This window comes from Adelges cooleyi, unplaced genomic scaffold (assembly GCF_023614345.1).
Source record: "Adelges cooleyi isolate 19-005CV unplaced genomic scaffold, UGA_ACOO_1.1 ACOO_flye_CR_arks_rails_tigmint_CR_PRNA_106, whole genome shotgun sequence".
NCBI lineage: Eukaryota > Metazoa > Arthropoda > Insecta > Hemiptera > Adelgidae > Adelges > Adelges cooleyi.
Window position 1 is genome coordinate 475,354 of NW_026095759.1, and position 72,089 is coordinate 547,442.

The 72,089-nt window shown below is 29.4% G+C and overlaps 6 protein-coding genes, 1 long non-coding RNA gene and 1 pseudogene across 11 annotated transcripts; 6 read left to right on the forward strand and 2 right to left on the reverse strand.

The window, feature by feature from the left end:
- Positions 1 to 4,974: 4,974 nt before the first annotated feature.
- LOC126837286 (uncharacterized PE-PGRS family protein PE_PGRS54-like) lies at positions 4,975 to 12,173 on the forward strand. The gene is made up of 5 exons (XM_050571132.1): positions 4,975 to 5,006; positions 5,440 to 5,607; positions 5,670 to 7,612; positions 7,678 to 7,886; positions 12,072 to 12,173. The coding sequence occupies exons 1-5, from the start codon at positions 4,975 to 4,977 to the stop codon at positions 12,171 to 12,173; spliced, it is 2,454 nt and encodes an 817-aa protein (XP_050427089.1).
- A 94-nt stretch (positions 12,174 to 12,267) lies between these two features.
- On the forward strand, positions 12,268 to 13,128 carry LOC126837294 (E3 ubiquitin-protein ligase MARCHF5-like). The gene has a single exon (XM_050571140.1). It carries the CDS (start codon positions 12,268 to 12,270, stop codon positions 13,126 to 13,128), a length of 861 nt encoding a protein of 286 aa, XP_050427097.1.
- Positions 13,129 to 16,911: 3,783 nt separating this feature from the next.
- Positions 16,912 to 22,664, forward strand: LOC126837371 (uncharacterized). 2 transcript variants are annotated; one of them, XM_050571282.1, is made up of 5 exons: positions 16,912 to 16,995; positions 17,120 to 17,297; positions 19,709 to 19,949; positions 20,026 to 20,137; positions 21,098 to 22,664. In XM_050571282.1, the coding sequence occupies exons 3-5, from the start codon at positions 19,729 to 19,731 to the stop codon at positions 21,185 to 21,187; spliced, it is 423 nt and encodes a 140-aa protein (XP_050427239.1). In that variant the 5' UTR covers positions 16,912 to 16,995; positions 17,120 to 17,297; positions 19,709 to 19,728; the 3' UTR covers positions 21,188 to 22,664. The 2 variants fall into 2 exon arrangements, with proteins under 2 accessions (XP_050427239.1, XP_050427230.1); XM_050571273.1 differs by having other exon boundaries at positions 19,722 to 19,949.
- A 665-nt stretch (positions 22,665 to 23,329) lies between these two features.
- Positions 23,330 to 33,068, forward strand: LOC126837346 (uncharacterized). Of its 4 annotated transcripts, XM_050571259.1 has the most exons (6): positions 23,330 to 23,498; positions 29,226 to 29,377; positions 31,497 to 31,544; positions 31,734 to 32,108; positions 32,181 to 32,285; positions 32,741 to 33,068. In XM_050571259.1, exons 2-6 carry the CDS (start codon positions 29,347 to 29,349, stop codon positions 32,857 to 32,859), a joined length of 678 nt encoding a protein of 225 aa, XP_050427216.1. In that variant the 5' UTR covers positions 23,330 to 23,498; positions 29,226 to 29,346; the 3' UTR covers positions 32,860 to 33,068. The 4 variants fall into 4 exon arrangements, with proteins under 4 accessions (XP_050427216.1, XP_050427202.1, XP_050427194.1 ...); XM_050571245.1 differs by having other exon boundaries at positions 29,175 to 29,377; positions 31,497 to 32,108; XM_050571237.1 differs by having other exon boundaries at positions 31,497 to 32,108.
- Positions 33,069 to 38,299: 5,231 nt separating this feature from the next.
- On the forward strand, positions 38,300 to 38,881 carry LOC126837523 (lysM and putative peptidoglycan-binding domain-containing protein 1-like). The gene has a single exon (XM_050571466.1). The coding sequence runs from the start codon at positions 38,300 to 38,302 to the stop codon at positions 38,879 to 38,881; it is 582 nt and encodes a 193-aa protein (XP_050427423.1).
- Positions 38,882 to 40,085: 1,204 nt separating this feature from the next.
- Positions 40,086 to 41,446, reverse strand: LOC126837505 (ubiquitin-conjugating enzyme E2 J2-like; annotated as a pseudogene).
- Positions 41,447 to 44,545: 3,099 nt separating this feature from the next.
- On the forward strand, positions 44,546 to 48,924 carry LOC126837529 (uncharacterized). Its single transcript, XM_050571476.1, has 4 exons — positions 44,546 to 44,611; positions 44,708 to 44,751; positions 48,332 to 48,640; positions 48,722 to 48,924. Exons 1-4 carry the CDS (start codon positions 44,562 to 44,564, stop codon positions 48,913 to 48,915), a joined length of 597 nt encoding a protein of 198 aa, XP_050427433.1. The 5' UTR covers positions 44,546 to 44,561; the 3' UTR covers positions 48,916 to 48,924.
- A 3,639-nt stretch (positions 48,925 to 52,563) lies between these two features.
- Positions 52,564 to 53,992, reverse strand: LOC126837537 (uncharacterized). The gene is made up of 3 exons (XR_007685537.1): positions 53,931 to 53,992; positions 53,463 to 53,599; positions 52,564 to 52,656 (listed from the first exon to the last, which is right to left on the reverse strand). It is a non-coding gene; the product is annotated as an uncharacterized LOC126837537 (long non-coding RNA).
- Between the last annotated feature and the right edge of the window lie 18,097 nt (positions 53,993 to 72,089).

A 72,089-nucleotide genomic window follows, 5' to 3' on the forward strand; every position in this document is an offset into this window, starting at 1 on the left:
AATTGAATTATGAGAAATGTTAAATGTTAAATATTGATAAATGTTGCCAGTAAAACGATTAAAGCCAGATGTTATAATTCATCATATACCTCTAAACAACCTATAACAATCAGTACTATAAATTGTTCGAAACAACGTTCAGATGTGGTCAAAGACAAATACTCCCATAAAAAAGTGAAATATTATTTCACAGATTAAGTTACTCCATGTGCAGTGGACTGCATAATTTAGAGTACCTTATTTGGAGTACCTAATTAGATGTACCTAAATAGGAGTACCTAATTATGTGTACTTAATCTCTTATCCTTATGTTATTCTACCCTTTAAGACATTTTGCTACTTTAAATTAGAGTTTAAAATATTGCTGTAGGGCTATATTATAAAATATACTATTCAACAAGCATTTTTGGTTTTATAACTACATTTTTCGTGGTGTACAAAAACCAATAATATATTATTTTCATACAATCCATACAGTACTTTTCACAACGACTGTCGCATTGCAAACAAACGACAAACACCAGTTGAATACACGAACTTTTAAGCTCTACATTCTAAGAACAGTTAGTTTATATTTTATAAAAACAATATTTTATAGGTTCACCAAATCGTCGTGGCTCCTACCTGCAAAAAGAACAAATAATTGTTTTTTCGACGACTTTCTTAGGTCGGTCGGACAACTACAAGAGACAAGAGTTGCCATCTTGGGGAATTGAGTAGTGCGGCGGTATCTCGTTGCTTTCCGCACCAGTTAAGTCTCCAGACGGTTGCATAAACAAATGACACATCACGATATTATAATAATATGGAATTTCCAAATGATGAAAATGCTGTTTATTTTTTTTTTACTTTAACCGAATCTTTGATTAACACTTGTCTGACGTCCCTGTCCACAAACTGACTTAATCCCGAATTTTGAATACCCCCGCCTCATCGGTAGGGCTGGAAGTTTTTTTCCAATAAATTTGTTAACGACATCTTAGGACTAAAGAGCTGAAAACTATAGTTATATTGTTAATCATAATATTATATTGGTTACAGCGATAAAAACTTATTATAAACAGACGACCAATCCTATTGATAAAAATAAAATTTTAAGTAGGTATACAGGGTGATCCACTTATCGTGAACTACTCAACATCTCATATTAAAGTTTCAAGTTTAGGGCAAGAGGAAAGATGAAGTGTAGTATGATTTTTATCTGCACGCATTTTCCAACCGCACTTCCCTCCCATCCTAACTTTAAAACTCTTATAACTTTAAAAATAGTTATCCGAAAGTGGTTATCGACCAGTCAACATTTTAAGTACATTATTCTCAATATAAAAAAGTAATAAAATATATACGTTTCTATTTCAGTTTCAAAAGTTGCTATCAAAAAAACTAAGTTGGGAGGTGGGTAAAAACAAAAAAGAAATGTGAAAAATTGAGATCACATTGTATAAAAACAATATAAAAAAAAAATATTTTAATTTCTTATTAAACCCTATGAGATATTGTGTGGTTGACGATAAGTGGATCATCCTGTATTATTGGTAATGCTTTTCTTATACATACTCGTATATATCTACAGATATACATATTTAAGTGTTTATTTAAATGTGATTTTACAACTTTTAGTTAAAATAATTCCTATAGCCCTGTGATCTCACCAGCTCTTGTATGCTTCGTTCCCACTTGAAACGTTATAAGTTTCAACTTTCTATGGTCTACGTGTCATTTACCAGTAGCCGGCCGATTCCGACCAGGGATAATTAGGGAAATGCGACCAATAGATGGCGTGCACATAGTATCAACCTTAAATCCACAGTTTTTAAATATTATTTATCAATTTACTAAGAGTAATAATTCATTAACAAAATATAGGCAGTATAAACATTAAAGTGGTCTTATAGCATTTTGTTATATTAACTACACCGAGGAAAGCATTTTGAGGGTGTGTTAGACACTTTTATTTCTTTCATATTAAAATAAGAAATACAGATCATAATTAAATTATTGTATAACGGTAATTATTCGACTCCTATTAACGGTTCTCGTATCCATATGTATTTAACCGAGCTCCAGAAGTGTAGGTGATTTAAAAAAAAATAAAAAAATAAGTTAGCGTTTGAATTTTTTATTTTCATTTATTTGTTCTAACTTTGTAAAGATACTTAATTGCCTTTTAATAATTATCATATTTCTTCGGTTTTCCAAAACCGGTAGCACATAAAATTCATATTTATGTTCGCATTTTCCAATTGGCGATAACATTATAACAAATAGGAAGTCACTATAAAAGATTTTGAAATAATGATAGACAAACGGTTTTTATCTACAGATTATATCTACAGATTTCTAGATTAGAATGAGTGTGATACGTTAGTTGGATCACCCTGTATGTGTAAAATATTTTATTTCTTCGTTACAATATCTTACTTATTAGCTATTAAACACGAAATTGCAGAAAATACTAATAAAGGGATCGTTTCATTTATTTAAAAATAAAACCAAGTCTTAAATTATTCTTTATCAGTAGAATAAAATTAAAAAGTACCCTCTTCCTTGGTAAATAGTTAGGTGAAAACGCCACTGGCCAAAGGTCGGATGGTTTCACACTATACCCCGGCCGTATTGTACTAGCTTTTTTTTTTAAATGCAATAGACTTTTATTAACTTTTTAAATAAAAAAGAATTTGCCGAAAATGTAGAGCAATTTCCAACGTTTGGTGTTTGATACTTTTTTGATATTTTTTTACTCGAGAGTAACAATTGTGGAAAATAGTGAAAATTGTATAAACTGTTTAACATTCGGTGGCATTAGTTGATAATATTTAAACTATACTTTTGCAACAACCTTTTTTGCGATACAGCTGCGACGACTGACTATACACAAATAAAATATTATACGTCTTGGTACCTTGACGCTACAAAATATGCTTACCCGGTGAATTGTGAAATTTAGTACCTATACTTTTTTATGTAACTTAATAGAAGTTATAACAGTAAATCGTTTTTACATTATTTTTATTGTAGTTTAATAAATGAAAAAAAAAATAAAGAAACAATCTGTATTGCAGAAAATATAATGACGAATTGGTCATTCGAAAAAGAGTGGAATACCACAAAAAACTGTTTTTAAAACAGCCATTAGAGGTTCTATTTTGTTGAACAGTTCAAATATAATTTGTCTGTCTCCAGAAAATATTTTTGGGAATTATTGATATTAAGTATTTCACGACATCAGGTGACATTTTATTGTTTTAAGTCTTAAGATTAGACCGAAGGTAGATCTAAAAAGGGACCAAGACATACACACTTTTTTTAAAGACCAGTAGTAATTTTTTTTTTTCAAAGAATCACTCCATCGCCCTTAAATTCAGGAATCACTAATCAATACTTTCAAATTTTTCTACTTTTAAACTTTGACTAGCGAGAATAATTTTTGGAGCAATGTTAATACGATGTGGCCACTTAGAAAAAATAAAACACATTTTCGAACAATTGTGTTTTTAGCTAGTTTTAAAAATAGACGCCTAAGAAATAGTTTCTCTCTAGATGTAAGTCCAAACTTATTTTTGTGGTATTTATGTAGTTTGCATCTCAGAAATAATACTTTACAATTGAATGTATCATTTAATAGTAAAGTAGAATTGCTATACTTAACTAAATTTTCCAACAAAACTATCTTAGTCAAGCTAGCCCTTTCCCCTTTCACGCACATATGCAGTCATCATCTTTAAAGTGCCAGGGGCGTGAGCATTATTATCCAGTCTTGTAAATATAAATTGATTTGATATGTCATAATGTATTAATTTGTTCAAAGATACTAACATAGGTTAAGTTTATATGAGATAATTTTTTTTAATAATATAGAACTCGCCTTATAATAATGAGTACCTAACGTCGACAAATACGGAGTCTTTAAAATTGTATGACTTATGGTCGATTTTCTAAAATTATGAAAAAACAATCTATGTGAATCGTATGTAAGGTCATTTTAATTTTTTCCCCCTTCGGTAGGAATATTTAGAGAGGGGTGATTTTGGAATCTCTTATAGCCTGTATAGTAATTTAGGTATGAATGATAAGCTATTTTTATAGTAAAAATTAATTCGATTGAACTTTGAAGTTTATAACATAAATTAAAAGAGCCGTAGCCTTTTGAAATTTCTTTTAAAAAACTGTGCGCGTGTTGCGAGTAATAGCAGATAAAGTGAAACTGGAGTTGGTAGAATTTAATGTTGGAATAATAATTAATATTTTATATAACAGGGTATATTAGTCACAATAGTATTATGTTGTTTATCATTATAATATAAATGAGTATGTTGCAATAACGAGGAAATAGTTTAGCCAAGGGTTCGAGTCTTATTATCAGTATAGCTTTTACGAGGAACTTGTGTTAGTGTCACACTGTTTATTATACTCTATGTTATAATATAATCTATAATAATTGTGATTACTTTATGCAATCACTTAATTTATTTTTGCTGTGTTTATTATTCAAATACCAAACCTTTCCACTCGCAATTCCTCTTATACGATATTAGTTTTATAGTATTACAACATTTAAGGCATGAAAAAAATATACTTAATATGTACAATCAAATTAAATTAGAAAATTATTTTATTTCATTCGCTCAGCGTTAGTTTTAGCCATATTTAAGTATTACAATAATTATCGGGTGACACGAATTTGAACTCCAATTTGTTGAAGCATATTGAGTACGCGTCAAGCACGTTTCTAAGTGGATGAAATTGGTTAAATTTTATACCATAACTGGATTATGCCCCACACTATCAATACGTTCTCGATGGGCCGTCCAAAATATTGCCAAGATTGCATTAGAAAACTTTCAAGACTATTCTCAGTGGAAACGTAAACTAAACGATTGATTAGTTGGTGCTTGCTTGTATGTTAGGGAGTTGAGTAGTCATGTAAAAAATTAACATCGTATGCGTGTAAGTAGCCATATGTCCAAAACGAAAATGTCGAGAGCATTAGAGAGTGTCGAGTTAAAGTATGTTCATAATAAACCTTACGGAGTTTAGTTTTTCCAAAAAACCGTGCTAATTCAATTTAACCTTGTATATTTCAATCATGGTGGTTACCATGTAATAAAATTTGATTAATCAACTTAATCGCGCACACAAAATTTCATAACAATCTGTCCAGCCGTTTAGGAGGAGTTTGAATACTTACACACGGACAGAAGAAATATATATATATATACATATTTAGATAATAGCTGGCCAATATTAATTAGCTATACCTTGTTAGTTTAAAATTTAAGGTCTATTATTATTTCAAAATTCGAACTTTATTAAATATATTGTACAAAAAAAAATGTCTACATGGAGAGATGTAACAATATTAGACAAGTGCGTCAAAAAATTGAAGAAAGCAATAAAGCGAGGATGCTACAAGCCGTGCTGTTACCATGCATATTGTAGGAAGACTATTATCAACCGGAATTGCCTGACACAATTGGAACACGAACAACTACTATCTACACCAAAAGGATACATATTTGTGGGCGATGCGCAAAGAAGAGCCGAACTAAAAAAATGCACGAAAGATAACATGAATACCAGACTCGACACAGGCGACATGCGACCAACGTAGGGAACTTCTTGGACTGATATCTAGCTATGTTATGTTATATCATATTTAAGTTTTTCAGAGTTGCATCAATGCCAAAACAGCATACGATAGCAAGTCTCTGCAAATATTTTAACAGTCTTGAAATACAATGCAACTCGCCGGCTTGGCGACAAGAATTCATAAGCACCGTGATGAACAGCGTGCTGCAAATAATCACCAGTGATATAAGTGTAGTAAATACTTCTGAGACAGCCAACATTATTCTCAAAACTCTAGATAGTATTACTAATAGTAAGACAACTATGTCGTCACCCAAAGACCGATTACAAGAAGTGCAGGTATACTTGTCTTCGGCGTTAGCGCCTTGGTTAGAAAAGCCGACAGATAATATATGTGCGGACGCAGGGAAAACAATTAGTAGAAAAGTTAGTAAAGCTGGAGCTGATGGAAAAAGTGGCACAGGTGTTGCAGGTAGAAAATACGGTAAATCTGGTGCTGATGGGAAAGGTGGTAGAGCTGGTGTTGGTGAAACAGATGGTAATACTGGAGGTGATGAAAAGAGTGGTGGTGAAGGAAGATATGAAAAAAGCGGTACAGCTGGTGTTGGTGCAAAAAGTAGCAAAGGTACTTATGGTGGAAAAGGTGAAAAAGGCGGTAAAGTTGGCGCTGATGGAAAAAGTGGTACAGGTGCTGCTGTTGGGAAAGAAGGTAAAGCTGGCACTGCTGAGAAAAGTGTTAGAGATGCTGATAGTAATAAAGGCGGCAAAGTTGGCGCAGATGGAAAAAGTGGTACAGGTGCTGCTGGTGGTAAAGAAGGTAAAGCTGGTGCTGATGGAAAAAGTGGTAAAGATGCTAACAGTGGTAAAACTGGAGCTGATGGAAAAAGCGGCACAAGTGTTGCAGGTCGAAAATCTTATAAATCTGGTGCTGATGGAAAAAGTGGTAAAGATGCTAACAGTGGTAAAACTGGAGCTGATGGAAAAAGCGGTACAAGTGTTGCAGGTAGAAAATCTTTTAAATCTGGTGCCGATGGAAAAAGCGGTAGAGCTGGTGTTGGTGAAACAGATGGTAATACTGGAGGTGATGAAAAAAGTGGTATAACTGGTGTTGGTGGTGCTGAAAAAAGTGGTAAAGGTGGAAAAGGTGGTAAAGCTGGAACTGATGGTAAAAGTGGCACAGGTTTTGATGGTGGAAAAAGTGGAAAAGGCGGTAAAGCTAGCGCTGATGGAAAAAGAGGTAAAGATGTTGATAGTGAAACAGGTGGTAAAGCTGGAGCTGATGGTAAAAGTGGCACAGGTGCTGATGGTGGAAAAAGTGGAAAAGGCGGTAAAGCTAGCGCTGATGGAAAAAGAGGTAAAGATGTTGATAGTGAAACAGGCGGTAAAGCTGGAGCTGACAGAAAAAGTGGTACAGGTGCTGAAGATGGAAAAGGTGGTAAAGCAGGGGCTCGTGGAAAAAGTGGTAAAGATGCTGATGGTGATAAAGGTGGTAAATCTGGAGCTGATGGAAAAAGTGGAACAAATGCTGCTGGTGGAAAAAGTGACAAAGCTGGCACTGGTGGAAAAAGTGGTAACGATGCCGATGGTGGAAAAAGCGGTAAAGCTAGAGCTGATGGAAAAGGTGGCACAGGTGCTGATGGTGGAAAAGACAGTAAAGCAATAGCTGATGGAAAAAGTGGTAACGATGCCGATGGTGGAAAAAGCGGTAAAGGTGAAGCTGATGGAAAAGGTGGCACAGGTGCTGATGGTGGAAAAGATAGTAAAGCAATAGCTAGTGGAAGAAGTGGTAAAGATTCTGCTGGTGGGATAAATGGTACCGCTGGTGTCGGAACTGGCGCTGATGGAAAAAGTGATACAGCTGGTGTCGGTGCTGGTGGCACAAATAAAAATACTGAGCATGAAACAACTTACCCAGACATCCATTCTTCAGGAAAAGATAACGAAAAAACTATGAAAGACATGAGCCATCGTCCTGGAGACCAGGACGGCAGACAAGAGTTGGATAAAACGGAAAAAGACGATGGTAAGTAATGTATTAGTACATTATACATGTATTAGTACTAAGGTTGATAAGAAATGTATTTTTAGATGGACGTCTTGCCTTAGAAGTGGAACATGAATTTCAGGCCCACATGTCTGAACTATTGGCTGAATGTATTAGGAAACACGAGACGCGGAAAACCCAAGCTCAACCGTCAAAAAAAGGTGTAACGTTTACGGATAAAACGGATCTAAAAACCACGTGCCCTGGAATAAATACCAAGGATTTACATTTGAGGAAACAAGACGAGTTAAAGGTAATATCATTATAACCACGTTCAAATTATACACTACTTTAGATAGTTCGGTAGCTGTATTTAACTTTAATTCGTTAAGTAAAGAAAAGTTATATATTCACCAAGAACTATGCGTTAGTATTCTTAGTGCAGTTAATTGGAATAATTGAATTTACCTCATATTAGAAGGCTTAGCAGGAACCCAAATTGCAAATTCATAAGACTAAACAGACTTATATATTAGAAATTAGTTTTGAAGAGACATTTTGGAATTAAGGATAGGGCGAAGGAGTTGTAGCCTGATAATAGCTGAGGGTTTTTTTAGATGAAGACCCCAGATTAAACATTTATCTAACGTTACACCTAAATATGTATTTTATTTTGTACAGAAATATGGGTTTTATTCATAATTAGCTTTAGACAATCTCAAAGAAATCTCTTTAATTTAAAAGTGACTTGCGCAAATTGTTCAGCATTTATTTTAATTCGCCATTGTTTGATCTATGCGTTAATTTTATTTCCATGCTAACTTGATAAGGATTTTAACTAGTCACAAGAACAACAGTGTTGACGGTGTATATTAAGGAAGAAGTCAGTGAGTAGTATAAAATATCTGCCGTAAAAACTTTGTAATGATCAGAAGATAAACATATTTGGTGAGTAGATGATAGATCATTATCCTGTCACACGACAAATATTTTCTGAGTATGGTTTTATAAAAATATAGTACGGAGATAGCAATAAAAATTTTAATTTGTATAATACGCCATATTCAAATGCTTGAGCACAGTCTAAAAAATCGAGGGGTATATTATTTACTAAAAACTTAATTTTGTCAGAAGTTACAGTATACATGGCTTAATACATAGGTCATGAGCAAAGTATGTTTTTTATCGAAGCTTGGGCGTTTGGGAAGATAGTTTGAATGTGTTTGGCATTTTTCAACTAATAAAATATATCATTATACTTGTCGGCGGTAGCTAAGAGTCCATTTCCTTGTAAATTTTTCCCTGGATCTGAAATCTTTTGGAAGTTGCTTTCCAAGTCGAGCCATTACAGCTTCGTTAAAAAAAAAATGTTCATATTTGTGCATTTACAGTTAATAAGGCGTTTGATAATGAAGTTGTTTTTATAGTCTTAGTTTTGGCCAAATGGCTCTAGCACGACGAAACAAAATATGTAAAACTATCTAATATTAACGTTAATTGTGTGATGGTTTTGGGCAGGTTCGCACGTGGTTGCAAAAGACGACCGAAGACGATGATTTCCTGTGTTCAACACAATGCTCTCTTGATTATGAATTTAATGGAAATAAAAGTGCTCCGTTATGCGATAAATTCAGATGTTTCGCGTTGAAAAATGATGACAGCCCTACTCGCCCAGTAACAACAAAGCCTGACAATAGTTGTGGTGTCCCAAAAAGTGAAGCCAAAGAGGGATACCTGCTTCGGTTAGACAAACAGATCCAACAAATGGAAAATGCATGTAAGTTACGCGATCGACAATTTTTAAAGATCCTCAAAAAAGGATCATATTGAATCGCAAGAAGAATATTAGGATTCAATTCGGATCCATAACACCCAAAACGCTTAATCTCGTATTCATTTTTAGCTAATAAACACAAAATTTAAAATTAGAAATTTTAATGTGTAGACAAAATGTATAGAACAAAACATTTTTAAAAATATCATTCAATAAATATGTACATAAATTTATTGTAAATCCATTTTTAATTTTTTTCGCGTATGTTAATTTATTGTTTTTATGGCTGGAATATTTTCTAAAAATATAATACAAGGTGATTAACTTATCGTGAACCACTCAATATAATATATTTTTATTTTTAACCCCACTCCTCCCCTTAGTTTCTTTGATAGCAACTTTTAAAACTTAAATGGTAACGTATACAATTGAGAATAATGTACTAAAAACAAAAAAATGTAAGAAATTGAGATCCATTTGTATAAGAACATTATAGGAAAACAATTTAATTATTCATTAAATCCAATGAGATATTGAGTGGTTCACGATAAGTCGATCACACTGTACATTATATAATTTTATGATATTTTATAATATTTATAATTTTTTTGGTAGTACTTAACCTATATCAATTCGCCTAATAAAATTACACTGTCAATAGTTATAATGTATAATAATAAGAATTGTTTAATCTGTAATTCTTGTATTAAGGCACTTGACCCATCAACACTTTCACTGCGCTTGTCACCTATGACCGACAGTCCGACATTTCAACGTGTTGTATATAGTATTGGCAAACAGCTGTAATTATGTTTTTCAAAAACAGTTAAGGCACGATTGTTAACTTTAGACGATTTAATCTACACTATGAAATGGTCTTCCGGTGGAGATGATTTTAGTGGAAGTAGTTGGAGTGGAGGTGAAACGATTTTGGGAGATAGTTGGGATGATGATGAATAGGGCTAGGGACATCTTAGAGTTTGAATGTTTTTTGATAATCATTCGAAATATAGCTAATTAATATAGAAATTTGTTTTATAGCAATACTTAGTTTATATTTAAAAAATATAGTTGCACATTTAACTATTTTTTATATAAATATTTTATTTAAATAAAATATAATTTTAAATAGATTTCCTGGACCTGAGATACCTTAGTTTGATGGTTTTATTTATACATAATACATATTATATAAAATTAGTGTTTGTGTTTTCCTGGCCGATCACTCGCTTTGCCTAGACCAAAACCAAAAACTTATCTATCGGCTTAACAAGTTTGTAAAATAATTCGGCAAAACAGTATTTTCGACAGATAAATCCGTTTTGTATTGTAAAATATGTGACATTAAGGTTAGTGCTGAGGTAAGAAATTTTGAATGCATTTAGAGTTTTTATGCAAGCTTCTGTTTATTAATAATTAAATATCACGGGATAGAGATTTTATGATAGCCACTTTATTCAGATATGTGTCTTTCGTTTATAGACTGGTATTCTTATAATAATTTATCGAAACTCAAAATTAAAATATTTTTGGGATTGCATGCAGTTGGTTTTAAAGGGGTTTTGTATAGGCATATATTTAGGCAAAAAGTGGTTTAATTAAAAAGTGGTATTAATTTTCGACCATGTTAACTAATTTTCCGGTTATTTTGTGTGGCTTCAAGGTACTATTTTTTATTTACATACAATTTCTTTTATTAGTAAAAGTTATTTTGGCTTATTTTAGACCAAGAGTTAAACAAAACATTAGGATGGTCCAATTTCAACTCTGTAAAGAGATTCTAGTTCTTTGGCTACTTTACTGTGCTATGTAAGAAATCGATTTTCATTTTAAAATTTCAGTTTCTTGTAATTAAATTAATTAAATTTACAATTTTTTCAATATTAAAATCCAATTTTTTTACATAAAAAATCAAAAATGTTTCCTACATAACCTAGTGAAGTTTCCAAATAACACAAGTATATAAGTCAAGGCATAAGAACAATAATTGGACCAAGAAATCCAAGAAAGAGAGACTACTTTGGCGCACCCCACACATAATATACAGATGGATGAAGTGCGGAATGATCTAAACCTTACTAGGAATAATTAATAATGATGAAGAAATGGCTTCAGATGGGGAATGATATTCTGTACAATATGGTAAAAAGGATCAAGTATCTGTTTAAATCTACACATAAGCAACAAATGTGATTATAATCGTGATTAAAATTATTTATTATGAAATTCATTAAACTATTTGATAGCTATTAGTGCAATATGAAATAGAATATTAGTGCGATATGAAAAGACTATTTCAATAAAATATCAATGGTACTATTTCCCCCCCCCCCCGCCGTTAATCCAATAGTAAACATAATGATATAATTTTTTTTTTTGCGGACTTCAATCTAGAAAGATTTGCGATCACACTTAGTGACACTGAGCTTTCCAGATGTTCTAGCCACTGATGTATGTATATTGAGATTGATTTGGAATTGTATTACATCACCGGCCATTGATACCGGTTGCCAAGACGACTCTTAAAATGTTTGCAGAAATATTGTACAGCAATAGTTTAATATGTGTCAAAATTGTATTACACCTTTAGTCAAACATATTATAACCGCGCTTTGTGTAGAATATAATTATAATAGGTAGATATTGTTACGGCGTGAACTGGCTTAAAACAAAAACTATTTGCAGTAAACAGTGTTGTTATGGTTGTGTTGAATGCGCAAACAGATTGCATATTCAGAAACAGAATTCAAACCGCATTTGAATATTTCCAATAAAATATCCATTTACACGCACACCCAGTCGCTTTTAGTGGAATTTGCTGTCTAATATTGTTTATTCACACAGCAAAGGTGTCTAAATAGTGGCACGAGAAAATTGAATACCAATAGTCTACGAGTAAAAGAAGTTATAAAGGTAAACAATGGCAAATTTAAATACTACTATTAATCCATCTACGTACAAACAAGAAAGCTCTAAACAAAAATTTTGTTGGGTGTGTTTTGAAACCGACGATGATGAATTCGAAGGCAGAAGCGATTGGGTATCGCCATGCAAATGTCGGGGATCTACTCGTTGGGTACATCAAGATTGCGTTCAATGCTGGGTGGCTAAAAAACTAAAAGAAAACTCCACTATTAAAGTGCATTGCCCACTGTGTAAGACAGAATATAATATTATTATTATGTACGAAGTTAATTTCATTGTCAAGTCATTGAATGAGCTTGATAAAATATCCAATCAGTTAAGTCCATTTCTAATATTTGGCGTTGCTGTTGATGCATGTTATTTGACTGCAGCGTTATACGGAGCAATTACTATTATACAGGTAATAGGCAAAGAAGAAGCAATGATTATTTTGAAAGATACCGATCCATCTTTACTACTACTGATGTTGCCCGCCATACCGCTTTCTCTGATTATGAGTAGAACTATTAACTGGGAAGAAACTCTACTATTAGCAATTCAACGCTTTACTTTTAATTTTCCCATATTAAGAAATATTATGCCTTCAATTTTATGTGAACCAGTGAACATGGTAAATACAACTCACTCGGTACAGTTTAACTCGAGAACTTATGTAGCTTTATTGTTGCCGACAACAGCAAAAATAGTTGGAAATGTGTTGTTCCACTATAGTTCTTATTCAAATATTCAAAAAACCTTATTGGGTGGATTGGTGTTTATTGCTGTTAAAGGCGCTTTAACAATATATCAAAGACAACACAATGCAATACGAAATAGAACTCGTAAAGTTGCTGATTATCCAGATTCTGCACGATGACGAAGATTAACAATTCTTATCCAATCGATATTGAGTTTTAAAATCACCACTAGAAATTGTACATACAAGTACATATTGTGAAAAATAAAAAAATAAAAAATAAATATATTGTATCGCTCAGGAGTTTATGTTGTTTGAATAAAAATATTGTATAAAACGTTGTAAGACTTACAAGTCAACAAGTTTATAGTACATATCATAACCAATTTTTATTTTTATTGTATACAGTTTAAAAGATATATTAGATTTTTCAAGGTAAACGAGTTAAGAGGAAAAGAAAAAAACATTAGGTACACCTTGAAGAGTTATCAATATTTTTATACTTTTCCACTAGAAAATAAGATAAGAAGTGAACTATTTGATTTTTGTAAATGTGTTTTAGTTTATAAAAACCCATATTCACCAGAATAGAGAGTTTTTGTTTTAAGATAATAAAATATACAAATTCACTATGACCTTTTGTCGAGTCGTCTTAAAGCCAACGGTATATTTTATACGGAGACCGGCTTTAATTTTTTGTCCAACCCCAAAAAACAAAAAAAAAACGTTCTTTGCCAAGTACAGTGCGTTATATACCAAAGTCATTTCTAGTGGAAGATAAACCAAGAAGAGTAGTCGGTAACCCGGAACTGGTAGTCGCGTCGGAGTAGGAAGTGGCGGTTAAAAAATCCTTTGACAAAAAAAAAAGGGGGAAAAAAAGAAACAGTTACCGTACACTTCTTTTTCTTCTTCTTTTTGAGAAAGAGATGGGTTACCAATAAAATGCAAATTGCGGATACATTATATACATAAATTTGCGATTTGCATAAACACTATTTAAATATTTTTTCTGGGAAAATTTCTCTTTTTTCTCGTTTCCCTCCACTTTTGTGTGCTCACTGTGTCGGATATCGAAAAAAGTCTCATCTTATTTTAACCCAACCATAATATTGTCTTTATATCCGTATATTCTCTTTGAGCGAGCGACTGTACAGAGCATTGTAAATTATACGGTTATTAGGGTTAAAGAATTATTATAAATTTATGTCAAGAATTAAACTAGTTAATTATTTCTATTAAAAAATTGCACTTTTTAAAGTTAAATTTTTATTTTTATTATGATATTAATATTGTATTATAAGGATTTTCCCGCCAAATGGTTTTTTTCCACATAATTTAAATTTGAAAGATTTGTATTCATTTATTTACAGGGTGATATTTTTATTATGAACCAGTCAATTTATATTAATTAATATTTGGATTTTTTTTACAAACGTGATCTTTGTAAAAAATTGCCTACACTTTACTCCTTAAAAATGGGCGATGAGGTGTGCTATGTCCATTTTTTTTCAAAACCGTGATTTTGGGAATACCTGAATTCGTAATAAAAAACTGAATCGAATGAACACCAGAGAAAGAGCATAAAAAATTGTTTAACTACAATTTACCGTAAAATTCTGTCTTATGTTGATGCTATTACTACAAATTTGTTTGTTTCAATTGACTCAATTACTTTTGGAATCGCTTATCTCAGAATGTGCTCTTAAAATGTATAAGAAATTACTCCTATTTATTTAATGTACTTTATTTTGAGAAACTTGTGTACTAGATGTTGTTGTTGTAACAGGAGAAAAGATTACTCTTTATAGGAGATGGGAAATTATTAGACAAATCATTTGGACAAATTAGCTAATAAAGTTAATCCATTATGAATATTTGCATCCTTAAAATGACAAGAACAAACAAAAGCTCCCGGTCCTAGAATATCTGTCCACTTAATACGTATAGTAATATTAATATGTATAATTTATATTTTCGACAAAACCTTATTCAGTAGCCATACCACATACTTGATTATTTTTATCCATTTACTTCTCCTATCACCTATGTATGTTCTTGGGAGATAAGAAAAACACTAATATGTTGTAATGTTTACAACTGTAAACCCTACAAAGCATTTTGAATTATTTTATTTTTGTGATGACTAATGACTTTAAGAGGAACGGAAAGCGTCAATTTTTTTTTACAAATAAAAATTAAAACGAAGTCATTTTCTGAAGTGTCTATCAGACCGATTTCAATTTTTTTTTTTTTGTGTTACATAGTTTGCATCTTTTTTATGGAGACTAAAAAGTAAAAAGACGATTTTTTATTTTTGTTTTCAACAAAATTTTATAAGCATTTAGATTTTTCTTTTAGCTTCGATGCGGAGCTGAGAAGGTACTGTTTTTACAATGATGTGTTTTTATTTTTATTTTTGTGTCTGGACCCACGATATCTTGTAAACCGCTGAACCGATTTCTTCGTGTAGCAACTCTATAGATCAGAAATCATACCTGGAAGGTAATTTTTCGGGGCAAAAAATAAAAAAATATTACCCCTTCCCCATCAAAGTCAAGAAAAACACCCAAAAAATGTACAAACTTTTCAACTTAAAATTACGATGCTCTATGGCTTTTTTAAAAATAGTCGAAAATGTTCCAAATGTATATGAATTGTTCTTCAAACATAGTACAACCGATAAACATTAACAAACCAAAATAATATCATAAACCCTTTTCCTTAGAAGGGATAGAATTGTTTTCTTTATTTCACCTTTTCAAGCAAAGTTTTGAAGATTTAGATCTGAAAATTAGACCGAAGGTAGATCTAAAATAGAACTATAACATATACAATTTTCTCAAAAATCTGTAGTCAATTTTTTTTTTTTAAGGAAAAACCCCAAAAATAGGGTAAATTTATACTTTGGTCGTAGTCAGTTTCTAGGTTGCTATGTGTGTGAATCAACAGTCAACAGGTAATGAAAATATTTTCATTATATTGTTAATTACGATACATGAGTAACTATGGCAATACATTTTTATTAACAGACGATTAACCCTTATCGTATTCACCCTGCATAAGCCTAAATATTAAATTTTAAGTACATTATTGCTGGTCCCACGATATCTTCTAAACCGCTATAACTGGCTTGAACATACTATCCACAGATTCGCATCGAAGCGTTTATTTAAAAGTGATATCACTTTATAACTAGTATTATAACTAAAAAAACTTAATATTTTTTCACCTAAAAATTAGTCAGCATATTAAAAGTGGCTATTAGATCAATTTTTGTCAAATATTGCCTATCCTTTGTCCTTTAATAAATAGTGCTTTCCGTTCCGCTAAGTTAAGATTTTGTAAAAAAATTGCCTATACCCTACTCCTTAATAAATGAACTGAGCGGCGTCCTCTTAAGTACATAATACGTAATATATTATGCTAACGATTAAACCTTATTTGTAAAAAAATATTTTACTCATTTATATAAATCAGAAAACATTGAAAACAATTTTAAGTTGTTTTTAATAATTTATGTTGGACGTTATATTTGTTAGAACGAACATTATTGGAATAATTTAGTCTTTACCTGACTTATATTTTATTCTTGGTCCAAAGATACTTTGTGTCAATTATTTCTTTTTACCTTTAACTTCCACGAACGGCCGTTGTAAGTTATTCCACAATACTGTTTTGATATAAAACGTTAGTTCCACAAGACATCTGTTCCATAAATCGTATGTCTAATGTTTTTTTGTCCCAATATCTTTTTGTTCCACAAATTGTTTGGAACAATTTTATGTTCATTGCAAGATAAAATATGTGCAACAAATATTACCGGCTTTTGAATTGGAAAAAAACAATTTTCATGAATTTATATTTTATTTGGATATTTGGTAATCAAGTATACCTAAGTTATTAAAATTTTATGTGATAACACAATTCCGAGTGATAACGACAATCGCTGATTATCAATTGTCGGTCTTGTTCTCACTAGTTTTACCTCGGAACTGATCAATAACTTGGATAATCGTCAATCGCTAGTTTATATTCTACCTACCTAAAGTAAAAATGCATTCTTTTTAAATAAACATATTTCTTTTTATTTTATTAATATTTCATATTTCTCAGCTATAATTGTTATTACTACATTTGTTTTCGTTTAAAAAAACTATTCATTAAATTACAGGTATTCTATTCGCCGTCTGTATTGTGGTTTTGTACATCGGTGTATTAACTTAACTCTTCAAAAAGAAGTTGTCGAATACAATACTTCTACTTTCTACACATTATTTCAAAATAGATATTATCACCATATTTTACGGTGACAATGTTCAAGCAACTATAAGGGTTTCAATTCTGTGAATGTAAGTATTTAATTAATTCTTTTGTGTATATTTTAACCCATTTCTAGGACGCCCACGATTATAATTTTATTGCCGTTGGTGTTTATGTACTAGTAATTTGGTTTTATTTTAAACAAATATAAATCTAACATTACATTATCAATTAAATAATTGTTGCCTCGCCCACCTAGCTAACAAATTATATACTCTCCAAAATGACGTGATTATTTATTTATTTTGAATGTATCGCATGACAGTTAATAAGTATCTTAAAATCATAATTCAGCTTAACGAAATGGCATACATAGTACGTAATATTATAATGTTTGCATATTGAACGACTAATGGCCATTTTCTATTATGGAGTTATGTAACAGATTTTATGTTCTTAAAATATTATTATTAACTAATAACCATTGATAAGATTAACATATTAACCGTCAGTCTCCAATTAAATAGAAATAACAAGATATTTCATATTTTTAAATTGAATTGCTTTATCATTTGATTTTCTGTAAGAAACACTTTAAATACTAATTCTAGAATTTAGTAAATTACTAAACTCGTAAATTGTCTAGATACAATATACTACAAAAAGTATTTGAAGAATAAATAACTAAATTCAATAAATAATTTATTGTGGTCTTGTTTTAACATTTTACTTATAATTGACATTTTAAGTAACTTACAAAAAAGAATCTGGAGGCGTTCGCTCTTGTTTCTCTGATACATTTTGGTATAATATTATCGTAAATTGTTGACAATATATAATTTTTGTTATAATAATGTGATAGTCTGGCCGTTTCTCAAGCTCGTCGGGCAACCGTCTAGAGAGAGAAATGGCCACCTGACTGGTGCGGAAGGTAACAGGAAACCACCGAACCACACCCATTTCCCCAGGATAACAACTCTTGTTTCTCGTAGAGCAAGAGTTGTCGAAACCGACTTAAGCGGGTCGAGAACTATAAAAAAAAAATTTGATAGTTATTTTGTTTCTATAATTAAGTATGTTATTTGATAAATATCTAATTATATTAGTATAATAGAAAATGTGTACATAATGTTGTATCCTTGATTGAGTGTGCCGAACAAAAAATAACCATTTAACGTAATCAGTGTATTTATTTAACTGAAAACTCAATAATTAACTATAATAAAAACCGTATAATATAACTTTGCGAGCTAATGGGCGGTTTATATCTGTCAGTCATACAAAATAAAATCTAAAGTATGAAATAAATAAATAACATTATAGTTAAGAAAAACCCTAAATAAATTACTTAGACACAATTTACCTTGTATATGTATTAATTTACACAAACATTATATGCTGTACATTTTAGAAAATATATGACTTGATAACTAATTTGTTTGGAAATACATCAGTGGCAAACAAGAAAGCTACTTAATAAATTTGTACTAAGCTAAACTTTTATCAGTACGAGAAATCTAGTTTTGGTTTTAAGTTTTGCTGATAGGTATTGATAGTTTTAAATTGGAATAGTAGTTTCTTGTGTCTTAATAGCCAAACTACTTAAAAAAACTATGTATTTTTTTTTTAAATTAATTATTAATTGTATATTAATATTGTTATCAACTATAGTAGTTATTACTTATTGACAATATTAAAAAGTAATTGACTATTCACGGCTATAATTTTATGATACCTACTAAGGTTAGTTTTTTTCAAACAAACAGCTTTAAACTTTGATAATTAATATAAGCTGTACAAAATGGTGCTTACAATATAATTTGTTTTTTTTTTCATATAAGATAAAATATGAAAATCCCTAACCTAATCTGTTTTTTTTAATATCAAATTACGTATAGTTGTAAAATATAATTTATATAAAAATAACAACACTGTTTTGTACAATAAAGGAATACAATTTTTTTTTAGAGAAACAATATTCATAATATAATTTTACAAGTATCACGGATTCATAACCATAGATAAAAATTTGGTTTCTTGACATATGTCTGAATGAATAATAATTATATTGAGATATTATTACATTTTTACTCGTTAAAAATCTTTAAAACTCTTTTACAATATTTTTTTAAAATGTTTATTGCTGCACTAAGGAGCAATTTATATATAAAATCATAAACTTGTACAGAACTTGGAAAAAGCTATAGCTGTTTTACAAGACATATTTTTAATCTTTAAATTTAAAAATTTTATTTGGCTTACGATATTAGAAATGACAAAGCTATTGCTTGTTGTCATTTTGTTTTATCAAGTATAACAAAATTTGGTCAACGCCATTAGCAATATGTTAAAAATACTGCGTATTTACTCAGTACCTTATCGGTCTGTATTTTGACCTCTAAATCGTTTCGTTGTAAACTATAAACAAAATCCTACCTACCCTTGAACATGTCTGTTATTACTGTTTAAGCTTTAGTTTTATAAATTGTGTGATTCACAGTTAAGCAACGCAGGAAAATCATGGGGGGAAGAGCGTCCAAGCTGTTTAAGAGTTTTTCGAATCACTCAGCTAGTGGCCAAAGCCTACCAACCGACGACGAATTTGGCGATCTAACCTTTAATGAAAACCTCCAGCAGCAGCAGCAACAATATCAGTATTATGAGCAACAAAAACAAAGACAACAGCATCAGCAAGAGTTCACCAATAATTCCGTTAGCCCATTTGTCCATTACAGAAGAGGGTAACTGTGTATTTTATTGTAATATGTTTTTTGCCCCGTACATTTTTTTTAGAATTTCCTATTTTGTTTTCTCTAGATCCATGTACATAGATGAAGACGGTGACATGGCGCACGAGTTTTATGTTGAAGCTAAAGTGGGCACAAAAGTCACTCTCAAGAAAATTAGTAAAAACTGTTTGAAACCTCAGGTAAACTAATGTAAATCATTAAAACAAAATAACAATAAATTATTTTTAATTTTGAGATTAAAAATAACTTCTTGAGTTTTATATAACATTAAGTGTTAGCAAAAAAAAAAAACACTGGGTTTTTTTTCTTTAAGCCCAGAAAATGTTTGGTGCTTACCGAAAAATTATAGTTTATATTATAGTTTTGAAAAAAAAAGGAGTGGTCAACTCTGTAAATGATGTAATATAATTCTTACCAATAATGTATCAGGCGAAATTTCTTATCTATAATCCAGTCACTTTAAGAAAAGACCTTGTCGTGTCGGCGGCGACTGGTTTCCATCCAGCAACATCGTCATAGTTTGGCACCGCCTACTGTGATATGACCTGCATGGCGACAAACGAGGTATTGGTGTATCTTCTTAAAGTGACAGGAGTATATAGACTTGCTATATGAAGAACGGTTCAGAGGCTTAAAAGAAATTGTGGGTCGACATAGAAAAAAAAACCCCATCATTGTAAAAGCAATAGCTTCGCTTAAAAATAAAAAATTTCTAACACTGTTAGAAAAATTACATAAAATACAAAGCATTTAAAACTAAAATTTGTCATGTTACATCTATAATTTCTTTGACAATTTTAAACATTTTTTTCTTATTTTCCCAAAATTTCAAAAAATGTAAATAAGCTTGTGTGAAAAGAAACAGATAGCCATTAATTTTAATTGAAAACTATATATTATATATTATTCTAGTTGCATTAGCATTATATTTATAGTATTTTAAGTAACATTCATTGGTCCTAGTTCAAAGTCTGTTAGAATGACGTCTCAAGTCTCAACGTTAATTACCAATCCACATTGGTATTATTTTTTAGTTGACTATTTATCTTCACCGACTTTAATTGCATAGTCAAAGGAGATACATATGTGTAAATACCTATTCTATAATAACTGTCTGAAAATGTCTGATTGTGTTTTAGGGTGACGTCCGATTGGATACCCCCTGCATAAGGAATGATTACCCCGTGGTGCTGTTGGAAGAGCAGAGCACCAAAGCAGTCAAGGGATAATGATAATGGGAAGACGTCTTACTCCTGGTCGGCGCCTTTTGATCAAAGGGAGTATGAGACAACTACTTCAAGTCTCTGTCGTCATTATAATATACCATAACATAACTATTGTATTGTCATTGTGATATTTTCGGTTCCCTTTGACTGTCGTACAATCAAATAATATAACGTCAAGTAAATTTAGTTTGTTTTGCCGGCCAGGAGAACGTCGTGTCCACCTTGCGCGTGACACGTTAACAACTAACGTCCAACTGAAATACACCAAAACCTACAACGCTTATCTACTTATCCGATATAAAATATAGTATACAATTATAAAACATATATTATGGTAGTGTGTGTGTGTGATAATAGTCAGTGTATGAAATGCAATCACTGTATTTATTATGTACATAATATTGTTAAATAGCGTAGTAACTATGTTTGTACGTTTCCAAAGGACTTTTGTTTTGTTTTTTGTTATCTAACTTGGTACTCACAGAATACCAATATTGGCCTTTAAACTGGAGTAGATTCCGATTAAGTGTATTCGTTTTGTGTACTAATTAATTACTATAGTTAGCTGTTATTAGCTAATCAGTTAATTAGTTAAAAGTTATTAGCTTAAAAATAATTAAATATTACTTGTAATATTTTATCATTACAAGATTTTTTAATAGGTAGCATAAATAGATACTAAATAGGTACACATTATTTGGCTCTGTATATTTTCATTAAATGTTATCAGATTATTATTGGATTCATTGTTTTCATGTGTTAGAGCTTAATAAGTTTATTTATTTCCGGTCTCTAATTTAGTCATTCTATAATTTTTTTTACCAAGTTTGTTTTGTGATTGTTTATAGCTATTAGAGTTGAAATAGAATTTTAATTGTTGTTTAGAATTTAGTCGTCGCCCGTGTGGTTATTTATTCGATTCGTTTTGATTTAACTATTTATGTAAACATTAACGCATTGGCACCATTTGGGGTTCATTTTTAGCTCCATAGGTGCTATTTTCTCTCACCGTTGATCCATTTTTACCTATTTTTTTTTTTTTTTTTTTTTTTACCTAATTTATAAAAAAATTAGTACAATATACAACTTTGTAATTGAACCATTAGCGACCCAACAAGGTATATTAGGCAATGCCGGACACCTTGCCCCCTTCCCCAAGTGGTGTGCCTGAATTAATGCCAATACAAACGGCGCTAAATGTACCTGTTAAGCGTACTGATACTGTTTGTGTTCGACATTTTTTATTGTATTAATATGGTTGAGTGTAACTAATTATATAAATATTGTATATTTCGAGTATTTTATTATCCAATAAGTAATAATATTTAATTATATAAAGACATTTTTTTTCGAAATTTACTAGTTATAAGTGACGAAGACTTAAAGATATATACATTACGTGTCAACCAGTTACAGCGTTTGTCTAGCTTTAACGTTCTTCTCGCTATTAGTAAAAATGTGAAAAATTTGTGAATGTCTGCGCTACGTTTTTATTTATATATGTTTTTTTTTGATATTCTATTCAATAAACTTCATATTTATTATTTTCGTTTTTTTTTTTAGTTCATAACATATTGCTATGTCGATTTTTAAAAATCACAGAAAACTCTGGAACATTTGTAGCTGGTCGTTATAAGGTAGCACTTCCTATAAGTTTAAGTTACAAGTAATTACTCATTGTACTTTTTCCATGTCCACTAATAGAAACTGTACATGAGCTGAATAACATGTGAATTTTGTTTTAATAATACAAAAAGCCAAAAGGCCAATATTGTCAAAAACACAGACCAAAAAAAAAAACTGTACATTTTTTTTAAGCCCACTAAATTGTTTGTATTACCTACCAAAAAATATGGATTTTATTGGCATACACATTAAACCTTAACTGGGTCGGTCTAAAAAAAACTTGAATTATTGCCAATTATGCATCGGACATTTAATAATAAGTGTTTCGCTATTATATTATTACGTTTTGCGGAAATAATACAATAATAAACTGTTAATTGTTTCAGCATGTTATGAAAAAAATATGAATGAAAAACAACAAACCGAAGGAAAGTGATTATTATTCTTGATCAAGACTTTTATTCATTATAATAACTATTACTTTAAATCCATTGTACTTATAGGTAACTATTGAAAACTCGATTTTAATAGAAACGTAGTTGTAGAAAATTCACCTCGCGGTAGGCGCCTATATGTGCGCTGAGGCAATTTTCACACAAGTTTTGGACAAGTCTGAAGATTCTGGTAATCTGGTCCACGTACGACATAGGATCTAACTAATGTCTATAAATCAATCATCAATTTTAGGGTAAGATAACAAAAATAACGTTTAAATCAATATTTTGTTTTTTTCCTAACATGCTTAAATCACTGAGATATTACAGAAATAATTATCATTCACCATATACCATTCAACGATTGAGTGTTGTACAGAGTAACTTTTGCATAGTCAATTTTATTAATATTTTACAGTTAGATCTAGCGGTCAGCTTCACGTACATCTTCCGTTTGTATATGTAACGAAGTTAATAATACAATAAAGTTATAATAGAAAATGTATAATAACTATATGATGGAAAATGAGTGTAACAAATAAATACAATTTAAGAACGTTAAAAGTTATTTTATAACTTGTACAAATTAGTAAGCTACTACTTATAGAAAAGTTACAACTTTCGCGTGTAATTTCATACATGTACACCTAATTTAAATGTTTAACTTCGGTGTGCAAATATAGTTATATTAATATTAAATTATTTATTAGAAAAATGAAATAAGAAAATAGTTGGTTAATTTTTGTTCTAGTTATTCCGTATATGATTTGAGTGTATTAAAAATAATTGACTTTTTAGTACAACTCATATGTATCCATAACTTATAAAACGAAAAAAAAAATCGGGTCTACGTTTTTTTTTAAATTTGTATTTTATTGAATGAATTAAAAAAACAGACACATAATGATATTGACAATTATTGTATTATTGGTATTTAAACATTAGATTTGACTATTATGATAAAGTAACAGAAACTTGTATTAACTATGATAAACGTTATTTTTAAATGAATATTATTATTTTTAATTTTTTGCGTCGATCAAAAACGTAAGTACAGATTGATCTAGCTTTTTCTTTTTAACTAGGTACATGAATGTTTTCATAGAGAAAAGGTGTCCATAAATAAATGAATATAATAGAATTCAATTCCAAACAAAATTTTCTTAAGGGTACTATTAAAATATATGGCATACAAAATGGTATTTTCGACACCATAATATGATGTAATTTCTAGTCTCATATTGAGGCCCATTTTTTCATCTATGATTTGAAGTTGGCTGCTAGGCAATTCCATTACAGTTATACTTTTTTTCGTACAACATTTCGACATCTCTGTTTCGACATTGAAGGCATGACACATTTTTTTCAGCAAAACCATTCCATTAGTGTATGCATTTTTAAAATCGCCGTTTGTTTTGCAATTTAACAGCTCGCTGAACAGTTTTACGTCATCGTCGCTCTTTAAAGTTAACAATTGTGTGAACTTCTTGAATTGTTCGTAAAACAATAAGTTATATGCGCATTTCATTTTGTTTAGACTGCGCCTCATCCTTTGAACATGCGTTAAGTGTTTTATACACAACCTCAGCATCATTATTTTCAACGTTGAAATGAAATGATGGTGAACGTCCTGCAACGCTTTGACATGTTCTTCTAATGGTATAATTCTAAATGCAACCCATGTGAACTTATCATGTAAATATAATTCTAACCTGTGGTACTTAGGAATCAACCCAAATGTTCTGATCAAAGTGTTCATGACATCGTTATTATGTATCACGTTGTTTAAGTACAGTTTATCGACACTCAGGGATTTCACCATTATTGCCGTATGATTTTTTATTAAATCCTGTTCTAAATACGCGTTGGAATCGTTAACATTTAATAACAACATACGAGGATCATTTTCTCTAGTTATGTAATTAATGTACGATTCGTATTGACGGCGCTGTCCGTCTATAGTTACCATTACGGAACAATCCGATTGCAACCTCTTTCGCAATATCTCAAAAGTTTCATCCTGGAAATTCTCGTATCGGGCTGGATATGATTTTTCGTAAAACCACATTTCTTTTTCTACATAATATGTGCAAAAGAAAAACACCCACATGGCGCCCATCATTGATCTAGTTTTGGACAAATACACAGCCATAGTCACCAACATTTTTTTAGCCCAGTTGTGAAAGTCTGCCGATCTAGTATACTCCACCATCTCATCGCGCTTGTTGGTCCAAAGGAATTTACATAAATGGACGTGTAAAGTCGCGTGGTACAATAAATTGCATCCAATATTAAGACCTTTTTCTAAAGACCCGGGTGGTAAGGCATCGATGAAATTGTTCGTAAGTGATTCCAGACCGTATTGTGGACTTGGCGCAGTTGTGTCATCCCCTGAAATTTGGACCGCGTTGATTAAGACACAACCAATTACCGCGCAGCGTATTAAAAACCACGACATTTTAAAACCACGCTTTGAAAATATTTAAAAAGCACTAGTATTTAAAAAAATGTATTCATTTCCTATCATTCGTAGTAGATAACCTAGAAAAAAATTGGTAAATATTTCATTAGGTGTTGTGTTCCTATAGATTGTGTAAGCGAAGAAAATATTTTGTTTTGGACGACTATAGTTTAAATACAACCTAAATTGTGGGTGTATAATAAAAACACATTTTTTACACGTGTGTATTATATAAAAACAATTCAGACCACAATTTCCTTATAAGTTTTTACTCGGATCACAATTCACAATATAATATAATATTCTGTTTAAATCATACATTTTCGTATCTTATGGGAGAATAACAATGGTTATGTGTCAATAAAAAGGCAAGAGTATGTCTTGTACAGTTGTTACACGAGAAATCGTTGTGAAATGTGTTTGCCTGAACGACACTAGTGAGGAACACTATGAAAATAAGGGAAAAGTAAAATCATACTTGAATAGGTAAATAGATATTATATAAACAGTTAGATATAAATTGTGTCAAACTCTAAAATAGTAAACAATTTTGTTTCAACAACTAATAGTTGTTTGCAAACGGTGATATATTGTTTGAAATAAGATTTTATTCTCTCGTTTACTGTTTCAGTAAAATTGATTATTTAAAATAATCGATTTAAAGGATATCAAACTATTTATTTTTCGAAACATAAAATAATCGTCTTATGGATTCTACAAGGGAGATGAGATGTTTTACTATACAAAATATTCCTTATAAATTTCAACTCGATCCGACCGTTTTTTTTTCTGAAATTATAGCTATAAAAAGTTTAGACTATGAAGTATAAAATTTAACTTAAACTAGGTATTCGACTAACACCCATAAATTGTATACCAAATATTTTCTTTAACATATTAACGGTTGGTAAATAAAGGCATTAAGGTAGTAACATTGTGTGTTTAATAAGACATCCAAACATTAATTAATAATAAATCTATAACTATATCAAAAGCCGTTACATTCAGAAATAATTTTAAAAAGGAACCTTAATTTTAAATAGAGTACAAGGTTAAATATCTAAATTATTTAAAAAACTTCACCAAGGGATAATGTGTCAACATTTATGTAGTCTCCAAGAAAATATTATTAATTATTATAAATGCTTCGATGCCGACCTGTTGTAGGTAGATGTGTAGAAGTACAAAATTCAATAAAAGCAAGTAAAAGCTATAATGTGCATAAAATTATATTAGAGTATTAGGAGGATACGATTAGGGCTGATCATCTGTCTATAATAATTTGTCGTCGTTGTTACCCATCATTGTAATTAACAATATCATTAAATATATTTCTATATTTGTTTTTAATACTTACCAATTGACTGTTGATTCACTCACATATTATATCAACCTAGATATTTACTAGGGTCAAAGTGTTATTTTTACATTTTGTTTTGGTTTTTCCTCAATAAAAAAAAACTTGAATACAGATTAGTAAGCTTACCATATATGTCATAGCCCAATTATAATTTACTTTGAGTTTAATTTTCTGCCCGTAAGTTATAAGACTACCTACATCTAATAGGCCGTCGTAATTTTAAGTATAGGTATCCAAAAAATATGTTCGAAATTATAACTACCGAACAGTGTAGTTATATATTTTGATCACTAATTTTTGTTTTTAAACTTTAAAAGTAGTTTTGGTTTCTTAAATGGCACACGTGCTGTTTAGACTTGTTTTATATTATGTTTGTATGTGTAAAAAAAAAGCTAGAATTAGCTGACTAAAACCTTGATTAACATTTATAAAACAGAGTAGGTATAAAAAATCGTTTTCAAAAAATGATTGTAACTTCGTAACTCAGAAAATAATTATGGTAAATGACTTCTGATTTCACCTATTACTTTCAAATTAAAAAAACAAGTAGACTAGTGGAATAAAAAAATTAAATTTTGTCGAAGTTTTTCTGAAAATAAAACAGTCAATAAATGAGAATTTTACTGATATCATTCAAAGTATTACAGTCCTAGCCGTTAATTCTGATTGCATAAAAAAATAACACTTTGAAAGTAAAATATAACAAGCTAATAAAATATGTATAAAATATATGTATGTTGATTTTCGTTGTAACTTATAAACATATATTATCTAAACTACGAAAATCATAAGAAAAAGTAAATATTTTATAAATTATTGGATTAAATTCGAAAAATATAATAGTTAATAATTGTGAAAAATGCTTTCGAAATTTTAAGACAAAACATATACTATAATAACATTTATTTTCTGTTGAAAAATATACTTTGTATCTACAAATCTCGCAGTTATTTTTTTAAAGATTAATTGATTTATTTTAATCAATTTATCACATTAAAATAGTTGTTGTTCCATCTGAGTTTATGAATGAAAAGAATCAAAAACTATTTAAGTGAAACGGAAAGAATACATTTTGTCACTTTTTTAGATTACTATAGAACAGATTAAAAAAAAAAGTTATTGAATTATATGTATGGGGACTAAAAGTAGGTTTTAATTTTTGTTTATAAAATTGTATTAGGTATAAGTTTTTATATACTAATCTTTTTATTATTTTTATAATAAATCTACTTTTAACTACATTTCTAATAACTAAATAAAAAATCGCCTTTTTAGCCAAAGTAGTAAGAAAAAAAATTGAAATCTGTCAATACTAGTCGTACGCGATATAATTTATGAAGTGCTACTAGTTTACTTAAATACTTAAAACTAATAATAATGTTGTAGTATTTTTTATGTACATATTTTTATTAATATAATGAATGCATTTCTAAGGAGTCTAAATTTTGCTACCAATTAACTTATATCCTTGTTACTAACATTGTTTTTTTTAATATCTGAGAATAAGTTTCTTACCATAGTTCAGGACTATCCCGTGTTTAACTTGGGTGATATCTGCCAAAAAGTGTGCCCCAATTTACTGGAATATGAATTATGATGGACCTATGTACTACATGGTATGTAGTCCGAAGTGGAGATAACTCATTTTGTGCAATCAATTAGATATTTTATAATAATTTCCGATTTGATTTTGTAAAAAGCGAAATAACAAACATTATTCCTATAACAATAATAATACATATTATATAAGAAATTGCAACAAGTTATTTTAAAGAAAAATAGAAAAGAGGGAATCTTCAGACTTAAGTATAACTTATAAGACTACCATTAGGTAGGCTGTCTTAATAAAATATTTTTTTTCGCATTTATTTAGGTCTAAAGAAAAAAAATCACATAATTTATACAAACACAAAAAATAATAATAATAATTTTAATTATCACAGAGAACGGCTTGAAAAGTGTATTTTTATTTTGGGTTAAATTGTTTGTTTTTAAACAATTTAAATGGCCCGAAAAACTTGTTTAATATCTATATTTTCACGATAATAATATAGTCGCCATAATGACTGATAAGATATTTTAAAATTGCCACCAAAATTTTTTTTCCAGGAGATTAAACTCATCGATGGATGTTGATGTCGCTTGTTTTTTCTTTTCCAGTTGACATTATTTTACGGCTACAATTGTTCTGCCTAGCAAGTAGCAACGCCGTTCATTTGTCATTTCTTTCGACGCCATCGGCCATTGTCGCACACATTTTTCTTACAACGGTTCATCGAAAATGATTTTTCCTACTGCAGTTTTGTTATTTGGTAAGTATAGAAATTCGTTTTGTCCCCGCTAACTTTCTTTTTGTAAAATTGTACGTTAAAGTTGGTTTTTTCTTTAACATCGCTAATCGAAATGCGACTAGTGACGTTTGTCATGTCCGTATCATTACTTACAAAACACAACGGAATCGTTTCTTAACATGGCATCGCACCGCCCATTTTTAAGGAGTAAAGTTTGGGCAATTTTTTACAATATCTTAATTTAAAGGTTAAACTGTGATGTGTAATTATTAGTTCAATAACTAGGACTCTATTTTGGTGGTTGATTTATTGTTTGGACAATCGCAGCATCCTCGAAAGCGATTTAAAAATATTTTTTCATCTTTACACGTTTAAGCAGACTGAAAATAACTCGCTTAATTTTGGTTTTAGAGTAAATGCACTCATAATAAAATTAAAAGAGAACAATATTCCGGAGGGCAAGACGGTGCCTTTTTTTTCATTATTCCAAGTATAACGTAGTTATACATAGTTTAGAAATAACGACTATTTTAATATTTTTAAATGACTGTAACTTTTCAAAAAAATTTTTTTTTTTAAAAACGCATCGTCTTGCCCTCTGGAATATTGTTCTCTTTCAATTTTATTATGGGTGCTTTTACTCTAAAACCAAAATTAAACAAGTTAGTTTCAGTTGGCGTAAACATGTTTTTACCACTGAAAATCACCGGTGCGACGCCCTCTTAAGTAAAATTTGTTAGGTATCATTTTGCTTTAGATAACATTTCAGTTTTCTTTGTAAATGTGCCCGGGTAACCAAACTTATAGCTTTGCATCTTATAGTATGTGTTTATAATATCCTACCGTTTTTTCTCTACGAATACATCTTAATAACTGTAGTAGAATTAACTATTCAAATATATATTTTATAACAAGCTACCTTGATAGTATATGTTAACTTTATTTTATTGAAATTTCTAAAATACTTACAATAAATTATAGTTTCATATTCTCATAATTTCCGTTCTTTTTAGAATTAAACATTTCAATAATATAAAAGTCATAGCTGTAAACAGTATAAGTATAGAGAGTATTAGGGTATGTCTAGCTATAGAATAATTGTCTATTGTTAATTTACCAATTAAAAAAATTTGGGTTTTAAGTTTTGGGTTTGTTTATGTATTATTGTTCTTTATGGCCCTTAAAGAAATAAAATATTTATAAAAACCTTAATCCCTTTAAAGAACATAGGTACTAAAGCTACAGGAGTATACAACCCCAAGCTTTGCTGAGAATTTTTTAGTTTTAATACCTACACTATTTAATGTAAATAATATTATTTATTAGGTTAATTAATTTTTTTGAGTGTTTTTGATTTGGTTAAAAATTTAAATCGTCGGCCATATCAACCCACCTTGGTATTACAATAAGACAAATTGCTTTTAATATAAAAAAGACTCTTTAAATTTCCATTTGATGGACAATATATAGTAGTAAAAAATATATATATATTTGTATAAACAAAACTAAAATAGTTTTTGTTTAGTTTTTTTATATCTTGCAGTCTCAGTTTATCAAAAAAAATCTCTTTAATTAGATGTCTTGATTTCAAATGTTCTTTGCAAAAATAGGGAACATGACTTCTAGAGTAGTCGGAATCAGATTTTGTAAGATGGTGGATTCTAAAAATTTTAATTTTCGACACTATTACCCTTTTAAAAATAATAAAATAAGGGGTTTTAAGTTATCTTTTCTGAGAATAGCTATTTTTTTATAGAAAATCTGTGATCGCGATGGTCTGTAATATATAATCTACTTAAAAACAAAAAAAATCATATAAATCTAACCATTCTCCAAGAAAGTTATTAAATAAAACTTTAGTTGTATCTCTTAAAAAATTCAAATTTAAAAGTAGATAATACAAAAAAAAATAGTTGTTCACCATTTAATTAATCACGATAGTTGAAATTCCTTCTAGAATAATATAAGTCAAATTTTACTTATGTTTTGCCTCTTGCAAATATATATAACCAGCGTCTTATTATTATTGAAGTAGTGACAAATTGAAGAAATTTAAATGTGTATTGATAAATATTAATTAGTTTAATAATACCAAAAGTTTTGTATAAATTATTATGTAAAGAACAATTTATGATTGCAGTGCTTTGGTTGTGGCAAGAAAGTGAATATTTCGGTTTAAAAGAAAATGGTGATGACCAATTAAATAATTTTAATATCGATGATGAATGCATTTGCTTATCAAAGCAGTTAGATACTTTTAACTGCTTATCTGAACAGTTAGAAACTTCTGACAAAAGCATTTGTTTTCAAATTGAGAATTTACTAATTATGTTCAAAATAAATAAATTAGTAAAAAGATCTTATATTATGGGGCCAGATTTTTTTCGACGTTTTTTCCCCTCATCTCAATCGGAGGAATTTCCACATCCTACATTGATTCCCTCAAACATTAAGAAAAAAAACAACTTGTCAAACCGGATTCGGAGAAACTCTCAAAATTCAACAACAATCAAGACAAATTCATTAAACTACACCATTCATAACAATTCTTTTTCATCGACCACTCCTTTGAGTCTTCTTGTGAATCAAACATCAAAGACAACAAAACAAAATCATACATCAGAAAAATATGATAATGATACTATGAGCGTGACAACACCATCTATTATTGGAAAGAATATTGTAAATGTGGCCAACTTAACTTCCTTGACCAATAATTCCTTATCAGGGATGGCCGAATTCAACAGTCCAGGTGAGTTTCTACTTTCCACTTTCTAAATATGCAACGCATTGTAATTTTTTATTTATTTATTTTTTTATTTAGCTGAAAAAGAAGAAGAAAGGAAAGAAAATAGCAGAGGCATTGATGTTTGGATTATAGGTTCAGTTTTGTTCTTTGGTAAGTTATTTATAATAAATAATGACATTTGTAAGTGATAACTTAACACCTTATTTTAAAACTGAAATAACATGTAAAACAAAGATTTCTTTAGCTTCAATGTAAAGCTATAAAAGGTTTTTTCAAATGATTATTATTATTTAAAAATATGATAATTCATAACTGATAACAAAAAATTATATAACATACCTCTAGTATGATTTCTATTTTTAATCTAAAATTAGTGATGATAATATGAGAAATGTCATATTTTATTTCTTTTCTATATAATATGTCTCATTGAAAAAAGTTGTAGACCTCACTTTGAGTTAAAAATGTATACTTAGTCGTAGTATCATTCTTAGTCGTAATTATAATAAGATTTTTTTTTATTAGAACACAAACTTTTATCTGATACTTGTAAACTTATTTGTACAGGTTTTATTGATTGTGAATATAATATATAAGCTTTTATAAAATAACAGTTCTATCTTTTTTTTTTCCAGTTTTCTTTATGCTGGCTACTGCTTACTATTACATGAGTAACATTGGTTCACAACTCAGACGTGGGAGTTATGGAGTTCGTTCGATGTTTCCCAACAACAATACCGAGTCTGCTGTCTGATTTTTCTAGTTAAAAAATATTTGGAGTTTAGAGCTGGAAAAGATTTTCCAGTTAAAAAAAAACTCTGTACTTTTCCAGCCTTAAACTCCAAAAACTTTTTATTATTAATTCTATACTTAATTATTTTTTCAATCATAAGAACATATGTTCGGAACATAATGTTACCCCTCAAAACAATTCTAAGACTTATGGAAAAGAAATTCTATAAATTAATTACTCTAAAGCACATAATTTTTAGAGACACTAAAAAGTTAACGTTTATTCTAAATTTAACAATTGTCAAATATCAATGAACTCTTAAAAAAAAAAAATTCTTTATAAATGCAATACATGGAACGATTTTTGTTTATTCTTTAATATCGTTGATGTAAAAATACAATAAGAAATGTATTACCTACATTGTTTTCAAATGTAATAATAAAACTAGTTTTATTTTATTTTGAGTATTATTTAATTAAACCACTTTTTCTACCTTGAAATTAAAAAAAAAACTAAAATAAGTGATTGTAAAATTAATACAAATTGTTTTTGGGATTTTTAATATTCAACATATAAAAAATTATACTTAACCGTGTCCTATTCATAATTTTGTATGGCTGAAAAAAAGTTTTCCTTTTAATTATTTATTATGTGTGTTAAGTAAATGTATGAGGTCTATCTGTATTGTTTCTATCAAGTGTTCATGCAAGTAATTAGACATTTTTTTAAACAAATTAATGAAGTGAAAGAAATCTATAACAAGCGCCTTCTACAGCGACGAGCTTCGACAGAAACCGTTGTTATTTCAGTAAAAATGGGAAAAATCGACCTCGAAGTAGCCTCCAGCAAGTAATGTACAGAATTGGGATATTCTCTTTTCGATTATAAATAGTATTGGTGACTTTAAAGAGAAAAACATCTTTATTTGTTTTTATTTTTTTCTATTAATTCTTCCAAAAATTCAAGTATAATTGTAAAACCAATACAGACTTAATAAAAATGTATATATTAATCTCTTATGTACCTTTTCTGTTAAGTTAAGTTGTAGCATAGCTTTATTTAACATAAATACTAAATTTAAACTTTTGTGATTCGTCATACTTTACAATTTCATTACAACAAAGTCCAATTCCACAAACAAAATAACTAGTGAAATAAAATTACATATTTTATTATCACAGATATATATTATAATACAATATAATACTATAAATAAGTTTTGTAACATACAGAATATTAAAAGGAGTGAATTGCACTAAAAAAATGTGTACGCTTAAACAAACAAATAAATCTTAAAATAATTTTAAAATAAAATAATAACCAACAGATAGCAAAATAAACAATGACAAGTTGGTAAATATAATAATAACAGTAGTAGTTTGAGTAAATTTGTCTTTTTTTTATAACTAGCAAATCAAGCCAAAATATAAATACTATAGCCTTTTATAATATTAGCTCATAACGATGAATCATTTTATTGGTTATATGTAAATGATTACGCGGTTTTATCTTTTTTGAGCAGTTCATTAATCTATAAAAAAACATTAAGAATTTTTTGATTAATTAAAAAATGAAATGAAACAGCAACTGAATCACTTAAATTTGTTCACCTGTGCTTTATACATGTCTTTTACATCTTGGAGATCTGATTTCAACTCGTCTCATTCTTCAAGTTCTTCACCGTATAACTGTAACAGTGCATCGTACCTCCTTTGCAAGTCTAACGATTCCGCCAGTGAGCTGACTTTTCTTCTACTTTGACAGTTACAGCAGCTAATTCCGTCGTCAACTGATCCCTTTCATGATCTCTTCTGGACATCTCCTATTGTAGCTGTTGTGCTTCTCCTGTTAAAAAAGTTTTATTAATAAAACATGTTGATAAAAAAAAAATAATTTAACCACTGTTCTTACCTTCTTTTAGCTTTATCTGAGACTGTACATTTTCTAAAATTGTCGTTGTATTGATAAACGATGGTCTCATAGAATCGTAAACACTGCCTGCTCTTTCGGTTATTGAGCTCCTGTCGTCATCGGCAAACTATATAAATTAAAATTATTGTTTACACATAATAACTACACAGAATAAAATTAAATGTATTAATTACAGATGGCCAAAAGGAAGATTCGTCCATAGATGGAACGCCGACACTAGTAGTATGATTCTACGAGGGAGATGAGCTGTTTAACTATGCAAAATATTCCTTATAAATTTCTCAACTCGATCCGACAGTTTTTTTTTTCTGAAACTATAGCTATAAAAAGTTTAGACTATGAAGTATAAAATTTAACTTAAACTAGGTATTTGACTAACATCCATAAATTGTATACCAAATATTTTCTTTAACATATTAACGGTTGGTAAATAAAGGCATTAAGGTAGTAACATTGTGTGTTTAATAACACATCCAAACATTACTTAACAATAAATCTATAACTATATCAATGGCCGTTACTTTCAGAAATAAATTTTAAAAAGGAACCTTAATTTAAAATAGAGTACAAGGTTAAATATCTAAATTATTTTAAAAACTTCACCAAGGGATAATGTGTCAACATTTATGTAGTCTCCAAGAAAATTGTATTAATTGTTATAAATGCTTCGATGCCAACCTGTAGGTAGATGTGTATAAGTACAAAATTCGATAAAAGCATAGTAAAAGCCATAATGTGCATACAATTATTTTAGAGTATTAGGGGGATATGATTAGGGCTGATCATCTGTCAATAATAATTTGTCGTCGTTGTTACCCATACATTGTAATTAACAATATCATTAAATATATATATATATATTTTTTAATACCTACCAATTGACTGTTGATTCACTCACATATTATATCAACCTATAGATATTTATTAGGGTCAAAGTGTTATTTTTACATTTTGTTTAGGTTTTTCCTCAAAAAAAAAAAACTTGAATACAGATTAGTAAGCTTACCATGTATGTCATAGCCCCATTATAATTTACTTTGAGTTTAATTTTCTGCCCGTAAGTTCTAAAACTACATCTAAACTACATCTAAACTACATCTAAACTACATCTAGTAATTTTAAATATAAGAAAATGTACAATTTTTGGGGGTTTTTCTCAATTTTGAAAACCAAGACGTGAACTTTTTTAATGTTTGACCAAATAAAATATATTTTAGGTATGATTTATGGGCTTTAGACTGCTACATAAAGAAATCCGATCATTCTCTTAGAATATAATATCATTGGTCCAGACACAAAAATAAAAAAAATCTTCTCAAACACATCATTGTAACTAATGGGTAACAATATCTTTTCAGCTACACAATTAACTAATAACAAATGATTTATTTGAAAAGCATTTTTATTTACTGTTACAAATTATTTGGTATTTATATTTTCAAATAATTTTTTAATTAAATCACACCTTGGCATTATCTACCTACTATTAATAAATACTTTTTATTATTATACGAACTTTAAATGTATAACAAGTTTATCCGGTAGTTTATTTAATAAAAACGCCCAACGTTGTCGAAATCGAATTATGATTATATTTTATGTCGTCCATCATTGTATTTACACTTTGTTTGTAACGAATTGAATCTAATTTTAAAAAAACCGTCTAATTCGTACAAGAAATCGTCATGATTTACATTTAAAACGCACTTACGATATCCGTTATGATCGAACTCGGACTTTGAACGTACAATTTTATAGATTTCTCTTAGTGCAAACATTTGTTCGCAATCGCATTCAATTCGGTCAAGTATAGCCAAACCATCCGGAGCGTGCACACTCTGAATGTGTCCGTAAGCATCATGTTATATTTTCCCATACGAACGTTAAAGCGTTGGTAATCATGTATTGTTTGTCTATATTTGCTCTCTGAAAACAACAGTAATAATAATTCATTTTGGCTGCGTACCGATAAACCAGCCATACTTCTTCCATTTGTATACCGTCTTTAACGTAGAACAACGAGCGAACCATGTTCACCGTTTCCGTTAAGAAATACACCGAAGTCATCCAATAGAGTTTTGGTTCAAAACGACTGTAGTCGGCCTCCAGAAGTAATTTTCTGACCGTAGAAAAATAAAAGTGTGCGCTGAACAGATAACCGCATTTGAGTTGGTCGAATTTCCAAATTATCGCTTGCCTCAGCTGACCGTCGGACACGTTCTCCAAGGAAGTGGGCAAATCAAATTGCTCGTTTACACATCCGGTACTTAACGACCGGACCTGGTGCCATTGTTCCATTAGTTTTGAACGTTTGTCACTTAGTTCACTAGTACACAATGACCTCACATGGGCTAGTATGAAAACCAAACATGCTACAAGGTATTTTGTTAAAAACATTTTAATTCGGTTTGTTATTGCGACTTACAACGGACAATTTGAAAACGAATTATTAAACATAACCTCACACTTTTTAAGAAATTTAAGTATACATACATACAAGCTACTTGTATAAACAACTACACTTAAAACGGCTATATTTTATAGTTTATGACGAATAACGTGCTTTATTTACTGTCGGTGGCGTTGCATTTATTTGTTGCAATATCTACCATATGGTGAACGCAAATGCAAACTCTCCAATGCACTAGTTTGAATTTCAAATGTTTTTTTATGAAAAAATTATAAGGTGGTTTTTCTGTTTGAAATATATGATCACAGTCAACATTAAAACTATGAAAAATATTATTTAAATCGGTTCAAAATATAATCGTCGCTATTTATTTATTTTCTATTGAGTTAAATTAGACTTCAACAACCATTATTCCACTATACAACATTAAACCGTTAATCAGCTATTAAGGCTAGTTAATTATATTAACCATCCTATGTATATAATTATTTTATATAATATTAAATTCTTAACTGTTTGCATGTAATATCATATTACAAATTTTATATAGTTGGTCCAAAACATTATCGTTACTATTTGTTTATCGATACGCTTTACACATTTGCACGGTAACGGTAATCTTAAAATTGTTGCTATTTTTCAATGTATGAAAATACAATTTTGTATTCAATAATACTGTCAACGTCAATAGATTTTTACAACACGTTAGTGACTTTGAATGCGGTCAAAATCCGCTGAATTTAGGTACCTATGCAAATAATGATATTTGACCGAAAATTGAATAGACTAAAACGCATCGAGCGACCAGTACGATATTTGTTAAAATCTTAAATTCAACCGTAAAAGCAGCGATCGAGTCTAGTGACAAAATCGGTAGGTAAGAAATTAACCGTTTACAAAAACAAACTTTGTTTATTATTTGAAAATATTAAGATTTTTTTTTCCTGTCGACGACCGGCACTGTATAGAGATTGCACTCTGGCGTCGTCCGAAAATGCATACAATCTGTGGTAGTTCACTTTTTTTTTGGTAATCCGTACTTGCAGTCGTGCATTTACTTGATTGTGACATCATCATCTTTCATATACAACGCATTTGATCTCGATGATCTCATAACCCATGGACGAAAGAGTCAGCATCCGTGACAGTGGAATACCTCTGAAGAAGTATGGAAGCATCAACAGGAAGTCGAACTTGTTGCCGAACACGTGCTACGTCAAACACGTGGTCACCCAGACCGACACTATACAAGGGTTGGCTCTCAAGTACGGCTGTACAACCGAAAAAATACGGAAAGCCAACCGGCTATTTGCCAACGACAGCTTGTTTCTGAGAGAGCATTTGTACGTGCCCACCGGAAACGTTGTGGTCAATGCCGGAAACGGCAACGACAGGGAAAATATAAAATCACCGCCGTCGGACGAGAATAATTATTACTGTCGAGAAGACTGCAATAACTTTTTGAACAAAATCGACAGTAAAATTGCCAGCGCCAGAGCTCAAGTGATCGACAGCCAGAAAAGGAGTTCCTATTATCCACAAGAACAACAAGTACTGTTTACCTGGCACCGTAGAATACCTAGTCCCGAGTCCGACTCCGACGACAATATACCTTACCCGATAATTGTGACCCAGAACAAAAAAATGTCCGGTTCGCGACTACGTCTGAAACAAAATCAAGAAGAACTGTTTCCTTTGTGATAACAACTGTCAGAATATAATATCATGGTTTTTTTTTCTTTTTGCCCCGTAAAATCTAAATATGTCGAGAAAAAAATGTAAAAAACATTATTGAAATACTAAAAAAAAAAAAATGTGATATTTTCTAATTATCAAAACAATTTGTCGTGTAAAATGGTTTAACTGTTTAAGCGAAATCTAATTGAAAATATTATGTTTGTGATTGTATTTTTTCTTCTAGTTTTACGTACAACTTTTGTAATACGTTAAGATTAATTTTAAGTATATTCTCAAAGTGAATGTTGAAATATTATCAATTGTATTACCGAAATAAATTCCAAAGATTGTTTAAATTTTCTTGTGAATTTTGAATGATTGTTACCATTAAGATGTGAAACAAAACTATTTACAATTATTATTGTTGTTAATTCTTTATTAGTCTATACATACATAAGAACTGCTAGCATCTCTCTGCACTCATAATCAAGATATTATTGCCAGTTTTTAAATGCTTAGAGCTGTCATTTTCCCTTTACTACAAAAGGATAGACAAATCGTAGGCGAAAGGGCAGAAAACAGCGGTAATAATAGCAAAGGTGTTCACTTCGGAAAAATTATATTAAAAAAAGCAATAGAACTTTAAAAAATACCACAAAGTCAGTATGGTCACGACAGCGGAACGGTAGCCATCGCTTGTACATTAAAAAACATATTATGCTCAATAATATTATACACAGAGTATTTATATGGTATATCTAACGCAAAATGAGTTAATCGTTATAATTCATTAAATAAACGAGAGAAAATTTTATACTAATTAAGGATTAGTATCTCAACAAGTAATTACACCAATAGTTACAAGCTCAATAAAACCATCCACAGAATCAAAATATCTAATAAATAACACAGGGTGATCCACCTATCGTGAATTTTATTGGTCTGCAAAAAAATCTGGATATTATTTGCATTTTTATAAACCTTAAAGTAAAGCTCAACGTCTTGCATTAACATCATTGGAGCCAAAAATCCACAAAACTCGTTCAAAACAAACAGAAAGAAATAACACACTAAACACGTTTAATCCTTGTATAAACTTCACTTATTGTGTAATAATTGAAGGGGTGAATGGATAAAGGTGTTGAGTGACTTTTTTTGTAAAATAGATATAAAAACAATTTGAATTAATGAAAATGTTAGGATATTTTACACAATTTAGCAAAATATTATATTTTATATATTTTATATTGATAAAATGGAAATTCTCTCACCATCGTTTTAATAATATTATATGTATATATTTTTTTAATAATATAACGTCATAGAATATAAGTAGTTTGTGGAATTAAAAGTGATAAATTTAGTGACTTGTGAGGTTAGCGATTGCTTCTTTGAATAAATACTAGTTTGTGTAAAAATTAAAACTATTAAACAATGCTTTTAGTTAGGGAGGTAAAGATGTTTATTCCTTGTATAATGTCATTTGTTGTGTAATAATTTAAGGGGTGAGTGGATAAAGGTATTTGATTGACAGTTAAATATGTTAGTTGAGCTTAAAAATTTAAAAAGTTTCAAGTATTTAAATATATATATATTTAATTATATATAACATTTTGACTATTAAGAATTGAAATAACTGTTTGGACAATATTATTTCCTGCTTTGCTGATATCTGAATCCGGTGTATTGATTTCATTTGGTCTGGCCAAGTTGCGTTTTTCAATTTCGTTTTTTATAGTCTGTAAAAATGTAATCAAATAAAATAAAACAGTATAATTACAATTTTAGGTATAAATGCACTTTACCAGACACCCTTTTTTTTTGTATCTTTGTAGCCAGTCGCTAACACCTATTTTTATACATGCAAAAAAAATATACGAATTTCAAGAAGCTATTGAAGAAATTTGGAACTAGAGCAGTCCGCCCAATTATGACTCGCGATTCGTAAATTTCATTTGTACCCAATTTTATTTTATTAGCAATAAATGCATTATCGTTAATCACCGTTGTGAGTTCAGGAAATAATTCACAAAAATTGTCATCGCGTATGTTAGTTTCCAAACTTTGAGCAGCCAGTTGACGCCTTTCGTAATCTGTCATATTATTACTGCCCCATGTACGAGTGTTTTCCAGCTTAAATAAACAAATTAAAATTGCACACAAACAATGATTCATTCAATTACCATGAAGCTGAACAATCCAGTGAATATTGTAGATACACTCCAAGCAGGATTCCACGTATCCGGGCAAAAATCGCTGATTGTTAAGCAGAGTCGAGTGTTTGCTTTAAACCTCCCGTTAGGAGTAAATGCTTGGTGGCATAAATGGAAAATCTCCAGGAAAACCAAGTCGACCCAAGTAGTATCCCCCAGCATATGGCGAATCGTCCGGTCCGCTTATAACATAGCACTTGTAAATTCATTGTTACTTTACAATTCTAAACTAATAATTGATTTCTACAATTATAAAATACCATTGCAATATGTTTGACGGATCGGGTTCAGCTACTACGTATGGTACTGGGTCATTTTTAAGACGAGCATAATCATGTTTTAATCGAAGTGTAGCAGATGATGTCTTAGGTGGCATAATTCAATTTTGTTCGTATAGTTGTTTACAAAAACTTGTGGAAAAAAGTGCATTCCCACAATAAAATATAATCTCGTTATATTTATCCAGTTTCTATAACAATACAATATCAGAAAAAATAATAATATAAGCTAATGAATTATTATTGAACTTCACTTCAACTAAGTAGGCAATAATTCCAACAAACACGCTTTAAAAATGTGTAATTTATTTAATATTATAGTTATTTTATCGAACATTTAAACAGAAATTAATTTTATGTACTTTTACATTCAACATAGAAATGTATGAACTATAAATTGGGGAAATATTGATAAAATAGAAAAGACATGGAATAGAAAATAACTAGTTGATCAACAGCTGTTCTGGAGGAGGCAAAGTTGGAACTTAATATTTATTATTATCAACAGTTTTTGGGAGGCAATAATTATTAAATTTAAAACAATCAGTTTGTACAAAAAACTTATAATAAAACGGAATACCTAGTGGCTAGTTGTATTAAATTGCAGTATCTATTTAATAGTTTAATCTAATCTTAAAGAGAAATATTATACTATATGTTATTTTTTTACCAATTAACAGTGGTCAAACTTTTGACTAATACTCGGTCTGTAAATTCTTTGTAAATTGGTCTTATTAATTATAGTCTAATCAAATATAAGGATAGTTATAGAATAGACAATACAATACTGTTTCGACAATATTATTTTCTAGTTCGCTGATATCTGGGTCCGATGTACTGATTTCATTTGCTCTGGCCAAATTGCGTTTTTCAATTTCGTTTTTGATAGTCTGTAAAAATGTAAGCAAATAAAATAAAAGAGTATATTTACAATTGTAGGTATAAATGTACTTTACCAGACACCCTTTTTTTTTTTGTATCTTTGTAGTATTTTTGAAATTTTTATGTCTTTGCTATGGCACACACACGGAAAATCTACACCGACACCGCTTATCATAACGACACCGGTTATCATAACGAAAAATAACAGCTGATTTATCTGTTTAGATAAGAGAGATAACAGATAACAGATAACAGATATGGGTTTTACTTTGGAACACAACCGGAAAAAAATTGACACCGACACCGACACCGGTTATCATAATGAAAAAAAAAACAGCTGATTTATCTGATAAGAGAGATAAGTGATAAGGGAAGGGGTGAGAGTTAGAGATGAAGGATAAGGTGGAAATGGGGCTGGGGGTGGTTATAAGGATGAGGATGAGGTCGAGGTTGAGGATGAGGTCGAGGTCGAGTATGAGGACGAGGATGGGGAGGGGATGTTAAGTTTTTTTATTATGTGTTGTTTTCACAACGAACAAACTTAAATTAATGGTTTATGAATTGATTCAAAATAACTAGCCATGTAAACGTTTTGCCAATAAATCGATTAAGGGCAATTATTAAAAAAAACACTAAAATACTTTTGGCCGCAACATAAAATTAATCATCACCTACCATTCGAGTACCGTGGTTACCATTGTCGCAAACCAAGTGTTTATTTTGGGTTATCAACGAAAAATATTTCGAATGGTGTCAAGGCTTTATAAAAAAAAAGCGGACGGTGCTCCGCATAACGAGACATAAAAATGTATCCCGTGGTGTAGCGGACTTGTACGCAAGCTGTTAAAAAATAATATGTAGTACCTTTCTTAAAAAAATAACTTTAAGCCAAGCCAAGTAAATCTTTAGGCCATTTTAAACAGATTTTTTTGTAGCAAATGTAGCAGATTTGGGTCCCCAATTGATCCACCGCATATGATAGATTTCGGAGGGCACCAGTTGACTCTAAAACGACGTTAAGCAATTTCCTTATGGAACTACCATCACCATAGGTTTCTTTTATTTAATAATTTGCTTAACTGAACATATAAGAAAGTTTATTACTAATCAATAGGCATTAACAAATATTATAAATTTTCTTGTTACTGTTTATTTACTGTCATGTAATACTAATGGGTTTTAACTACGCTATGTTGTTTTAAATGTATTTTTTTTTTTTACGTCTTTGTTTACAACATTTTTTTTAACCACTGAACTAAATTCTTCATTTAGCAAGCTTATACTTTACACGTGTTTTTCATTTATGTTTGCCAAAAATTAAATTATTTCATCCCGCATCAAATTTAAAAACGTTTGACTTGAAAATACAGCAGACCATTATTTTTTTTAAAAAAAAGTTTGGATTTGTTCCAAATTTATTTCAGGTGTTGTTTTGATACAACTCTACGGTCTACTAGTGTAAATTGAAAAACAAAATTCATTAGTCAGTTTTCTTGGAAAGAGGAAAATTTTTTTGTGGTGTAGTTTTTAGACCAAGAAAAAAAACTTAATTATACAAAGCGGCAAACAAATGTTTTGTACAAATTTTCCACTGATCAATGCTTCAACCATGCTGTCCACAATGTGTAGTACTTATGAATATTATTAAAAATACTGTCATGTTGTTGGCAATTTTTCTATCATTATATTTCATTAAAGAATTTTCATTAAAATGTGCAGACGATGGACATATTTCCAACTTGGAATGTTGGACTACCATCATAGGATTCGTGTATTATATGTGATTTTATCACTTTGAGCTACAATAGTAAATTATTTTGATTACTATAGTTGTTATTGATGAGCTATTGCATACAATATATTTTTGTATCTTGGATTTTGTCCTCAAATTCAATAACACTGGCCTGTTTTCCACGTGCCAGGCAAAACGTTTGTGCAGATGTGGTTTGCAAATAATACGAATATCGAGTACACAACGGTGTACTGCTTTTGTGTACGATTTACGAGCAAAAATTCTTTGAAAAAAATATTATGCACTAAGCAAGTACATATTTTTTAGTAAAATTATTTTACATCGCAACGAGCGTTAAATTAATATCGGCAAAAATGTCTATAAGATGCTCATAAACAACTCGTGTGTTCTTATGGACAGTTATATTTTCTTGCAAACAAATGTAAATATGGATTTTTTTCGTGCGCAAAAACTTAAAAACATCCGTACCCCCAACTATGTGTCAATCATTTCTAGACTTTGGTATTATACATACTGAAAACACTGAATATTTTAGTACAGTCGAACTAAATAGTTCATAACAGATCATAACAGTTAACATGATGAATATTAAAATTGTTCTCTTGCTTAATCTGGCAGCATACGCGGCGTAAGTACTTTTTTTTATAAAGAGTGATAATATTTTATCAAATCTAGAGTTTTCGTGTATTCATTTTTATTTTAAATATAAACGTTTGCGTTTCAGGTGTGGTGGCGGCCTGGAACCGCCATTAGCAGGCAGCTTAGATGGTAATTATATAATATAAGATTTGGACATTTGGTATAAAAAAATTATAACTTAACGAGGTCGGGGCATAGTGGGGTCAAAGCATATTGGTGACGTGGAGATTTTTAGTACCAATTATTATCGTGACTGATTTTGGAAATAACATTGGATGAGAAATTACATGTGGTAAAAAATATTAGGCAAAAATAAAACCCTTATTTTCCACAGTAAACTGTTTTGTTATTATTATTTAGCTTTAAAAATGAAATTGAAAATAAATTGCGGCCTCATGTCGGCGAAGTTGCGCATTATTTAAACCATATATTTTAGTTTAAATAAATGTTTTAAATAAAAGTGGATTATTTATATATCATAAATAACCATACTAATACTGATTAAGTTAATTATTAAAAGCGATTAATTAAATTTAATCATGACTATACAAATATTGATCACGATAAACATTTTCAGTCATGATAAATATTTTTAATCATTGTTGTTCGTAGTTAAAGGGATTGCATGCGGTATATTTTTAAAGAGTTGTGAATAGGCAATATTTAAGAAAAAAGAGATTTTAATAAATTTCGACAATGTCAATTAGTTTACCGGTAAATTTTTATAAGTTCTAAGATATATTTTTAATTTAAATATTGTTTCTATCAGTAAAAGCCATTGTGGTATATTTTAGACCGAAAAATCAGAAAAAATGTCAACTACTTAGGAAGTTTCAATTTCAATTTTATAAAAAGATTCGAGCTCTTCGGCTACTTTACTATGTTATGTAGGAAGCCGATATTTATTAAAAATGTAAGTTTCTTGTTGTTAAACAAATGAAATTTGCAATTTTATTAATAATATAAAAATCTGTTTCCTACATGACCTAGTAAAGTTGGCGAAAAACTCAAATCTTGATTAGGATAATATGATTAATTTTTATTAACCTAGTAATTTTGGGGATAACAAAAAACACTAGATAAAAATGTCTTATTATTTTTTTTTTTTTTTAAAAACTATTTATTTACAATAAGACGTTCCTAGCTAGTGCTATCTACAACTAAGGATATGCAATATACAGTGCAGTTTTATAATTTTATATATTTGGAAGTCTTTGTGTACATTTTTGTTGCGTTCGAACCAGGGAACGTTAGCTATTATTCTTAATACCTTATTTTTGGAAGGTTTGAATTTTTTCCAAGTGTGTAGGTACACAACTGCCCCTAATAGAGCAAGCGTAGGTGTGTAGTGGACGTAGAATTTGCTTGTATATTAATAGTGAACAAAAAACGTCTTATTTGTAAATCTGATACCTCTATTTATGTTTAAAAAAAAATTATGATACGAAAACATGTTATACGCAGTTTTTTAGTTTAAATGCTATTATTCATCGAAGAATTAGACAAATGCTCAATACATTTTATAAATGCGTAAACATTAGTCCTAATTAAGTTTTATAAGTTAAATGAAGTTATAAATAATATTATTGAATTATACAATGATTATTACTTAGTCACTAAAAACATTATTCGTATGTACCTACAAAAAAATTAATTTTTTAATCATCTTACTTTATTAGCACATATAAGTTAAACATTTTATTCTTGATTAAGTTTATATTTTTAATTATTAGATTAAAATAATCATGATTAAAGACTTAACTTTCTAAATTTAACTTAAGTAAAAATTACCAGCTTGCGTGTCGGTCACTTTTTATGAGAATAATCTACTAAAAGTTTAAACTGGCCGATTGATTGGTGTATTATAGTATTGTAAAAAAAAAAGAAATAACTACTTAATTGCCATAGGATTTTTCTAAGTTCTAAATTATAAAATTTATTATCATGTATACAATAAAAGTATTAAATTCAATAAAAATTACTGGTATAAATCTAAACAGTACAATCCAACAATTTATTATTAAATTATTGTGTTTGTTTCTTCGGGTTTAGTAGTTATTTTAGGTTTTACTAATTAAAAAAAAAGTTAGGCTATAGAAATTTTGAAATAAAACGACATAGTTCCAAACTGTCTATCCTTTTCAACGTAAAGTGCCGGTATTTTATTAATATTTTACTGTACATCGGTTGTATTATTCAAAAAATTACCCCTTTCAATTTAAAAAAAAATTCAACCATTTTTTAAAAGCTATAGCGTGCCGTAATTTTAAATTGAAAAAATTGTACATTTACATTTTTAGCGACTTTGAAAAGAATTGGTTACATTTCTTTTCTTTATTTTTGGTCGTGTTAGAGTTAGTTATCTTTTAGGTAAGATTTTTTATCTATAAATTTGTTACATAAAGAAATCGCTTTTTAATGGTTCGGGATGAAATAACAGAAAATTAAATATACCTTATACCTTCTTAGTACAGACGATAAATCGATTCAATATAATTATGAATCTATACATATTTTTACACAATAAAATATGATTAAATTAGCTTAATTTTCAGGAAAAAGCAGAACTTTTCCAAAAGCATTTAACAAATCCTTTTAAGCCCCACGAAACTGCAAAAAATACTGAAAAAATCCTTTCTGTATATAACGACCCCCAAATTGCTTCTCATTACTTGCAATCACACCTCAATAGTCTTCAAACCTGGTACAATGGTTGGAAAACCAAAATAAATGAAACTAAATCCTGCCATATTACATTCACTCTCAAACAAGGAATCTGCCCTCACGTTACTCTAAACAATGTTCAAATATCCTTATCAAATACTATCAAATACCTTGGGGTACACTTTGGTAAAAAACGAAACTGGGCATACCACATACACTCCACTAGAATTAAACTAAACTTACGTCTTAACATTCTTAGAAGATTTCTTCATTCTATATCGAAGTTGCCCCTTCACACAAAACTAACCATTCATAAACTCTTACTTAAGCCGCTATGGAGTCCAAAGCTGGGGATCAGCTAAGAATTCGAACCTTAACAAAATACAAGTCTCACAAAATAAAATACTCCGTCTCGTTACCAATTCACCACCTTATATATCAAACCATACTCTACACTCTGATTTACAAATAAAAAAAATAACACAAGCTGCCAATGACTACTACAGACGATACCACAATTCTCTTAAAAATCACCCAAACCCCCTTGTAAATAATCTCACATTACCCTCAATGCCCAACAACCCACCAAAGAGACTTAAAAGGAAGTGGTGCAGAGACCTTCTCACTATCAATTAATTAAAAAACGAAGTTAATAACAGTGTCGTCAGTGGACGGCTTTTTTTTTCATACTTGCAATGTCTATAATTTACCTGTCGTCGTATATACTTATTATACTAAAATTGTATAGATCGTGTATGCAAAATAAAGAAGAAAAAAAAAATCACCCTAATTTATTTTTATTTTTCGGGGTCAATAAAAAAATTGCAGCATGATGTCGTTGACTTTTCGTCGAGACTAATCGTCTGACATTTAAACCGGTCAATTGGGAAAGTTATAATGGTAAAACAAACCCATACATTAAAACTAATACCTCCTCAGTCCAAGTTAAAAATAATAGAACTAAACTCGATTACAAAACGATGAGAGCTACAGTCGTTTTTAAGATTATATTATTGATGTATCAGTCGGTAACACTTTGTTTTAGATGATGAATGGGAGTATGAAGATGTCAACAATAACATTGAACTTAGTAAGCCAATTCAACCGATTAGAGTACCAACGTCTGAACGGCATGGATCAGTTGAAATTAGTGAAACAATTGAACCGAGTGAACCGATTGGACCGAGTGAACCGATCATTGAACCGAGTGAAGTAGCTAGTACTTCACGCGGTGTGACTCCCAGTAACAGACATCCAATAGGTGTGTATTATGACTACCATGGTGATCCAGCAGTGGCGTCACGTGACGGATCGAATCATAGTAATGAAGGTACACAGAATTTCACAAGTACAGGTAAGTGTAATTCGACCTCGGCGTAGAGTTATTATCGTGTTACATTATATCACATTTAATTTATTGAAAACGTTTCAATAGGTGTAGTCACCATCTTAGATTCTGTAACCCAGTCGTTTGACGGCGAAACACTCGTCATTAACGGCATCTACGTCCCAGAAATTCAAGCAGAAGATCTACGGTGGATACAATGGGGTGAAGGTACACTCAAGATCAACGGGATGGAAAATGAAAGATTCAAGGGAATACCAGGAAAGGGAACCCTGATTTTTTAATCAAGCAATAAGTCTACAATAAAAAATGAAAACTCATGTATCTAATTTCAAAAATTACAAACTGATTATATCCTAATTTAAAAAAAAAATGAAAATAAAAGAATATATTAAATACCGTATTTTGTAGTACTATATTTTATTTATTCAAAAATTATACCATAATAGTTCATAATATAATCACACATAACATCAAATTTATAATCGAATCGGTCATTTCAAAAACGACATGGGTCAGTCACTGTTTTTTCAAAAAAAATGTATGTATAAATTCGACACTTCTAGTTAAATAGTTAAGTATTTTTTTATTATTACCTATTTATTATTATTTATACCTACATTTTAGAAAACGAGTTGCTATTCCTTTTAAAAACAACTCAAGTTAAGTATGTTTTAGCCAAAGGTTGACTATATTTTAAAACTATGAATCACAGATAATATAATACAAGTCATACAATAGGAAAATATTTTTTAAAGTTTTTACTTAATTTTTCTACTCCTGCGGTATGACATATTTTATAAACTTATATTGTAGATATATCAAAGAGTGGTTCAGGGTTCCACCAAGGAAAGTTACAGGTATAGTTATCAACTAAAAAAAAAAATGAAATCTATCATCGCCTCCTAGTTTTTGGTTTTTGTCAGTTTTTAAGCATATATTAGAATATAGAATAAGTCATTTTTAAAATGCTTACAGGCATGCAGTAGGCCAAAATGAAAACTGATATCAAATTCATATAATAATGTTAGCGCTAGGAGGTTTATAGCTAGCCATCTAAAAACGTAAGTAAAGTAAAATAGAAATTGCTTGTGCATAGTTTACGGGAAATCCCGATTATATATATATATATATATATATATATATATATACTACTTTGATATACTGACAAAATTATGACAAGTTTTAAACAAAATATTAGCAAATTGACTATTATAGATGACGCTAGATTAACATGTACGAGACATTTTTAACGATAATACATATTACATACATTAATTGTAATTAAATTGTCTAACTAACGATTAAATCTAAAATTTACTACAGTTTTTTTTTTAAGTAAAATCAATTTAGTATTAATTTTCACTATTCAGGGGGCTCCATACAGACCATTTTTAAGGAGTTTTGTATAGGCAATATTTATGAAAAAATTGGCTTAAATAAATTTCGACCATGTCAATAAATTTACCGGTTAATTTGTACAAGCTTCAAGGTATTATTTTTAATTTAAATCATTTTGTCTATGAGTAAAAGCCATTTTAGTTAATATGACATACATTTTTTGTTCCATCGCACAGGCTCAATCAGTAGTCCGATAAGTAATATGAAAACAGATTTGAATTCGTCATGAAATTTACTTGAGATCGGTCAACGTACTTTTTTGATATCTTATTCTTACTATGTATAAAACACGTTTGAACATTTTATAAAATTTCAACATTTTAAATAAAATTTAGAAAGGGTTAAAATTAAAAATTGAAAAAAGTACCTCGACCGATCCTAAGTAAACTTCATGAAAAATTCAAATCTGTTTTTAGATTGCTTATCGGATCACTGGTTTGGCCTGTGCGATGGAATGAAAATAATGTGTTTTGACTGAAAAAATGGTCTATATGGAGCCCCTTTAAAATACTGTTGGAAACATTCCGCATTTGCCCAGTCGGAATTCTTTATTATTTTGACAAATCGGGAACGACGTCAGATAGTCCGCAGATAACTGCTTCAGCCCATAATGGTAATTCCTTACCATCGCCAGTGTATCATTGGAGATGCAATGAAGACATCTGCTCGGCATGCAGTAGTTGACCAATCCGAATACATCAGTTTTCTCCAGACTGATAGAATTCTACAAAACAATACTTAATTAGCAATTAAAATTTAAAAAAAAAAAAAAATTAATTAGATTTAACTGTGTTAACATTTTTAATATGAGATTTATCATAAGTCAATAATTTTCAAGTATAAATACATATTTTTACTTGTAAGTTGTCAGACACTTAGGAAAATATAAATATGTTGATTTAATCATTCTAGCCTGATGTTAATGGTGGACTCCAGGTCTTATGTACACACAAACAAAATGTCAAAAAATAGTAAAAACTAATTTTTTTCCTCCTTACATCAATACAACTATTAATTTCAAAATTACTTTGGACATACTATATTTTAAAACTTGAGATTTATATATGAGAATGAAAGAATAGTAAACATAAAAAAAATGGAAAATATCGATTTCGGATGAAAATATTCATACTACCTTTTGCAACTGGTGGACTCAATTAAGATATCGCCGCCTCGGTAGAACAATGATGACTCGGCTGCAAAAATTGAAATTTTACAGGAGAACGAAAAACTCAAATTATTTTTCACTAAAATGTTAATAATTCACGAATGCACAGTTAGTTATTACAACTAAATTATTACAACTACAGTTGCATCGTTTTGCTACCTCATGCGTTCGATATATTAAAACACATTGAAGCATTTAGTCCATTTTACTAAATTGTGCAGTTAGGCAGGATCATCATGCTGTTGTTGGAATGCATAAAGCGTAACCGGTCATCGCCCAAAGACTTGCAAAATTCGAACGGAATACTTTTGAGCACAGCCACATGTTGGCGGTATCTCTGCGTATTAAAGTCTTGCATTCTATTCTTACGCGCACAGTGCTTAAGTTGTGTCAGTTTAAAATTAAAAACAAAAATAGAAGCAAGATAATAATACATTTACGCTGTTTACGAATTTCAAGTCGAAAATCGGAGGAAGGAGCTCGCGTCAACTCTCAAAGCTGGCAGGCGTAGGGAGTGGTTTTATATAGTTAATAAATCGCCAACTTAAAGCTTTAATACTTAAGAAAATAATATTGTTGTTCAATGCAATATTGATATTGCATCATTGATAATATTACAATAATAACAAAAATAAATAATTTAACTAATAATACTGTTGCAGCGCGCACTTGCGTCCCTGACAAATGTATGGTGTGAGGAGTTGGTGGACTCCTCTAGTTCTATTTTGATTTGTACTGATTATAAGATACCATTGCAATATGTTTGACGGAACGGGTTCAGCTACTACACATGGTACTGGATCATTTTTAAGACGAGCGTAATATTGTTTTAATCTAAGCGTAGCAGATGATGTCTTTGGTGGCATAATTATATTTTGTTCGTATATTTGTTTAAAACAACTTATGGGAAAAAATGAATTCCCAAATAGTTACATGAACATACCGGTGCGCACAATAAAATATAATATTTATCTCGTTTCTATAACAATACAATTTCTGAAAAAATAATAATATAAGCTAATGAATTATTACTGAACTTCAACTAAGTAGGCAATAATTCCAACAAACACGCTTTAAAAATGTGTAATTTATTTAGTATTATAGTTATTTTGTGGAAAATGTATACAGAAATTAATTTTATGTACTTTACATTCAATATAGGTGGTAAGTTGTAATGAAAAATGTATGATACTGTGAAATATTGATAAACATGGCAATAAACGCTTGAAAACTCAATAATTATTTATTTTTCTAAATATCCTTCAGGTGTGCAATATATTTTATCTTTTATAGGTACAATTAGATCCATACATTAATATGTATTTAAACGCCGTAGGGACTTTAAATAATCATCATAGATGTGCTTTGCCTGACTTGATGATTCGGCTCCACTACTGGCATCACCACTCGTCGCTTTCATTTCTCCTTTTGGGTTGTTACCACTGGCTGCCATGTCCTTTATATAAAAAAAAATTAAATTGAAAAGATGCACGTCAGTTTTTTATAATTATAAAATTAATTAATTATAACATGTACATGTTATTTGTTCTGCGATGACTATTTATACAAACTAAAGTATTATAATATGAAGTATAGCAAATAAGGAAATAATAACAATTTTATTGAAAAATAGATAATGGTATCTTTTTATTTTTATAATGTAATAACAGAATACGATTTTTAATATTTGGACACATTTTTATCTCATAACAAATGTTAGATGCCATCTGTGTAATATAGAATAGACAATTGCTAAGATACAAAATACTTTTTCGAGGTATAGTTGATTGTGTAAATACTAATTACATAGTCAATTATTAATTGGTTGTTTTAAGGCACCTTAAATTTTTCTTACAAGGTTACTACATCTTTTATTTTTCATATTTGTTTAAAATTATTATCCATCATTAAACCCTTCTGACTCACACTATTTCTATTTTCATGGCATATTGATGAACTGTATAAGATATTGTTTAATCACATAATACAGTGTACAATAATCATACAACATGCTTATGATTGTTTTTAGACAATAAATACTAAGTCAAACATTAAATACTGTATTTAAAGGACTAGGTACATGGTTTGATTATATAACCAATACTATAAATATAAAAATATCAAATATTTGATTAGATGCCAATAAACATATGTTTAGGCTTATTTAGTAATTACTCCGTTTGTATCTAACCTATATAAATTTTTGTTTTTTTTTATTAAATAAAATAAACGCCAACTGATTTTTACATATTAATTATATACCTCTCTAACTTGACGTTGTTTATCATCGATATTATAATCGCCTTCTAATTGTTGCTTTGCCTGACTTGATGATTTGCCTCCTCTACTGGCACCACCAATTGTCGTTTGCATTTTTTCATTTGCTTTGGTACCACTACCTGCCACGTCAAAAACAAATACACATGTAACAAATGTTGTAGACAAAGTTTGTTAATGCACTAAAAGTTGTAGGCTTTGATATGTGTCCTAGAAATCTGGCAACAGCTTTTGTACTCTACAATAAGGTTTTGTAAATTTTACCGTAATAGAATATTAATAAATATAGCGGATTCGTTTAAAAAGAGTAAAAAAATGAATAGGCTGTATAAAAATTAAAAACAGAATATGTAGTGTGCAGCTATAACCGAAGAATGGTTATGGTTGTACGTTTAAACCTGTACATCTATGGTCTAATGTATACAAATATATTTATCACACAGAACGACATACCTGAGTGTATGTTTGTTAATATCACAAAAGCCAAAATCAACCCGGTTCTTAAATGGTTCATGATACTCGGAACTCTAATGTAAGACTAATAAGGAATGATAAAATTTTAACAAATGAGCAATACCAACAGTTCACGGTTATAATTCTAATTAAAATATCAGAGTACAATTTTTAAAAACACAATAGTTGAACACTAGAATCGGCTATGTTACACAAAATACACCAGCTATGTTGTTTTTACTGGCTTTGTACCTCACTTGTTTGTTTTGTACATGTTTTTTTTTATGTTTGAAAAATACTTCTTATATAATTTAAGTTAAATGGTAAATGTATGACGAAAACAGTATTCGTTCTAAGTCTTGTATACTTTAATACACTCGACGCATCGAAACGTTTGAAAGCAGGGCCAGACTTAAAGGGGGTGTGGGGGGGTTTGACACCCCCCCACTCGGAAAACTCAAGTATACCTAGTCGGCACATTCCGAACAAAAAGTCGGTAAATATTATATCCGCCATAAAATTATACAAATAACATATTTATTATTTTAATTTTATAAAAGTAGGTAGGTACATAATTTTTATTGGAATCTAGCGACGAATAGTGAATAGTCGGCATACGGATGACCATACGAAAATATAATTTTAGTTTTTAGTAAAAAAAAACAATGCATTTTCGGTTATTCCCGATTTTAGCAGAAGTATTATTATTTGTTTCTAATAACTGTGGTGTTTATTATTATATCAAACGATGTTTGGTCATGGGACCTATTGGTCTATTGTAAACAAACATTCTATCCCTCTATAAGTATATATTTTTATTTTAGTTTTAAAATTCTAAAAGATTCCCTACTATAAAAAAAAACCTACTCTTCTGTTTTAGACATATCACATAACCCATAGTATTAAGTCTGCAGGCAAAGAGTTAGCGGGTTTATTTTTGCTTGTCCCGTGTGCGCGTGTAAAATAATAAGTATTGGTTATAAATGTGTGTAATCTAATATATATATATGGTTAGAGAATGAATATGAAACACCAAGGAGCTGCTAACAATCCTTTTGAGTCTGCCCGAGTAAATTTTGAACATAAGGTATGAGATGGATACGTATTTAGAATAAATCATTAAGCCAGATTTTTAAGGCCTATGAGAGTTCCTTGGTACTACTTCACTATGTCTTGTTTCTTCTTTATTACTATCGTTGCGGTGGGATATTACCTACTATAATATCCTACTATACTATATATATAGCGAGTAGGGAGTAGACATGAGCATTATTTTTAAATAGTGTACCTAACTAAAATAAAAATAAAATTGTATTTAGATAATAACTCATAAAAAAATACACTTTTGTTTTTATTTCAAAGATTTTAATAATAATTTTGAATACAATTTCATTATTTTTTATAAAATTATTTAAAATAAGGCTATTTGGATTATATCTCGGTTAAATTGTAGTTTCAACTGCAATACGTTATAATTATGTTAAATAAATTCAAACATTTTTAAAATAATGCTTTTAAAGTAGGGCTCAAATTTTTTTAGTATTGGTGACTGAGAACTGAAAATTTAGTAATAAATAAATTTGTTAGCTGCCTAAAATATTTCTATGCTTCAAAAACATTTTAAAAATCAAAAAAATCAAGTCACAAAATGTCATAAAATATTTACGAAAGTACCCAAATATTTTAGTCGGTAATTAAAATTTTAAAGTCGGCTTCTTCATTTTGACACCCCCCCTTGCATATTTCTTAGCACCGGCCCTGGTTGTATAGTTGCGAATGGACGGTAATAGATATACGTTTTAAATAGTTGATGATTTTAGCGATGACAATGAATAATGCGAATCAGTAATGATTAAAGTAAATGCTTTTATAAGTTTCGCCGGATTTCACGATTCACAAAATAAGATTAATTATTAACAATACGGTCGACGGTTGTAGATTAAAGTTAATGGTGGACGGTCGTCGGTCACAACGATAAACGAACTATTAATAAATACATAATATCAAATGGGTGATGTCTTCTTATCTGTTTTATCTGTTGTGTTCCTACTTCCTAGCGGTGCGGTATTAAATATTGATGTAGAGAAGATAAGGTGACGCCACTACAACCAAATCAGTGGGTCAAGAAATTACGGCATTTTACTTTATAACTTATAACAACTTAATCGTAACCACTTGGATTTTTTTAACATGGATATGTCATTGGGCTGGGGGGTCAATTGGAAAAACTTCCAATTTTTTATCTGTGTACACCGTAACTTGGAAAAGTTACGGTTTATACAGATAAAAAAAAACACATCAGAGTAAAACCAATACCTCCTCCGCTTTGCATCGAAGCTAAAATATACTTTTGAGAAAATTCAATTTTAAGATTAAACCTGCTCCAAAGTGGTTAATATTAACTTTTAAAGCTTTAAATTCAATACTTTGCAATTATATTTGTTATCCGATTTGTTATTTTAATTTCAAGTTACTTAGTTAAATCTTAGCCAGACACCATAATTTAACGTTATGGCTATTAAGCAATATGTTTTTATTACACCTAACTGCCTAATTTGATTTTTGTGGCAGTTTACCAATTTAAATCAAATATTTTATACGCCATATTGAGGAATGGCATTTATGTTTATTTTTGTTAAATTAATTTATTGCTTCAACAGGAGATCAATGCTTTAAAAATATAGTTGAATATCAGCTGTCAACTATAATGCCGCCTATTGTTCGATTGTTTGTACACATTTCACCGTTTTCCACGATAATTATTGTTACTCTATGTAATTAGTATCGAAAAAGAATCAAAATATCAACTGTGAGAAATCGCTCTAAATTTTCGGCAAAATATTCTTCGTTTAAAAAGTTAAACAAGTCTATATTATTATGTTACCGTTTAAGTTTAAAAAGTGGACCTTCAAGAAATTTTTTAGACCCTTAGGTCCTGTACTATGACTTTTTAGTCATTATTTGGCTATATTCGTTTCCTTTGACTACTTTTTGTATATTTGAATTTCACTCCACCCTTCCTCATATTCTAAATTTTAAAATTTAGTAACTCCAAAAGTAATAGTTACCCAAAATTGGTTACCGACCAATCTACATATTTAGACAATTATTCTTAATTTAAATATTAAATTAAATATATAGGTTGCTATTTGAGTTTCTGAAAGTTGATATGGTTATGGAAATAAGATTATATAAGAAATAAGGCTAATATTTATTATTTTTATAATATTGTAAAATATGATAACCAAATACGTTTTCAAAAAAGTAATACTACAAAATTGCTATTATTCTAAGAAAAACCAAGCGTTTTACCATTAATAAATCACCCTGTATATTTATATATATGCCTTACCCTGTGGGATTCTGATAACCAGTGGACTTGTTGGGTTGTCCTGGCTTAAAATGAGGCCCCTATTTTTTTTCCCCACCAATTTTAATGTTATCACCATATTGAATATTTGTTAATGGTCATTTATAAATTGTTAAAAAAAATTGTTATAGATACCAAAAAAAAACTGTTTTTATCGTAGTACGAAAATGGGATAAGTACAACTAGTATTTTTTGGCATTTTAAAAAATTAACTCTTGGCTGCATCGTTACTCCTAAATCAAAAGGAAAATCAAATTTTACCTAGACAAAGTTTGTTTTTCTTTATCTTATTTTACTATATTTCACCATTTTTAATATCAACTACATGGACATTTTTTTTAAAAACTTAACTGTACTCAATCTATCTTTAAACTATGATGAATATACTTGGTTTTAGTGTCAAATAAAAAAAGTTTTATTAAAATTGCCCATTGTTTTGTATTCCAATCAATTAAAAAATATTTCCAATTGTGGTGACCATAAAAGATGGTGGACAATGTTCAACAAATTAAGGCGTTTAATTTTAGGCCAATACGAATCAATAATAATTGTTAGAGAGTGAGGTTTTTGTATAATTTCCCTCATTGGCGCATGTGTTTCAAAAGTTACACCGCGTTTAAAAGTAAATACAAATTTGAAAGTATGATTTTCCATGGAAATATTACTTATCGAATTCTCACCTAAGCGTTAACCCGAATACTTATTTTTTTTTCTTAAGAAAAACACTTGGGTGACTTGTGGTGCGTTACCTTTTCCACTGTTTACATAAATGAAAATATACGAATCGTTTTTACACGTTCAAAATACGTCGACAAATTCAAGGTCTTAAGAAATTCATGGCCAACTCGACGATTTTCTATAATAATAAAAAAAACAACCTATGTGAATAATTTTTGGTTTTTTGTAACACAATGTTATGTCAAGGTCGTTGTAATTTTCCCCCTTTCAGTAGGACGATTTAGGAAGGGGTGATTTAGATATTTGTATTTTTTTTTTTTTAAGTAAAATCAAATTTGATTGAACTTTGAAGCTCATAACCATAGCTTTTTGACATTTTTAAAAAAAAATTCGATTTCTACAATAGTCGTTAAGCGTTTTAACGACTTAATTAATTGTTTAATCAGATAAATTAGATTATTATTTTTTATATTTTAATATCCACGTTTGAAAGGGTTTGGTTAAACGTCGGTTTTGTTGATATCTTAAATAGCTTTGTTTTTGTTAACTGTTTAAAATTCACTTTTTTCTGTTTATATTTGAAGGGCTGCGGGGAAAAAAGATCAATGTCAATTTTTGTTCATTCTGAGAAAATCATGTTTTTAATTTCAAAACGTAATACATTATGCTGAGCCAACTGTATTGGTTTTTTTTTCTTTATTTCACTTTTTCAAGCAGTTTTGGGCATTTAGGGTACAGGAAATTTAGATCTAGAATGGAACTATAACATATAACATTTTCTCAACAATATCTGCGGTCAAATGAAAATATATCATTGCATTTATATAGACAGACAATCGTATCCACCCAGCGTTTGTTTAAAAATGATTTTATCACTTTCAGTTATAATAATTTCTGTAGACCTATGACCTCCCCCTCCCCACTATGCCTTGACTCAAGTGTACTGGCTTTATTTCTGGAAAAATGTAAACGAAAAGGACGATTACTTTCTAACATGTACAAATTTCTTTAACTAGAGGCCAAAATTTGGGTTTCCAAACCATAATGTTTAAGGTTTTGTTTTATACTCTGAATTTCCGTTGTACGAAATGCGCTAGTATATTATAAAAAACAACACACAGTTAGTATTATTTTTTTTTTGGTCTATTTACGTTAAATTCGTATAGGTATGAAAAACTTATGAATAATAATAATACACATAAAAACACTCCATAATGGTAGATGTACACAGATTTTTCATACTATTAAATTAGTTAGTATATAAAAACCCTTGAAGTTTTATTATGTTAAACATATTCGATATAGACACAAATGTGTTGCATACCTTTAGGCAGAATTAACAAAAATTACTAATGAGAACATTTTAAATACGTATATAATGTATAAAACTGAAAACACGTTTTAACTCGTGTTATTTATTGAAATAAGAAAAAAAACGTATTTTGATGAGTTGTTTTCTATGCTCGTTCAAACAGTTACAGTCATACACGAATGTACTAAATAAGAAACTTTTCGAAAACAAAAACAACAACTTTTAAATTGACCTAGTTGTATTATTTGAAGTCTCCAGCGTTCAAACGATTTTGATTATTATTATATGTTGGGTCCATTTATTTTTACTACTCTCATGGAATATTTATTAATTAATTTAAATAAGTATAAATATTTATTAATAAGATGTTGTATACAAATTGTGTGATATAGTATACAAAACAAACCATTAACATACCTACATTAACCTAAAAAAGTGGCTGATAAACTCAAATATTTTTACAGAATTGAAATCTAACCATCTTGAGTGGGCGTAATTATGTCTGGCATAAAATGTCTAACAAACAGGCCACTTTAACCCCCTTGAGACAGCCTATTGTATACTACGTTCTATATTTATAATGAATCCATATAATACCTAGTTCCTACACATCAAAGACAAAATGTTCCCATTACTCCTATGAAACAAAAAGATGCAATTTAATGAATTTAAAAAAAAATGATAAAATTAAAAAACAAAAGAAATTATTACAAATTAATAAGAAAAGACTGCTTTAATAAATATTATATATTCATATATAATAATTATATATGTACTAGGAAATACAAATTATAAAAAAATGATACAGCTGATAAAACGAAATATAAATCCTCCAATCTATCCTTAATCATTATCCTAAACAGCCTCTGTATTGAACTTGATAGTATTATTTTTTTTTTTTTAGAAGAAATATTTATCATTGTATAATAACTTTTAAATATGAAGACAAAACAGGGACTGTAATAGGAGCGAGGAATTATACAATTATGAAACTAAGCAATATATCTAGGCCAAATGGCAAACGCTTTTCTTTTTACTTAACTTTAAAAGTGTTATCTTTTCTCCCATCTCTTTAAAGGCAATTAAAACTAAGTGTTACCTATTTAAAACAATAAGTGTAATGCAATAAATACCGCGATTTCCGTAGAAGCCAAAGTAGTACGGCTCTTGTTTATTTGCTAGTGTTCGCACTTGCGTTCAGGCTATCAACCCGTTTATTTTCGACTAGAGCTCTGCCACATTTATGCACCACTTATTAAAAGGCACCTTAGTAGTTGTTAGGTAAAAGGTATTAAGTAATTTGATTTACATTAGAGTGTGTGTTTATAACGTTTTGTGTACTAAAGTGCGTGTACGACAAAGCAAAATGTACCAACTTTTTCAAGTAAAAATGTAGGGAAAAAATCCGTGACGGCCGGGCTGCTTAGCAGGTTATAGTGTAAAAATCGTATATCCATGTAAAAATGTTTTGGCCAAGTAAATAAATACAAATCTAAGTAACAATTTTGGTTCCCTTTAATTTGATCAATACAATATGATATTAACACAGTTTTATTGGGCTAAAATATGTATATTATTTTTTATTTGCCTCTTTCTGTACAGAACAGTGTGGAGTATTTTTGTTGTTATTATTAAATCCCAACAAAAACACTACTTTAACTCAGTGTAAATGGTCATTAAATAAAAAAATAGTGTTTCACCATAAGCCAAATACATGATATAATATGGGACCTAAGTAAATACTATAATGTAATACATGTACTATATATATCGTTACAAAGAAAAATCTGTCTACATATAAACCAGTCGTTGAAAAACTTAAATTTATTTTACTTGGCCGAAAGTTTGTTTCCCTACTTCCGATCTAGTAAATATAGCACTTGTTATAATAGGACTATAGTAGGTAGTGAAACTATAGCAGGAAAACAAACTTCGACTTCCGGACAAGTAGATTAAATTAAAATTTTTTCATGACTGGTTTAACATGTAGACAGATTTTTATTTGTTGGAAACGATGTATAATAGCCATACAATACACTTAAGTTTTTATTTAGTTTCTATATTATATCACGTATTTTAATGTTTATGTTGAAACTTAGCGACCATTTAAACTGAGTTAACGAAGTGTTTTTGTTGGGATATCAGTAGTTGTTTTATACTTGAGTATATGTGAATGCAAAATATAGTAATAAGATTTTCAGTAGAGAATTAAAAACGGTACGTTTTGAATTGTAGCCCCTCATACAAGGAAATACAGATGTTAATTTTTTTTTCATTCCTTGATTACCAGTATTGAAAACATTGTTTAGGTAAACAAATATTCCCATATCATCAAATAGCTCAAAACAGGTACTAGTGCTGTTAAAAAGCTTATTTTATTATATTATAATACTGTAGATATTAGTAAAACCAATGTTGTACCTACTTTGTAGTAAACAAAAAGTCTTATTTATAGGATAGTAATAATATAATTGTATATTTGTATAATAAAAGTTTAATAGAAGATTAATTTATTTATTCCGAAGTATATTTTTTGTACATTGGATTGTAATAATATTATGGCATAGAAGATAATTTATATAATTTTACATTTTTATTAATAATTAAATAATAATTTATATTGAACAAGAAGATTTAAAAAAACTGGTTAAGTGGATGTTAATGATGGGTTAAAATCTTCACTTCATTTTACTCTGGGTGTATAATAGATCACCTCCCTGCAAACAACTGACAAATTCTTCTACAGTATGAGGTTGATCTGAAATGTACAAATACCCTTATTAAAATAAAATATCACAAAAGCTTCACACTTTCAATGGATTTTTTAAAAATTTTTTAATGGAAATATCTTTAGCTAAAAGCTAAAGCAAGAATTTTATTTATCACGGTACTTATAGTTTTTAAATATACAAAGGTTATCCGATAAAGAATGAGACTATTTTTTAAAATAGATGAAATTGCCTTATCGACTTAAGATTACTCTAATTTGAATAGGAATAATGTTGATTTAGAAATCCGATTTTCAAAAATTTTAGTCTTTTTCTTTTTCTGTCAACCATTGAACATTTTTCAGTTACACTTTTAGTACAGTTACTGTATAATACAATAGTAACTAATAAAATTTTTATAATCGACATATTTTGTAGTTGCACAGTTTGCCAATTTAAAACATGTAAATTTCGTTGTTTACAGCCTAGTTCTTTGACTACTGAACCACTGAACCATTTTCTATCAAATATGCGTCATCATATCAAAAATAATGTACAGAATAATATAAAATAAAAAAATATGTCAACAATGAAACGTAAATGTAGAGTTAAGAAGCTGTAGTAGGAGCGAGGAATAATATAATATAATTAAGTTATATTAACTATAACATTAATAAATAAAAACAAATAATAATTGGTTTCGTTGACCCATTCTATACAAGAGTCCCACAAGGAGATCAGCTCCCCCATTATTATTTAATTTATTTATTAATGATATTGTTTTTTCTATTAAATATTAAAATATTTTTTCGTTAGCTAAAGTTAATTAAAACTAAGTATTCTTTAACAATAAGTGTATTGCAATAAAGACCGCAACTCCCGAGGAAGCCAAAGTACGGCTCTTGTTTCTTAGCTAGTGTTAATCTTTGCGTTCAGGCTATCAACCCGTTTATTATTGTTGTAGGTCATTGCTTGCTTCTTAAGAAATTATTTCTACTGTTATGCTACATAAATATTAATTTGCGCCTATTGTTCAATATATTATTAACTAGTCCCGCTTAAGTCGATATATATTAGATCAATAACAAAATTTAAAAAATGTTATTAATAGTTTGTCGTGTTTTTCATTTGCAAAACTAAAGGGGGAGCTAAGAAAGTTAAAATCCTATAAAACTCGTTTAGCTCTAAAAAATGTTAGCCATCAATCAGGCACAACCCCAATTAATATTTATTGAAATTGAATGATGCTTGAAGAATTTTTACAATTTTTAAGCTACCCCTTAGCTTACCCCCATCATTATTTACGCCAATAGAGATTTTTTAACGTACCGTTTAAATATTGAAGTAGAACGTCGGTATAAAATGGTGAATAACCTAGTGAATCTAAATAGGATTTTGTTAAATCTTTTGTTACTGGTTGATTATCATATTTTTCAACTATAGCCGAATACAAAATGTATAACTCCTGAAATGTAATTTTACATATTACTCATATTTAACCAAACAGCACAAAAAAAAAAAATTGCATCTATATTTAAATCGTGAAATGTTTAAACATTTTTTTATCATAAGTATTTAATCAAATTGTTTCTACTTATAAAAACATCACCAATCATATTTATTAGTGTTATAATAAAAATTGAAAAATATTTTAGCCAATTTTAGGTAATTGCTATAAAAAATGTTACCTCCACGTTAAATGGAATTGTCTGTTGGAATAATAAAAAAATATATATATCATTGATCTTGTAATTTATAGAAAGTACTATTAGTGTTTCAGCAAAAACTGAATAATTATGTTAGCAATATAAACCAAAATATATCAATAGATTTAATTAAAAAAAAAAAAATAGGTACCTCATCTCCCAATAATTCTGACGATTTTTCTGACAATGTTGTCAATGTCTGCTGGATACATATTATTGAACATAGGAAAACAACGATCTTGAAGTGCATGTTGCTGTACAATATGACTTTCTACTCTTTCAAATAAGTAAGACCAAAAAAATGTGATATTCGTCTAAAATATTTTGGAGTTTTATAGCGAATTTCACACATGCATACGCATGTTTGTTACAACAGTTATTTATTTTAAATTGTAAAAATGATTTGAAACGTTCAGCAAAAATAAGAATTAGTCATTGGATTTTTTGCGCTTCACTAGTGTAACTACACACAGTTGAAAAATTGTATATTCTACTCTTAAACGAAATAACCGTGAAAAACTTTAACAATTCTTTATAACATTAAATTTATCACGGTGGGTTGAGGAGTGAAAAAAAATATTCAGTGTCAATAATAATAGCAGTACAGCCTACTTCTTCCCGCTGTGTATTTGTAATGTCAATAAAAAAAACTTGAGAAGTAGATATATTTTTGAAGTATATTTTATTTAACTTGTGAGATTATTTTTTGTTTTTTTGACCCAAAAAAATACGATACCGTTGTAAGGTTTTGCCAAAAACTTTTATTGTTAAAATAATTATTTCAAAAGTAATTCGTATTCGAATTACCCTGTACAAAAATATGATAGATTATTATAGTCGCAAACTCACTTTCAACCCTAGGTGTGTCTAAACATTTGTAAAAATGCATTGACCTTACAGATCTTAATACACCCGACTGATAAATGTACCATATATCTGATTTCAACGATTTATGGTTTAAGATTTGTATAAAACATATCTTTAGCATCTACGTTTATTATATTTCAAATTTAGGACCATAATTGCTTGGATTGAACTGTACAGGCTAGATTGTTGTTATACCTATTACATATTTTCGAATCTTTTTATTTATTATAGAGCCAAAATTTATCCAATTTAAATCATTTTTTCAGACTTCTAGTTAAAAAAATTAATTAAAATAAAATTATCAATATTAGAATTGCTAATTTTTTTTGGGCACTTTTTAGTACTACTTTTTATTATATTAAAACGTCCAAGGTTATGACAAATCATCAATAGTTGACAATTGTTTTATATTTATTATTTTAGTAATTAATAAGTATTAACTTATACACTGTTTGCTTAAATTTTAATTTTATTAATTTCTGTACATAATTAAACTTGTTAATTAAAACGATATTTTTTCCGCATGATAAATATTGTATAGGTTATCGATTCGTATATTTCAATTTATGTAAACAGTAGAAATGGGAACGCACATCGAACAAGCCTAGTGTTTTTCTATAGTAAAAAAATTGTGTTTTCGAGTTAATGCTTAGGCGAGAATTCGATAAATAATACTTCCATAGAAAATCGTACGTATAAATCTTTATTTACTTTTGAACTTTTGAATCACATGCGCCAATGTGCGAAATTATACAAAATCCTCACTCTCTACCAATTATTAAAATAATTTCAAAATTATCTTTATCATAATTCAATAGGTAGATGAAAAAAAAAGGTTAAGGGAACAAATACCCTGGTGTCCGGCCAGACATAAATTGACGTTTACCCAACCAACGTTTCTGTAATAAATTTCTTGGTTTTTTCGGTTAAAACAAATATAATACTGCTACAGTATTTATACTTTAGCATAACAAATCAAGTCTGTCTTATTTCGATTTGAGGCGTTTTAACTTTCAACTTGATAATAATTCTTAACCAGATGACACTGGTGAAAAATAACAAACTGCCACATTTTGTCTTGTAGCAATATATTAATAATCTAAAATGAAAAACAAAATTGCCAAATTTCTTATGACGGCTTATAAAATATGTAAAATGGTAAACTGGCACCACAAACAAATTTGGTAGTTTGGTTCGTTAAACCCTATTGCTAAATAGCCTTAACCTCAAATTGTGGTGTCAGGCTGAGATTTAACTAAGTAGCTTGAAATTAAAATAACAAGCACCGGGTAACAAAAAATTAATTGAAAAGTATTAAAATTAAAGCTTTCAAAGTTAAAATTAACCATTTGGGAGCAGGTTGAATCTTTAAGTTGTATTTCCTTAGAACTTGAGTTGTGGCAGTCTTGTTACAAGGGTGCATCATGATTCCTACTAATTATGTACAATAGTTATAGGTTAATTTTAAGTGCATTGTCTTTACAGTGCTTTTGTCAATACCTATATATATATTTTTTTTTAATATATAAAATCGGCCGTAATATCACATTAACAATTTTATGCATTTTTCCCCAAAGTGATTTTATCAACCAGGAATTATTTTTGTGATTAGTTTGCACTGTGAATGAGCTTTAGTGACTGGAATAATGCTATTGTTATTAATTCTTCCGGTTTTCTTTCCTCTAATCCTAATTATTTTTTATCACAATTGTTGCTATTTAAGTACATTTTTTAAACACTATGGACATTTTAAAAGTAACAGTATTTGGTTTGTTTGATTATAAAACCGCAAAAACATTACTTAGTACATTTTTAAGACACGTGGTTCTAACTACTGGAGATTAGAAGCATATGAAAAGACTTTCAAGATTATAGCCATAGTCAAGTTTTGACTAATTAAAAAAAAAAGCTGTCTTTACTTAAAATTTAAGGGGGAATTTCGTTTTTATGGTTGTAAGTTTGTAGATTGCAATGAGTAAGGGTCAACAGCTGGTATCTGAAAGCTATTTGCATTATGATGTAGGGTTTTTGTGTCTGTATATGCATTGTAACTTTTTTAATACTGGATCAATTCCTTCGAGTAGCAACTCTATAAATCGCAAATGTTATCTTGCTGGCAACTTTAACGGAGTAAAAATTGAAAAAGTTCACTTATTTACAGTTAAAATTTTAAAAAATACCATACTAGTTTTTAAGTTTCAACTTATACTGGCTATAATTTCGAGAAAAATAGTCGAATCGAGTTGAAATTTCTAGAGAGGAATATTTACTTGAGATTTAAATTTAAGTTAGACCCATTTCCCAACCCCTTGCGGCGGGATGCAAGTTGTTTTTGGGGTTTTTAGAATCTTTTAATTGAAAATTTGTCTGGAGTTCTAACTCTTATGTACACATAACTTGTTAAATCTTAAAAAAAAAAAAAATTATCAAATCTTTCCAATATTTTTATAGATACTCCTTAGAGTGACCTCAGTAAGTTTTGAGTGCTCAAGTACCAATTTAAGGTTTTAATTAATTTTTTAAAAAGTTAATTTATCACATTCAATCAGCTCGACCCAACTCAAGTTCCGACCCAAATTGTAATGGATTTTACCTTTGAGAATATCCGACGATAGCCATACTTAAGTTTAGTATACCTATCTGATTCGATAACATTTTCAAGTTTAGACGATTTGTTATGACCATCGAATTTTCAAAGTCAAAAGTAACACTAACATGTGCAAAAAAAAAAAGAGTAATTTGAAAATTGACAATTTTATATGGTATTGTTTTTGTCGTTCGATCGACGTATTTTTCTTCTTAAAATGAACGAAAATTTTTTGATGGTCAAAATAATGACTAAAACATTCTCATGTGTGCAAAAGTGTATGTTTTTCGAAAATATTTTCGATTTTTTATAACCTTAGCATTTTCTAATTAAAAAGTTTCACCAACAAAATCGCACAAGGAAAACCCCGAAATTTCAACAACCCTTCCTTCTCCTGGGAAAAGTGCTAAAAGTCTTAAGAAATTTGGTTGGCGCAATTTTAAGATTTAACAATTACCAAGTCAAACTAATTCCAAGTTTGTGTGGAATTTAAACCGTTTCCAAAAGAAAAGCTAGAATTTTTTTCTTTATTTCACACTTCAAAGCAAAGTTTTAGGGATTTAGGCCTAAGGTATATTATCTAGAATGGAACTATAACATATACAATTTTCTCAAAAAAATCTGTGATCAAACTTATTTTTTATTAAGGAAAATCCCCCCAAAAAAGGGAAAAATTACACTTTGACCGTAGTCAATTTCTAGGTTGCTATGTGTGAGTGAGTAAATAGGCAATGAAAATATTTCATTATATTGTTAACTGGGTTATTATAGCAATATATTTATACAGAGAGGCGACAGTGAAGTATTTAGTGTAGGGGGGGGGAGCGGAGCGATCGCTCTGGGTGGCAATTTTTTGGAGGCGCCTTCAGATTTGTCCATCTTCTGTTAGTGAATCAATTATAGAGATGTGTCTAACACTTAAAAATGCAGGATTTGAGAACCTTAAATAACACTGCAAGATGGACTATTTTTTTAAAATTAAGCATTAATTAGTACATTTTTAAGACACGTGGTTCTAACTACTGGAGATTAGAAGCATATGAAAAGACTTTCGAGATTATAGCCATAGTCAAGTTTTGGCTAATTAAAAAAAAAAGCTGTCTTTACTTAAAATTTAAGGGGGAATTTCGTTTTTATGGTTGTAAGTTTGTAGATTGCAATGAGTAAGGGTCAACAGCTGGTATCTGAAAGCTATTTGCATTATGATGTAGGTTTTTTTTGTGCTCTTCACACAAAACACACTTCTTTACAGTTAAAATTTAAAAAAATACCATACTAATTTTTGAGTTTCAACTTTTTACTGGCTATAATTTCAAGAAAAATGGTCGAATCGAGGTGAAATTTCTAGAGAGGAATATTTATTTGAGAGTTAAATTTAAATGGAGTAGAACTCATAACATGTTAAATCTTAAAAAAAAAAAAATTATCAAATCATTCCAATATTTTTATAGATACTCTTTAGAGTGGCCCCAGTAAGTTTTGAGTGCTCGAGTACCGGTTTAAGGTTTTAATTAGTTTTAAAAAAAAGTGAATTTATCACATTCAATCAGCTCGGCCCAACTCGAGTCCCGACCCAAATTGTAATGGATTATTGGAATTTTGCTATGACCTTTGAATTTTCGAAGTAAAAAGTAACACTAACCTAACCGGTATATGTTTTATTTATTTCCGCCTCCTTATTTTGGCGTTATTTTTTTTTCTGGGTTTAAATTTTGGGGATATATTTTTCTTAAGACTATAAATTTAGGTATTGTCAATAAAGAAGTGTGTTAAAAAGTAGGTCGTTCATTTTTTTTTTTGTATCAAACGCACGACCGCAATTTCAATCGTTCCCCTTAGGTAGGTAAACAATAAAAACAACAACAACTTTTCGTCTCCATTTCAATGCAAAAACAATAGATAATAATATGTTTCTGTATTTTTCGATAAGGACGTATAGAAGCTAAGTGCCTTGTGTTTAATGGAAAAAATTGCCTTAGTATGATTATTTTGTGTCTTCACAAAATAATATTGTTTGATTGGTGAAGGCAAAGCCAAAGTCGTTAGACGGCCAATCATAACAAACAATTTAGTTATGTCGGTAAAAACAATAGTTAAATTAGTTAGATGTGATTTTAAAACCCGGCTGGCATCAGTAGTAAATTTCTAGGTAGATTCAAAATCACCTACGTCACTTAGGGTGAAACGACAACTAACTTTTCCATTTGCTTCAATTAAGGCCATCTGTATAGATTTGAAGTTCTTAATTCAAAAAGTTAATCAAACGTTACTATTTAAAAAACTCAAGTTTATACGGTTTTAACATATAAGGGTTGAGGTTGTATTTTTCAAAAATATATTAGATTTGTCCTAACTAATAACCATAAAATAATTTTAAAAAATATTTTAAAAAAGTTAAATATCTTCTAAGTTTTTGACTTATACTGGTCCATAGTTAACCAAACACCCAGTACACTTCGTAAAATCGTATAATACATGTAACCATTATTAAATTTTAACTTGAATCCAATTTATTCATATTGTATACAATTTAAACTATGCAGTATAGGATAACGTACATGACTAAACGTAATATTATTATAGAATGTTTATGTTTAAGTAATTCATACGTTTGTATAACCAACTATAAAATTTAAACCAAATTTTATTTGTAGACACACTTTATATTCATACTTCAATGTATTATTTTAAAAAAAAATTACGAATTTGCAGTCAAGTGGTCGTTTTTATTATTTTATTTGTACACTTATAATTGTTTCACATTATAGTAAAATATTTAATCTGAGAAGTATTCAGTGTTTTTAATTATTATTTTTAAAAAACCGTTTCCTTGCATCGACTTAACGTCAAGAAGAACTACAAATATTGTTAATAGCTTAGATTGAGAGTCCAGGCTATTACACGAAATTAAGATTTTTAGTAGAGAATTGAAAAAGGTAAGTTTTAAATCGCAGCCCTCATATATTAAAATAAATTTTTTTATTTTTTTTTCATTAATTGTTTACCAATATTGAAAACATTGTTTATGTAAACAAATATTCCCATATCATCAAATAGATCAGAACAGGAACTAGTGCCGTTAAAAAGCTTATTTTATTATATTATAATACTGTAGATATTAGTAAAACCAATGTTGTACCTATTTTGTAGTAAATAAAAAGTCTTATTTATAGGATAGTAATAATATAATTGTATATTTGTGTAATAAAAGATTGATAGAAGATTAATTTATTTATTCCGAAGTATATTTTTTGTACACTGGATTGTAATAATATTATGGCATGGGAGATAATTGATATAATTTTACATTTGTATTAATAATTAAATAAGAATTTATATTGAACAAGAAGATTTAAAAAAACTGGTTGAGTGGATGTTAATGATGGGATATAATTTTCGCTTCATTATTTTAACTCACTTTGATCTAATAACTCAACAGCGTGATATAGAGCACTTTGCCCTTGCTGCATACAACTGACAAATGCATCTCTAGTATGATTTTCATCTGAAATGTACAAATACCCTTAGTAAAATCAAATATCACATACGCTTCTCACTTTCAATGGATATTTTTAAAAGTTTTTAATGATAATATCATTAGCTAAAAGCTTAATCAAGAATTTTATATATCAAAGTATATATAGTTTTTAAATGTACAAAGGTTGTCTGATAAAAAAAGAGACTATTTTTTAAAAAAGATGGAATTGCCTCGTCGACTAAAGATTATTCTAATTCGAATAGGAATAATGTTGATTTTTCCTTAATTAAATATCTGATTTTTAGTACAGTTACTGTATAATACAATAGTAACTAATACAATTTTTACAATCGAAATATTTTGTAGTTGCACAGTTTACCAATTTAAAACATGTAAATTTCGTTGTTTACAGCCTAGTTCTTTGACTACTGAACCACTGAACCATTTTCTATCAAATATGCGTCATCATATCAAAAATAATGTACAGATTAATATAAAATAAAAAATGATGTCAACAATGAAAAGTAAATGTAGAGTTAAGAAGCTGTAGTAGGAGCGAGGAATAATATAATATAATTAAGTTATATTAACTATAACATTAATAAATAAAAACAAATAATAATTGGTTTTGTTGATCCATTCTGTACAAGAGTCCCACAAGGAGATCAGCTCTCCCATTATTATTTCATTTATTTATTAATGATATTGTTTTTTCTATTAAATATTAAAATATTTTTTCGTTAGCCAAAGTTAATTAAAACTAAGTATTCTTTAACAATAAGTGTATTGCAATAAAGTCCGCAACTCCCGAGAAAACCAAAGTACGGCTCTTGTTTCTTAGCTAGTGTTAATCTTTGCGTTCAGGCTATCAACCCGTTTATTATAGTTATAGGTCATTGCTTGCTTTTTAAGAAATTATTTCTACTGTTATGCTACATAAATATTAATTTGCGGCTATTATTCAATATATTATTAACTAGTCCCGCTTAAGTCGATATATATTAGATCAATAACAAAATTTTAAAAATGTTATTAATAGTTTGTCGTGTTTTTCATTTGCAAAACTAAAGGGGGAGCTAAGAAAGTTAAAATCCTATAAAACTCGTTTAGCTCTAAAAAAATGTTAGCTATCAATCAGGAACAACCCTTGTAATATTTATTGAAATTTAATGAAACTGTAAGAGTTTTTAAATTTTTTAAGCTACTTTAGCCCCTATCATTATTTACGCCATTAGAGATTTTTCAACATACCGTTTAAATATAGAGTCATATAGTAGATATAAAATGGTGCATAAGATTTTATTGATTTGAAATATTTTTTTGTCAACTCTTGTGTTACTTCTCGATTTGGATATGTTTGAATAATATCTTCAAACAATAGCATAAACTCCTGAAATATAATTTTGAATATTACTCATATTTAATTATAACAGCAAAAAAGAATTGTATCCAC

What these genes read in the sequence shown, in the direction of transcription:
- LOC126837286 (XM_050571132.1), top strand. Translation starts at nt 4,975, where the DNA reads ATGTCGAGAGCATTAGAGAGTGTCGAGTTAAA. An exon ending in TTAGAGAGTGTCGAGTTAAA is followed by an intron (nt 5,007 to 5,439) that starts GTATGTTCATAA and finishes TGCATATTGTAG; the next exon opens with GAAGACTATTATCAACCGGA. An exon ending in TAAAACGGAAAAAGACGATG is followed by an intron (nt 7,613 to 7,677) that starts GTAAGTAATGTA and finishes ATGTATTTTTAG; the next exon opens with ATGGACGTCTTGCCTTAGAA.
- LOC126837294 (XM_050571140.1), top strand. Translation starts at nt 12,268, where the DNA reads ATGGCAAATTTAAATACTACTATTAATCCATCTACGTACAAACAAGAA.
- LOC126837371 (XM_050571273.1), top strand. An exon ending in TTTGTCCATTACAGAAGAGG is followed by an intron (nt 19,950 to 20,025) that starts GTAACTGTGTAT and finishes TGTTTTCTCTAG; the next exon opens with ATCCATGTACATAGATGAAG. An exon ending in AAAACTGTTTGAAACCTCAG is followed by an intron (nt 20,138 to 21,097) that starts GTAAACTAATGT and finishes ATTGTGTTTTAG; the next exon opens with GGTGACGTCCGATTGGATAC.
- LOC126837346 (XM_050571245.1), top strand. Translation starts at nt 29,347, where the DNA reads ATGATTTTTCCTACTGCAGTTTTGTTATTTG. An exon ending in GGCCGAATTCAACAGTCCAG is followed by an intron (nt 32,109 to 32,180) that starts GTGAGTTTCTAC and finishes TTTTTTATTTAG; the next exon opens with CTGAAAAAGAAGAAGAAAGG. An exon ending in TATAATAAATAATGACATTT is followed by an intron (nt 32,286 to 32,740) that starts GTAAGTGATAAC and finishes TTTTTTTTCCAG; the next exon opens with TTTTCTTTATGCTGGCTACT.
- LOC126837523 (XM_050571466.1), top strand. Translation starts at nt 38,300, where the DNA reads ATGGACGAAAGAGTCAGCATCCGTGACAGTGGAATACCTCTGAAGAAG.
- LOC126837529 (XM_050571476.1), top strand. Translation starts at nt 44,562, where the DNA reads ATGATGAATATTAAAATTGTTCTCTTGCTTAATCTGGCAGCATACGCG. An exon ending in AATCTGGCAGCATACGCGGC is followed by an intron (nt 44,612 to 44,707) that starts GTAAGTACTTTT and finishes TTTGCGTTTCAG; the next exon opens with GTGTGGTGGCGGCCTGGAAC. An exon ending in ATTAGCAGGCAGCTTAGATG is followed by an intron (nt 44,752 to 48,331) that starts GTAATTATATAA and finishes ACTTTGTTTTAG; the next exon opens with ATGATGAATGGGAGTATGAA.